The sequence below is a fragment of the Lactuca serriola genome, chromosome 8 (assembly GCF_051521515.1).
Source record: "Lactuca serriola cultivar US96UC23 chromosome 8, Lser_US96UC23_V15, whole genome shotgun sequence".
Classification (NCBI taxonomy): domain Eukaryota; kingdom Viridiplantae; phylum Streptophyta; class Magnoliopsida; order Asterales; family Asteraceae; genus Lactuca; species Lactuca serriola.
The window spans coordinates 68178969-68239916 of record NC_136415.1 but is presented as its reverse complement, the minus strand read 5'-3'; the positions used below and the strand labels follow the sequence as shown (position 1 = coordinate 68239916).

At 38.4% G+C, this 60948-nt stretch overlaps 2 protein-coding genes and 1 non-coding gene across 4 annotated transcripts; 2 read left to right on the top strand and 1 right to left on the bottom strand.

Moving 5' to 3' along the window:
* Nucleotides 1–15216: 15216 nt before the first annotated feature.
* TRNAT-CGU (transfer RNA threonine (anticodon CGU)) lies at nucleotides 15217–15288 on the bottom strand. Its single transcript has one exon. It is a non-coding gene; the product is annotated as a tRNA-Thr (tRNA).
* A 78-nt stretch (nucleotides 15289–15366) lies between these two features.
* On the top strand, nucleotides 15367–17147 carry LOC145070607 (coenzyme Q biosynthesis Coq4 family protein / ubiquinone biosynthesis Coq4 family protein). The gene is made up of 3 exons (XM_079017557.1): nucleotides 15367–15530; nucleotides 16112–16303; nucleotides 16387–17147. Exons 2-3 carry the CDS (start codon nucleotides 16118–16120, stop codon nucleotides 16873–16875), a joined length of 675 nt encoding a protein of 224 aa, XP_078873683.1. The 5' UTR covers nucleotides 15367–15530; nucleotides 16112–16117; the 3' UTR covers nucleotides 16876–17147.
* Nucleotides 17148–18971: 1824 nt separating this feature from the next.
* On the top strand, nucleotides 18972–24239 carry SIK1 (Protein kinase superfamily protein). 2 transcript variants are annotated; one of them, XM_079013471.1, is made up of 17 exons: nucleotides 18972–19705; nucleotides 20025–20113; nucleotides 20201–20308; nucleotides 20429–20627; nucleotides 20835–20887; nucleotides 21095–21157; nucleotides 21507–21551; nucleotides 21628–21663; nucleotides 21768–21823; nucleotides 21936–22017; nucleotides 22103–22234; nucleotides 22351–22480; nucleotides 22578–22734; nucleotides 22824–22953; nucleotides 23114–23314; nucleotides 23841–23926; nucleotides 24032–24239. In XM_079013471.1, exons 1-17 carry the CDS (start codon nucleotides 19030–19032, stop codon nucleotides 24129–24131), a joined length of 2343 nt encoding a protein of 780 aa, XP_078869597.1. In that variant the 5' UTR covers nucleotides 18972–19029; the 3' UTR covers nucleotides 24132–24239. The 2 variants fall into 2 exon arrangements, with proteins under 2 accessions (XP_078869597.1, XP_078869598.1); XM_079013472.1 differs by having other exon boundaries at nucleotides 19458–19682.
* The last annotated feature ends 36709 nt before the right edge of the window (nucleotides 24240–60948 follow it).

Sequence of the window (60948 nt, the reverse complement as noted above, 5' to 3'; positions counted from 1 at the left end):
CAATGATCGCATCAAAGCTTTTCACGAAAAGTTTACCATTAAATCGAATGGAAAGGAATAATCATCCAAATTGAGGATACGATCTAAGGATATGACGTTAACGTTCTCCTTCTCACTGGTTGATCATCTCGACGGTACACGTTTTGATTACTAACGAAGGATTTAGTTTAGAAAGATATTTGAATAAATGGTTAGCAAATTCTTACAGCATTAGAATCGAAAAGGGTTACGGGCACAAGATTCATCGAGGAGAAGTATACCTGTGGCAACGGTGGGGTCGGCGGTTGTCCTTTCTTGTCCCATAGTTAGGACTCTCCCGGTGTTGCCGGATGTTACTGTCTTAGGACAGTTTCGTTTATAATGCCCTATCTCTCCACAGTTGTAGCAGGTTTGACCGATACCAGCTCCAGAAGCTTGACTAGTTGATGGGGTTGGGGTTTTGCAGCTTCGCGCGAGGTGACCTTCCTAGCCACAGCTTCTACAAAACTTTGCACGACAAGGGTCAGGGATGCGATGGTGGTAGCTAGATCGGTCACACCATGGGAGGATATCGACATATCCAGTAACAGGAACTTGGGCTGAGGAACCTACAGCAGATACAGCGACAGGGGTAGTGGCAGCGTGGACTGCCACTATCTGCTGTTTCTTCGAGGGTTCTGGGGAAGACTGACTCTTCTTCTTCTTTTTCCAAAACTTTCTTTTCTCGCCACTCTTTTCTGTTGGCTTAGGAGTGGTGTCTGCTTCTTCTTGGTCATCATTGTGATCGATCAGGGTTTGCGCTAGACATTTGGCGCTGTCATAGGTATCTGGCTTTGCCGCTATAACGTTCCCTTTTGTTGGCTGGGTTCATCCCCAGATGAACCTTTCTACCTTTTTGCTCTCCGGGGTAACCATTCCCGGACAGAGAAGTGCCAAGTCATCAAACCTTGAAGTGTAAGCGGCGATATCAGAACCTTTCATCTTCAGGTTCCAGAGCTCATGTTCCAGCTTCTGGATTTCACCCGGGGGGCAATACTCTGCGCGCAGTAGTTCCTTCATAACTTCCCATCCCATAGAATTGGCTACAGGTAGAGTCAGGGATTTGACTCGGCCGTTCCACCAAGTCAAAGCTTTATCGATGAGCGCACAGGCGGAAAATTTCACCTTGCCGGATTCCGAACAGGCACAAATCTCGAAGATAGATTCAATTTTCTCTAACCACCGAGTTAGAGCAATGACACCCCCTGTGCCATCGAAGAATGTGGGTTTTGCGTTCATAAAGTCTTTATAGGAACACTCCTTCCGGTGTCCCTGATTACCTTCCTGGTTTTGGGTTTGGGAACCACCCCCTGAACCACTAGGGTTTAGTTGAGGTAGGAGGGCTGATAGTGTGGCAGTAATGGTTGCCTGAAGCGTTTCCAGATCGATTTGAATAGGGGGTGGCGGCGGCGGTAATGGGTCTTTTTCTTGGAGGCATCTTGATCTAAAAAGATCAGGAAAGAGAGGATCATAAGTCCTCTGAATTGAATCAAGAGATATGGATCAGGGGATATTTCATCAAGACAGATATTCTATTAAGCGATAAAACAGGAAGGAGTTATCAAAGCAAATGATTTATCGTTAAAGGAATGATCAAGGAGTAACACTTGAATGAGGACTTCTACAACGGATCGGCTCGAGAAATACTCCCATAGTATTTCATGATTCATTGCAACGACGACTCGTTGTTTGGGGTATTGGGTAAGTTTTAGGTATGCTGCGTACCACAGTCACTCCCAAGCACATGTTGGCCGTGTCTCGAATGAATATAGTTGGCCAGGCTATATTGATCCTAGACACGACTACATAACAGCCTAGGTTTAACACGACTACATAACTGAGTGGGTCAGGTTGGGAAACCTGGTGAGTACATAGTGTTTTCAACCCACAATAATATAATTATTATGTTTTAACAATCAAACAATCAACCCAATTACCCATCCCCATTATCTTCTTTATTCTTAAGGATCTACCCTAAGAACCAACTATTTCTCATTCATTCATTCCTAAGGAAACAACATGAGGTCCATTGTTGCCAATGACACTTTGGTCAAGCGCAGCTGCTAATCTTGTCACTTAGGCGCAACTGCCAGAATTGGGACATTTCCTATGAGGCGCTTCTGCCGGTATTGACCTTTTAACGCCACTGTCATAGTCATAAGGCTCCCTATTAGGCGCAGCTGCCGATACTGTCCTTAGAGCGCAGCTGCTAGGACGTATACCGTAGATCTAAAACATATACGGGTTGTGGCGCTGCTGCCAGTGCTCATCTATAGGGTACTAGGTCCACTGATGCCAATGTATACCTATAGGGCACTAGGTCCATGCTACTAATGTTCCTCTATTTCAGCTTTTATCCCTTATCATTCATCTACCCATATTTTACCCAACATATCTTGTAGATATAAAATACTTTATACAGTTTACATCATTTAAAACATGTATAAAAATCTTTCACCAGCATAGACAACAATTATTCAGATAATATGCACACATAGCACGTAAATTTATAGTAAAATACTTCATATCTATGTGTAAGATGAAAGGGACCATGCACTCACAACACAGAATATATATTAAATACTTCATATCTATGTGTAAGATGAAAGTAACTATGCACTCACTTGAGAAGGTGGTGACTCGGTACTCGGACAGCGCTTCGTTTACTTCAAAATAATTTTCTTCGACGAAACCTAGTATTATTACCGCTAGATTTTAGTCTAATATTTACTGTGACTAATTATTAGTCTTATTATTATTATTATTATTATTATTATTATTATTATTATTATTATTATATAAGCGTTTAAACAATACATTCCAACCACTATGTACGGACAAGGGCCAGACATAAAACACCGGAGGGAAGGACCATTTTGGCGTATAGCACTTCTGAAATCCAACAACCCTATGCGGCCCTTTAAACCAGATTCCCCGTACCGGGAGTAGTTAAAAAGATATTATAACGACACTTATATAAGTCATAATAATAGCTCAAATATTTATTATATGTTCATAATAACAATACTAATTTTAAATATAAACTATATTAAAAGAGGGTAAACATAACTTACTTACAAGAGGATTTTAGCTAGGAGTCGGGCTCTGCAGGGGCAGAACTTCGTCACTGAATCTTTCTAAGAAAGATTCGTGCAGCGCTTCAACGCTCACCTTACTATACTAAAACTACAGAAAGAGAAGTCGAATCACGAGGGATCGAAATGCTCGAGGGATAAGGAGAGAAAGACTCTTGAATCAAGAGAATGGTGCAAGAAATATGAGAGCCCAAGCGTCTTATTTATAGTAATTGAATTTACAAAAACTACCCTCCATTATTACTTAATGACCTTATAGTTATATAAACGACTAAACACCCCTTTACAGTACTATTTTAAATAGATTTAACGATTTTTGTACTAAACTAATATCGAAAATACTCAACCATAGTCTTATAATGACCGCATCGTCGATACCTTTCTAATGATATATAAATTTGTATATATATGTATACGTATATATGATTTATACTTTATTTTAATATGTAAATATGCTATTATATTTTATAACTCGTTCATACGAACTCCGTTTTTGACGTTCTTTATATCCATGCGTAAGCGGGAACGTACCCTACAACTTTCGTTTAGACTCCGTCGGCTAATTTTCAATTTATTTTTAAAGTTATATTTTTAACAGGCCGGGACAGGATTGGTCCGTTAAAATCTCATAACTTCTTCATCCGATGTCCATTTTTGTCTGTCTTTTTATCGTTACGCTACTAATAACGAGATCTTCGATTCTCGTTTAGGTTGTGTCGGCAAAAAAACAATCGACCTAAAATTCGAATTTTGGGTTGTACACCGCTAATCCGAAACTTCGAAAAATCATAAATTCTTCATACGAAGTCAAATTTGGGCGTTCTTTTTATCGATGTTCTTAGTTTAACATATTCTACGACTTTCGTTTAGAGCGTTAAGTCTAAATCTCGCTCTATCATAAATTTACTATTTACGCTTCCCGGTGCCGTGCCGGTTCCGACGCGAAACTTCGACGGATCATAACTTCTTCGTTATAACTCGGATTTCGGCATTCTTTATATGTACGGAAACCTTGTGACATATTCTACAACTTGGTTAAGATTATTTATTCTAAATAATATTTTTGTCGAAAAGTCGTTTTCGACCCCTATTGCCTCTAAATTGACTAGCCCGGATCTACGGGCGTTACAATACTCGATTTGAGATCGAGCGGTTTTTAGCCAAAACAATCTAAACGGGAATCGAAGATCTCGTTGTTAGTAGCGAAACGATGAAAAGTTAGGCGAGAACGGACGTCAAACGAAGAAGTTATGAATTTATAACGAAGTTTTCTGTCCCGACCTTCTAAAAATAAATAATAAAAATAAAATCAAAATTAGCTGACAGAGTCTAAAGGAAAGTTGTAGAGCGTTGTCTCACCTACGTGTGGATATAGAGAACGTCGAAAACGGAGTTCGTATGAAGAAGATATGAATTTCCGAAGTTTATTAAATATTTAATATTTAAATTTAATTCCTAATGTTGGTATTATCCGAAGAGGAGTCATCGGACTCATCCGGAGTACGCCCAGCGTACAGCGAAGCGTGACGTCCCTCGCACTCGAGTTCTTCGGATGACGCATGTCATGACGTTTCGGACGCGTACGCCCCGCGTACGCCTGTACGCCTAGCGTACTACGAGTCTCCAGACTCCTATAAATAGGATGTGAGGCTGCCGAGTTCTTTTGCCATTTTTCTCTTCTCTCTCTCACGTTTTGCATCGTTTTGCGTGCCATAAGTATCCCGAAGCCCCGGTAATATTCCCGAGCCGAAGCTCTGCCTGCGAGAAGTTCGATTTTTGTGAAGATCTTCCAGATCTACGGAGAATACTACTTTTGCAAGTCGTAGTGCTGCTCGATCATCTTCTGATCAAGTGAGTGTATACTACTTTTCATAAACGCGATAATAATACAAGTATGGTCTGAGTGTATTAAGTATATTGTTGTTTATATGTGTGAGTGTGTAGTTACTTTCTTCTAACGCATAATTATGAAGTATTTTATACGAAATACGTGTTATGTGTATAATTTTGTGGTTATGTGTGTGAATATGTATTCACTCTCTTCTATCTCATAGATCTGATTTATTTTCTATGAAATACGTGTTATGTGGGTGTGTCTCATCTGTTATGTGGAATATGTATTGAATGAAAATACTATACAGGTTTTTAAACTATGTATAAAAATATATATAGAAAAAGATATGTTGGGCAGAACATGGGTAGATAGTTGGTGTGTAATAAACAGATGAGAGGCCTCGATGTTGTTGTTGTTGATCTAGTTATTCAGTGGAGTATGGATAACGACCACGGACTCTTTCTAGACAGTCCTGTGGAACGCTAGCAGGTTCATAACCTGTAGGTGTTGTGAATGATGTGTTCACCGACGTACTCTATCCCCCTCATGGTTGCCTTTAGGATATCTATTGTTGAGGAAACCCCTTAGCAGTAATGTCCGTCCCGATGAAAATCCTAGATTAGGTCCCTTGAGATAGATGTTGTTTTAAGGACGTAAAGTGAGGATAACGGGAATGGGTAATCGGGATATTGTTGGTTGGTGAAATTAAATATAATTATTTATTGTGGGTTGAAAACCCTATATGCTCACCAGGCGCCCAAGCCTGACCCACTCAGTTTTATTTGTATTACAGGAAGTGGCGCGAGGGCATAAGATGGTTGAATCATCAAGTTGTTTTGTTTACAAGTCTGTATATGTATATATTTGTTGAATGACTTGTAATGTTATCGTTTATGCTTTATGGTCAGTATCGGAACATGACATCCCGACTTTTGATTATATAATGAAAAGGCATCTCTTGATGAAATGCTTTGATAAATATTATTCTATCATATTTTGTTTTGGGAACAAATTCCGCAACACTTTTAAATCAAAAGGATTTACTCTGAAATTATTTTAAAAAGCATAAATGAAATCGGTCTTTTCTGGACGTGATTTTGGGGATGTCACATCGTCAGACGGCCCCAGCCCAGGATATGAGGATTTGCTATTAGTGTCATCAGGTTGGTCACATGAGGGCCAGTTGTCCACAGCTGGTTGGGAGGTCGGTGCAGGCTCCAGCACCGGCCACGTTGAGGATTACGGGTGGAGGTCAAGGTGGAGTAGAGCCCCCAAGGACTTATGGTCGTGCTTTTCAGCTTACATCAGAGGAGGTTAGGGCAGTGTCGGATGCAGCTGCGGGTATGTTTCCTTTTTGATATTCTGTTATCTTGTGATTATTATGGAGTATTGTATATCTGCTAGTCTCGTTGTGTGATTATGGTATGGTTAAGGGTTTTGGTATTGGGAGTTTCGTTGGTTATCATCCATGGGGATTATTAGTGGGAAATCAGGCTTTTGGTCTGAATGTCGGGTAGCATCTGCAGTCTGAAGAATGGTTCACTGAAGGTCGGACTTCTTTCAAGTCCGAGATGATCAGTGTTGATATGGGACTTTGTGAAGGTTGTTCGTTCTAGTGGGAAACGGTTCGTGTGTAAGGAAATGTGTTGTGCAGGGAGGTTAAGGGAGGGAGGTTATGGCGACCAGTGGTTGTTAGTCAGTGCTCTAAGTGGGGAGAATTGGAAAATTCTCTGGAAGATCAACAAGCATGAGAGGTTGATTAGTTGTCTGGGATTCATGAAACAACCCAAAAATACGACCCAAAAATTTCGTTTTTCAACATAACCCAAAACCATAATCTGAGTGTCATATCATAAACCATACATGAGGTATCTCAAAATAATAATAAAACATTATGCGAAAAACTGTATCATATCCATGTTATATAAAAATCAAGAACCAATCAACTCCCAGGATAAAAGTCAAAGCTGTGGTGTGTGCAATGCCATCATCCCGAGCTCCTCTCTCTACAAGCGGAAGTACCTGAAACAAAACTGAAACTATAAGCACGAAGCTTAGTGAGCTCCCCCAAACTACCACATACCATACAACACATATAAATCACATACTGGGCCTTGCCCACTGCATCAGACCGAGGTCTGGAACTAGCTGCATCGGACCGAAATCCGGAACTGACCGGGACCTTGTCCCCTGCATCGGACCAGAGTCCGGAACTAACTGCATCGGACCAGAGTCCGGAACTAACTGCATCGGACCGAAGTCCGGAACTAACTGCATCGGACCGAAGTCCGGAACTAATAACACAAAAATGCTTGAATCACAAAGACGTCAAGCCAGCTAGCTACTATATCAAACTAAAGACCGGACTACTGATAATTACACGGGCCGGCATTGTGGCCGTAGACCCGATCCTACTGAAAGGAGACTCACCTCGTGAACTGGCTGCTGAGTGAATAGCTCTGAGGGCTAACTGCTGCTGCTCCGGTATCTCCCCGGCTACAAGACCATAAACATACTCAATCAAATACTAAACACTGCACTGGGTAAAATGACTCTTTTACCCCAGGTCAAAGCCAACTCTCAGACAAAGTCAACTCTCGTCAAAGTCAACCCATAGTTGACCTGACTCGCCGAGTTGGGCCGCCAACTCGCCGAGTCCCTATTCTCACTCTTCGACTTAACTCGCTGCTACTCGTCGAGTATGGCATCGACTCGACGAGTACTCTCCCGATCCAAGAACTCAGACAATCTTCATCCGACTCGCCGAGTCCCTATGAACAACTCGACGAGTTGTTCTTGAGCTTAAGAAGATTGCCTTGGACTCGCCGAGTTGTATGAACAACTCGCCGAGTCCCTCCATCACTGAGTCTACTCTCAACTCGCTGAGTCCACTCTCTAACTCACTGGATCCACTCGACACTGATAAAATGAAGGAATCGGGGACTCGCGACCCAACTCGCCGAGTCGTTCTTCCCGACTCGCCGAGTTGCCGCCATGCAACTGATTTTTACTCGATTTTGTTTGAATCCAACACATACAATTGATAGATCTGAGTCCAATAAGCTGATTTACCACGTAAAGTTTCCAACTTTACGTGTACAACCTCATGAGCAAGGGAAATAAGGCTAAAAGATGCACAAAATGGGTAGATCTATGGTTAATATGCAAAGTAACTCCAAAAAGACAGTAGATCTGGGCTCTACAACACCCCATCATTCAGATCTAAAGATATCTCGACTTATTAAGGCATTCATGCACACATAAGGCTTGGAACAAGCATCAACTAGCTCTTAGGAGAGCCCTAATGGAAGTTTAAAGCATATAACAAGAGGGAACTTCGAAAATACCTCAAATAACTCAGACTTGCCCTTGGATCTTTGCACTCCAACTCTTCTCCTTGCTTCCTTCTTCTTCTCCTTCTTCACACCTTCACAAAATGGCACCAAAACACTTATAAGCTCTCAAGGAAGGATTAGGGTTTTCTCACTGCGTTCACAGGGTGAGGGAGGCGAGAATGGGGTTATAAGGTGGTTTAAATAGTGGGCAACCCGGGGATTTAGGGTTTCACCCAGACGGATGGACTCGCCGAGTCCAGGATATGAACTCGCCGAGTCCCCGGCTCACGCGTGCTCGCAGCCGCGACCCTACTCGGCGAGTCAGGCTATGAACTCGCCGAGTTCCTCTTGCAAAACTTACAACAATTACCAAGGAATTAACATACCGGAAACGGGTCGTTACAATTCAGCAGCGGTGTTGTCAGCCAAAAGCGTAGGCTGGTATGAGTAAGTGACAGGAAAGCGGGGCGGGATACAGACCAAGGGTTCTGTAAAAAGGGCGATTAAGTGTGGAAGGCCTAGGATCAGGCCGGGATTGAGTATGTAGGATGGAGTTATAGTTCAGAACCCCTAGAGGGCTAGAACAGTATGCATGGAAGAGTTGTCCAAAGGGATAATTCGGGATGATAAATGCTAGTCGAGCGGTCTGGACAGACTGAAGGCCGGTGGGCGTACCAGTCAGGCCGAAGGCTCGAGGACGGTCCAGACAGGCTGAAGGCCCTGGAGGGCAGTCCAGACATGCTGAAGTTTCTGAGAGTCGTCCAGATTGGCTGAAGGCCTGGTAAGGCGGTCCAGTCATGCTGAAGACTCTGCATGTGTTGATATATCTGTATGAGGAGATGAAATGAGTATGTTGCGATGTGATAGCATCAGAAGGTCTGGCCCCGGGTATTGATCATGGTTAGTGGAAGGTAGTGCATGGACTCGAGAGTCCTTGCAAGCAAATTCAGAGCATGTGTGGTGCATGTGATAACGGTTATGCTATAAGGGAATGGTGTAGCGTTGGGCGAGCACCATGGCACTTGTTGTAGTGACAAGGCGGCCAAGTAGATTTCCTTGGATAAGGAAAGGGGAAGGTATGTAGCTCTGAGAGGGAGTGTAAGTTCACGAAAGTGAAAGCAGCAGCGCGGAGGTATGATTGAGGTGTTCCAATCATGGTTATTGAGCAGTGTGTCTGCGCCAGTGGTATGGAATCACATCCGGGTTGGATGTCTGCGGAGGTCACGCAAGTAGTTTCGAGGGTGTAGAGCCAAAGAGGCTCGGAAGGGATGCAAGGATGGAGCCTTGGATTTCCAGTTTGGTGTGAACAAGAAATTATGCATGTAGTGGTAATTCATCCTGGGAGATGTTTGGAAGTGTCGTCCGTGTGTCGAGTTTTCCCAACCCGAGAATGCTAGAGCTATTTCAGTACGTGTATGTGATGGCGGAGAAGAACTCATGAGAGTTGCTCTAAAGCTGAAGGATGTGTCATCTTGTCAGCATGGAAGGGATAGAGTTGGACTCAGAAAAGGAGCAGGTTAAGTCTCAGTAGTGAATTCGGTGAAGGATATGTCTGACGAGGAAAATGTTAGCAGTGCGGTACCGGGTCGGGATCCCGGTGGTTCAAGATTATATCCAGCTCGTAAGAGTCAAGTGATTGTTGTGATCTGGAACAAGTGAAGTACCATGGATTGGTACTTGGTTGATAAGTGTGGTTATCAGAGGATGAAGCCGGTGGTCAGGACACCGCAGGGGAAGAGTTGGGTTTCGGATTTCGATGGTAGTGTTTTGAGGAACCTGGTTTGGTTAATGCCAGGTGGTGCATTGCGAGAATAGTTTCTGGAGTTGTGTTGCCGCAGGCTTCGAGGACGAAGCCTAATTTAAGCGGGGGAGAATTGTAACATCCCGGAAATTCAGAAGTAAAGTTGAAGGGCTAAAGGTGTAAATAAGAAGATCGACTTGGCGAGTTGATGGATAGACTCGGCGAGTCGAGTCGCGTTACGGGTCGCATGTTAAGTGACCAACTCAGCGAGTCACATGGATGGACTCGGCGAGTTGGTGCTGTGTTAAGAAAACCCTAATCCTGGGGGTTGAGCCCTATATAAAGAACAAAATACCCACTCCCCAGCCTCCTTACCTCCCCTTTGAGTTCCAAAGGCCCTAGATTCGTGTGAGCTTTCCTTTGTGAGTAATTAGAGCCTTGGAGGAGGAAATTTTGGAGGGGAATTGAAGAGCAAGAAGATTTGGAGCAAGGGGATTTGCAGAGATTTGGTTCATTCTCCAGTAGGAGCTCGCATTGGAGGTAAGAGATCTGTTCTTGAGCTTTTGTGCATCTAGATTTATCAATTGTGGGGTTTTTGGAGCATAAATGAGGTCCATCTCGAGTTTGTTGTAAGATCTAGGGTTGCTACGTCAGATCTAGGATTGTAGTGGTCCAGGAAGCCATAAAGTTCATGCCCAAGAGTTGTTAGTGAAGCCTTCTTGTCCCAAACACTAGCCCAAGAGTGTTTTAAGCTTAGATCTCCTTGGATTCACGTAAATTTTGCCACTTTACATGATGGATGGCTTGTAGAAGAGTAGATCTATGGATTTGAGACCTTGCATGGCTTGGAAAGCCTCTGTATGGGTTAAGAGCTAGTAGTACTTGGTGAGTCACATGGGTGTACTCGGCGAGTTGCTTGAAGATAGGCAACAACTCGACGAGTTGGAAGAACAACTCGGCGAGTTGGTTGAAGATAGCCTTGGACTCGGCAAGTCTGTTCTTGGACTCGGCGAGTCTGGTCGTGAGGTCCTAACCTTTCCTGGTTGAGCTGTGAATCGATGAGTCAAGGGACGACTCGGTGAGTTGAGCAGGAAGTGACTCAGAGTTCGTGGGACTCGACGAGTCAGCGGGCTGACTCGGCGAGTAGGGTCAGTCAGGAAGTTTGACTTTGACTGAGGACTTGGACTTTGACCAAGAGTTGACCAGTTGACCTCCAGGGTAATTTGGTAATTATTGGTATTTATTAAGTTCGGTCTTTTGGTATTGTCAGTGGTGGAGTTCGTGTCAGAGTTTGGAGCAGTGTGATCTTATCTTTTCAGTCAGTAGTTACGAGGTGAGTTATCCTCACTATATCAACAGGGTCTAAGGCACCAAGGTCGGCCCTTTATCGGATTGTAATCCGGGTATTGTTGTTATGTTGTTGCTTTGCTATGTTTGCATCCTAATAGTTAGGATGTTATACGTTAAAGACCTGGTTAAGGTCGGTATCCTGGTATATAGGATGATGATATGCTAGTGACCGTTTAGGTCGGTATCCTGTTTAGAGTATGTTATGTTATGTGATCTGCTAGATCGGTTTGATTGGATGTAAATTGTTATATGATTGTATGTTTATGTGCACATGGTTGTTGGACTGGGGTTGGGTTGAGGCGGGTCCTGCTTTGTGCTGTAGGCCAACATACCCAGGGCAGACCGGTTATCCCGAAGGCCCAACGAGCGGTCCGGATAGGCTGTAGGCCCCACAAGGGCGGACCAGACGTGCCGAGGCTCGGAGAGTGGACCAGGCCGACTGAAGTCCCGGTGCGGGCGGACCAGTCATACTGTAGACTCGGAGAGTGGACCAGCTGGGTTGAAGGCCCGGTGCGGGCGGACCAACCACACTGCAGACTCAATGGATATGGATAGACTCAGAGGGTGGACCAGGTGGACTGAAGGCCCGGTAGGGCGGACCAGTCACATAGTAGACCCGAAGTGCATGGCTGTTCTGTTCGGTTGTGATACATTATGCGTGGTATATGTGGTTGGTATTTTGGGGGTCTCTTTCTAAGCTTTCGGGCTTACAGTTGTGGTTTAATGTTTTTCAGGTACTTTAGGAGACCGTGGCAAGGCGAAGGCGTGATCGTACCGCTCCTCATGTTTATGTTTTTCGATATGGTTCTGGGAAGACTCTGATAATAATTGTATTGAAAACCTTTTTTAATGACTTAATGGAACTGGGTTGTTTTGGAAAAGTTTAAATTGGCTTGAATTTTTAGAGTGTTACACCGCTACTAGGGTTTCAGAGCCGCCGCTACTAGGGTTTTCAGATGTGGTAGTCGTTTGGGAGGGAGGACGTCATAAGTAATGGCGGTTGAATCCCAATAGATCCTGAACTTTTTCGTTTGCTTCGTCGCTCAAAATGGTTGTCTGACTTCGTCTTTTTCCTTCTCAATCGCTGTCGTCACCTCTACAAACCCAAACTTCGTCTCTCTCCATCTCCAACGACGACGCCTTCTAATTAGATCTCGAAGACAAAAACCCTAGTTCTGGATGAGAAGGGTGGCAGTGTTAGGGTTCGTTCGAGCGTTATGGTTTCAGGAACAGATAGGGCTTCAGGACATGGATTTAACAGAAGAAAGGAATAGGGTGGCGGAGGTTGGTAACGACGGCAGTGATGGCGGATGGTGGTGGCGGTTAGGGTGTTTTCCTGAGAGAGGTGAGGGGTGAAGAGATGAGATGTTCCACCGGTGTATGTGTGTTGTGAGAGAGAGATAATTTTTTTCTTTTCTTTTTTTTTTCATTTATGTAATAAAAAATTTGAAAAAACTAAATACAAAGGGCAAAATCGTTATTTAAAATCAAAATGGACCAAAGTCGCAACAAAATAAAACTTTTTGGACCATTAGTTCTAGTCCAAACTTGTTTGGCCAAAAGTGACAATTTTCGATATACCACAGGAACTATTCTTGCGATTTTGTCTAAATTTTATTATAAGTTATTAACACTTTTATATATTCAAATGACCATCATAAATGACTATCAAGTCTCAAATAAGATATTTTGGGATGAATCAAATTATTTTTGAAGCCACCTTATGTCATATTAAAGGTATCTTTATTACAAAAAAAAAAAAAACATTTGAGATCCAAATTTTGGATTTTGGAGTAAAATGTTGTGGACAAAGTAAAATATATGTATTTTGAAATTTCATGAAAACTTGTCCAAAATCTAGAAACAAATCCGAAATTTTAAAATTATTTTTTTACTGAAATTTAAGATAAAGTTATTAGGACTATAACCAAAATCCGAAATTTTAAGAATATTTCCGAAATTTGAATTAAAAAAAAGATCGTTTTTAATTACATATAACAAAAAGTTAAAATATAACAAAAATCAAAGTAGGTTACAATATAATCGTATAAACAAAATGTCTTTTAGTTAAAGCAAAAAGAATTATTGATTGATATTTAACGTAAATGAAAAAAAGAAAAAACATTATATGTTATCTCAAGTATGAAATATCTCATTTCAAAGTAGTCAGATTTTGGTAATTAGATAAGGGTTAATATCATAAAAACCTTTAATTTTACAGGGTCTTGTCGGTTTAATCAAAGTTGGATTTTATGTCTGTTTTTACTCTCATATTTTCCAAAAAATATTCGGTTTTTACTCTTTTACCGGTGATAATAGATTTTCTAGGTTACCATTATATTAACTTCGTAAAAAACCCTTAAATTTACATTTTTTTATATGTTTTTACCCTTAAGCTTATAACTTTTTTTACACTTTTACCCTAAGTATTTTTTTCATAATATATGTATTCATGCAAAAAAATCGTGTTTATATACGAAAAAATGTTTAATTAAATGTTGTATTTATATATTTTTTAATATTATATATAAACACGTTTATGAATTATAATTGAACAAGTTTTGTTATTTATATGTATATTTTTAAATACATAAAAGTATGTATTTGTAGTTCTAAAAACATATTAATTTGTTTTTTATTACATTTTAAACGGTTTATCTGGTGAAAAAAGACCCATATATATATATATATATATATATATATATATATATATATACACACACACACACATACACAAAGATATAACATTTAAAAAAATGTAAATACAATATTTAATTAAACTTTTTTTGTATATAAATACGATTTTTCTGCATGAATACGTATAATATGAAAAAAAATACTTAGGGTAAAAGTATAAAAAAATTTATAAAATTACTGGTAAAAACGTAAATATATTATAAACTTAAGAGTTATTTTTGCGAAGATAAAATAATGGTAACCTGAAAACCCTGTTATCACCGTTAAAAGGGTAAAACCAAACATTTTTTTGGAAAATATAAGGATAAAAACGGACATAAAATTCAACTTTGGGCAAAACCGACAAAACTCTAAAAACATAAGGATTTTTATGACATTAACCCATTAGATAACAATTGAGCCATTTTCATATCAAATTTTGATGGAAAAATTCTTGGTCAAGTTTAGGCTAAAGGTTCAAGAGATGATTGGAATGAAATTTATAATATGTTCTAAAAAGCTATCATTTATTAAATTTCAAAATCATAACCAATGTTTTAAATAACATGAGGCGTGATTTGATGACAACGTCAAATTTAAGTCATGGCGAGTTTGGCGAGCCATGATGCTTTTCAAAACCTGACTATTTTATATACATTAAATAAAATAAACCATATAACTATTGAATATTATCAAATATATCAAGTTTTTATAAGTGCTATTTTAATATTTAATATACAAAAGTTAACAAAAATCAATTATTTTAGGTTCGATCAAAGAAAAAAAAACGCATTGAAAAAAACTCGTGTCATAATGCCATAAGACGCACATTAACACGTTATTTAGGTTTCACGCTTAACAAACTCGCATGAATGCTTTTGTAACGGCTATACAAGGGTGCACCATGACGCACTATTTAAAACTATTTAGAACCATGATCATAACTAGTATTTATACAAGAAGTCTTTTAGAGTTCAAAGTACTTTAAAAGGCTACTATTGTAATTTTTAATTGGTTCCAACATCAAGATTTCGTTTTGAAGTTCAAAGGACTTAAACTAAATAGTAAAAACATAGAGAGGGCATGCATAAACAATTTCAAAGAAACAGGGGGCATTTTGTAACTCAAAAATCAAAAACTGTAATTGAACAATCGATTAAAAATATTAGCCCACGGAGAGGATCGAACTCTCGACCTTTCCCTTACGAAGGGAACGCACTACCACTATGCTACGTAGGCTTTGTTGATTCAATCCATATAAAGTTATATAAATCTAGAAAAAAAAAGTACATCTATTCCCTAATTTCATCGATTCTTCCCTCTCTTTCTTCAATTTGCTGCCATCGATCAAGAAATCATCGAGCGTCGAGTATTCAAGAAACGCAAGCCCAGAAGCAATTGAGGTCGAGTACTCAACTGTTCTATTCGAACCACCTTCAATTCCTCTCCGGAACTTTTTCAGCGATTTCCTCTCTTTGCTGGTATTGCCTTTTCTAGGTCCTCCGTTTAATATTGCTGCTTCTTTTTGTGTTTTGAATGTTTCTTATGTGCTTGTTGCATCTCCGCTGGTAGTGAAGATGAAGTGTATTTGAGAAAAGGATTTTGTTTTTCAATGGACCCCTAATTGTCGTCGTTGTAGTATTTGTTTTCGTTTCAACTTTTTGTAGTGTTTATTTTATGAGCACCAACTGTTTGATAAAATTCCACAATGATTTATACAAAATCTCAGATGATGAAATTTGATCCTCATGTTTGTGTATCTGTGGATGATTAAGTTTGACAATTCAATTGGGCTCTAGCTAACAAGGGAATTCAGAACTTCTTGGATTTGGTGCATCTATATGTAGTTGCGGATAATAGACATAGAATTGTAACAAATCCTTGGTGGATCCTTTTGTAATTAGCCCTTACAATATGTTTAGGGAAAAATGACAACTATCATCATCTCATCTAATGCTTATCATCAGTTTTATCTAGCAATCTTTATGTTTGAAATGATTTAGATAGTTAAAATGACAATGTGAGTTTCTTTTATCATGATTTAAAAGTTGAATTTTGTCAGCTTACAATGGCAGAAGGTTTTGGCAGAGTGAGACTTAAGGGTTGGCAGCAGGCTGCAGTTGCCCTTGGGTCTGCAGTTGGTGCATTAGTGGATCCAAGAAGAGCCGATTTGATAGCTGCTTTAGGGGAAACAACTGGAAAACCTGCTTTTCAAAGAGTTCTTCAAAGAATGAAATCAAACCCTCAAGGCAGAGTATGTTTTCTGTTAAATGTAAATCTTTTATTTTCTATTTCTTTATCTGTAAAAAAAACATGATAACTATTTTTATATTTCAGGAAATACTATTGGATAGGCCACGTGTCATCTCCAAAAATGTCGGGCACGCGTGGGACCTGCCCGAGAACACGTTTGGGGCAGCATATGCAAAGTTCATGGGATCAAGAAACTTCTCACCAGACGATAGGCCACCTGTAAGGTTCATGGAAACTGATGAGCTGGCATATGTCGCCATGCGTGCACGTGAAGTGCATGATTTTTGGCACACCCTTTTTGGCCTTCCAACAAATTTGATTGGTGAGTCAGCATTGAAAGTCATAGAATTTGAGCAAATGTTGCTTCCGATGTGTTTCTTGTCTGTTATTGGTGGGACCGCTAGGTTTAGTGACAAGCAACGGGTGTTGTTTTATCGTCATTATTTTCCTTGGGCAGTTCGGGCAGGTATGAAAGCCACTGACCTTATGTGTGTTTATTATGAGAAGCATTTTGATGAAGATTTAGAGGATGTGAGGAGGAGATGGGGTATCATTCCCGCTCCTACTGTTTAACAGTAAGGAGGTGAGAATCCATAAATCAGGGATCAGGTAAAAAGACGAAGACTGTGCTTTACTTGCCCTATGTTGGATGTGGGACCGGTTAGATTTTATTAGGAGATTTGAGAGAGTTGAAATAAAGGGTTGTGTAAAATAACTATTAGGGGTGTTTTTTTTGTCTACGTATTTTGTTTTACTAAATAAATATTGTCAGTAGGTAGCAAACTTTTATTTTTGTTTTTAAAATACCATTATAACCGATAATAATAGGGTTTTTCTGGTTACAATCGTCTTTTGAAACAAAAATGAAAGTTTGTTACATTTTGAGAATATTTATAGTCTAATGGTATTTTAAAACGTTTTATATAAGTCTGTTATCTATTTATGTCATTATCTCTTATTTATTATTACCTCGAAGGTTGGCCCCTCCACAATTTAAGGCTGACATGTAATCACATTTGATTTTTTTTTTTTTTTTAATTTTTTTTTTTATCATGGAAATTTACCGTTAATTATAAATAAGATGAAATATGTTATAAGAAAACCTTCCTTAAGCACTATTTATATTGTCCAATCCATTTTGTATAAATTAATCCAAATTATGTCGTTATACTTCTCAAACTGCTTCACTTATGGGTTTTCACTAAGGAAAGTTCTAATAATTCATTTCAATAACACTAGTCGGCTTTTTAGGTTCACTTAACACTTTCATTCATTTCAGTGAGTGAGTTGTTTCTTTATCATTTCTCTACAATTAATATATGTCTCGAGTGATCAATGGTTGCATCATCATACTTCTCAAAGTTCTTCGCATCTAGACAATTAGTTATAACACAATCAACCATATGACAAATGACAAAGCCAAATATAAATTAACATCTAATAGATTCTCATTGAAAATGTTAGTAAGTAGCAAAACTTTTCCTACTATATTGATCACCACCGATGGAGGTTTACAGTGTCGTATTGGATCTAAAACCGCTACAACATTGCTTCGTAGAAACAAACATAAACACTTATAAGATATAAGTTAAATCTTTCTCTATTCAAGCATGGATTGAAATTTAAAACGTATACCAAATTTCTATAAATGGCTACTATTGAAATACTAATCCAATTGTTCAAATTAAAGATATATACTCAAATTATGTGATAGTCGCATCTCAAAAGTGGTTACATGCCAAGTTGCCAACCTTAAAGTGGTTGAAGAGTTAACCTTCAAGGTAATAATATATGGGGATATCGAGTAACAAGATATCTTAAACGTTTTAAAAATATTATTGAACTACAAATGTTGTCAGTAGGTAATACATTTTGTTTTTATTTTCAAAATATTATAATTCCAGTTTACAATGGTTTTTTAAAAGTGAAAATGAAAATTTGTTACATTTTGACAACATTTTTGAATCGTTTTAGATAGTTTGTCACCTATTTATATCGTAAATACTTTTTAAAAGTATGTATGGTAGTTTAGTAGCTTGTAATTTGAATTTTTTTTAGGTCCAAACTAAAAAGAAAACCAAACCAAATTCAAGACTATTCGACTAAACAAAGAACCAAATTACAATTTGGTTTGGTCTGGTTTGAAAACCATAAAAACCAAATTTTAAGGCTAAAAGTAAAACCTATGAGTTCCAATGTTCCAAACAAGAAATTTATGATTCAATTTTTCATAGTAGTTAAATACAAAAAATCAAAAATACATAACCAATGAATAATGAAGTATTTAAAATCAAAATACACTCTACACCGTAAGAAAAATTGTTTGGATTTAACTTGAATATTAAAATACAAATTATTTAATGAATAAATAAATAAATTAAATTCGGTAATTCGGTTTGGTTTATGGTTCAATTATAATGAAACCAAAACTCAAACCATAAATCAAATTTATAATTTTATTTACTCTGAAACCAAACAAAAACCAAATTAACATTTGATTTTATTTAATATAATTTGATTTTCAGTTTTTTTTTGGTTCAAATCAAATATTTGTTATCCCTAATCAAATAATCAATAGATATACTTTTTCAGGACTTTTTAAAAGCATACTAAAAGTTGAAGGGCAAAACATGAAAATATTAATGTTTCTTCATCTTGATTCTTGACAGTGGCTGTTAAACCTGGACTCCGGTACAGATAGATACACACACACTTGCACCCGGAGAGATGGACTTTTCTCCGGCTGCTCGCCGGACGAGCAGAAAGCCGACAAAGTCAGAGCTCTACTCAACGTTTGTAGTTCATAGCGATGAGGAAGATGACGATGCCCAAACTCAAAAGAACCCTAAAAAGGTAGATGCAGGAGATATATACGCTACAATGCTATGTAAAGACGATGACGATCCAAACGACGACGAATCACTACCTCCTCTCCTCAAGCGCCTGCCGAAAGACTTCGGAGCCGATGTAGATTCCGACGACGATGGAGAAAGCATCTCCGGCACAATGATTGTAAAACCTGATCGTAGACGCGTGCAATCTCCGTATAGGAGAGAGGAATCCGACGAAGAAGAAGATGAAGATGAAGAAGGCACTGGTTTTGGGACGTTTGTGGTGAGATCGAAGGATACAGAGAGTGAGTCAGTATCCGGGACATTTGTGCGGCGGACTAGTGGCGGCAGTGGCGGGATGTCAACAATGAGTAGGGCGGTTGCTAGTATGCAGGCGGTAGGAGAAGGATTTGGGAGGCCAAGGAAAGGGAGTGCTACGCCAACATCATCTTCACAGGATGAAGAAGGAGGGTATTCACGGAAGCAGACTAGTAAAATGTCTTCGGGTTCGATTGCGGATAGTGTTACGAGAGAAGATCCATCTACCAAGTACGAATTGCTTCATGAACTTGGTACAATATTCATGTTTCTTCCGGTGAAATCTACTTTACAATCATATGTATGATATCTCGATTGCTATATGACTTATGGTTTTTTGTAATCCAGTCATTGGCTTTTTTTGTTCTTCACACGAATTTCAACTGGATTTAAGCTAAACAAAATCAGGATTAACCTACTAATTACCCTAATCTTTGCAATTCTCATCAATCTGTTTACCTTTATTGTTCTAAAGAAATGAGGAGGTCTAGCAAATAGTCTTTCAGTTGGTCTTCTTTCTATTTTATCCATGTAGAACAAAGTTACTGAAAGCTGTCTTTTTGGTAATAACAGGAAAAGGTTCTTATGGGTCTGTTTACAAAGCTCGTGATTTAAAAACTTCAGAAATGGTTGCAATCAAAGTGATATCATTATCTGAAGGGGTATGCAGTATGCTAATATGCTATAATCTTTGTGTTTGATTAAGTGATCGACTTCTGAAAGTTCTTTTGCTATGTTATATATATCAGGAAGAAGGGTATGAAGAAATTCGTGGTGAAATAGAGATGTTGCAGCAATGCAGTCATCCTAATGTTGTTCGTTATTTAGGAAGCTATCAGGGTGAGGAGTACCTTTGGGTATGAACACTCTTCCCACAATAATTCTATCTTTTCCATCAATTGTGTTCTTTCTCTATTTCTTATTGATGATGATTCCTTACATGATACATCATACTGAATATTTCAATTTGCTGGCAGATTGTAATGGAGTATTGTGGTGGAGGAAGTGTTGCTGATTTAATGAATGTTACTGATGAGGCTTTAGAGGAGTACCAAATAGCATATATATGTACTGAAGCATTGAAGGGTTTATCCTATTTGCACTCCATTTTCAAAGTGCATCGCGATATTAAGGGTGGTAATATTTTATTAACTGAACAAGGAGAGGTGAAGTTGGGTAAGTTCTGATAAAAACATGTTCTTTTAATTACTTCAGATTCACTTTCTCATGTTTTCTTTTACTAGATGATCTACTTTGATCATATATCTAGACTCTAGTCCTTGAAGTCTGTTTATTGTCTTGTTTTTACCATTTCAACATTTGAATCAACAGTTTCTTCTTCTTATATTTAGTAATTGTTTTCACTTTTCACATCATCAACAGGTGATTTTGGTGTTGCTGCACAACTAACAAGAACAATGTCCAAACGTAATACGGTAATTGCTTTAAATTACTCTTAGATTGCTATGTTTTGGTTAGTTTTTCTGTTTTCATCTTTTCATAAGCTCATCCTTGTTAGTTAAATTAGTCCCATGTATTCTTCATCTTTTGATGATGATTAGGTGAATTGAATTCTTCAAACAGCACTATTAACATTTATATTTCAAGATTAAATTAATTTATTGCCATATTTTGTTTTTCAGTTTATTGGTACTCCCCACTGGATGGCTCCAGAGGTTATCCAGGAAAGTAGATATGATGGGAAGGTAAATTTTACATTTTTTACCTTATATCTATATGTGACTCATTGTGATCTTCTTTCATATATGGCTATTGTTTAACATCTGCTAACATGATCAAGCACTCCATTTTGTGATAATGCTTTATGCTTTTGATTAACTGATAAAGCACTCCACTTTGATTCTCAAGAATTATAGCCACTTAAAAATGGAATTTGATCTTAGATAGAATTATAAATCAAACCCTTTATATGATTTGACATGGGGAATATAAGTTTCCAAAAGTAGGCTGTTAAACATTATGACATTTGCATGTTTGATGAATCCAAGTCAAAGTCAAACTGACTGTTTTGTATGATGTACTTTCTTTTTCCAGGTAGATGTGTGGGCCCTTGGGGTGTCTGCAATAGAAATGGCTGAGGTATATTCACTGATATTTAGACCATTGTTGTCAATCTCAAACTTTTTCTCATTTAATAATATTTTATTTTTTTCAGGGCCTTCCTCCAAGATCAAATGTGCATCCAATGAGGGTTAGTAATCGTCCTTGTATATTTATTCTATTTTCATATTTATATTTCTGATGTTTAAATAATTCAGTTTCAGAAAATTAACGTGCTTAATACCTGCAACACAGGTGTTATTTATGATTTCCATTGAACCAGCTCCTATGCTTGAAGATAAAGAGAAATGGTTTGTCCTTTTCTCTTGTTTAATTATTAGGAAACAAAAGATTAATCATTTTTTTTTGTGTTTGCATTTCTGGTTTTTTTATATATATTTTTAATAATGTTTCCTGTTCCAGGTCTCTTGTGTTCCATGATTTCATTGCAAAATGCCTTACAAAAGACCCTCGTATACGCCCCACTGCTTCTGAGCTGTTAAAGGTATGCTACTGTAGCTTATGTTATACATTATATAAATGACAAATATACCCTTCTGTTTGTAATATACACACTTCACTTGAAACAGCATAAATTCATAGAAAAATGCAAATCTGGAGCTTCTGCAATGTTGCCCAAGCTTGAGAAGGCAAAGATAAATAGGGCTGCTATGGCTTTGGAAGCAGAACATGTTGCTTCAGAGACCATACCTGGATACGGGGTATATAACTATATATATATATATATATATATATATATATATATATATATATATATTTATTTATTTATTTATTTATTTATCTCTTTATTTACTGTTATGTTATTAAATGCACACAGACACTTGGAGCAAAAATGAATGAAGAATATGGAGATACTGTTCCATCTAAACCTCATCAAGTGCCTAATGGAGGAGTACCTCTTGTGGGTGGTTCAGTAAAACCTGATGCTCTAGAAGAGGAAAGAGAAGGTATTCTCTCTTCAAATAGCAGTTTTTAATGTTAAAAGAAATCTTGTTGATTTATAATATCATATTGTTGGTTAAAAAAAATATTGAATGTGAGCAGGTGATTTTGGAAGCGTGATAATCCATGGTGGAGTTGATATAGAGAAAACAGCTGCTAAAACACCGTCGGCTCAAATGACTAAAGAGCCCTCATCCTCGTCAGCACATGGTCAAATCTTGTCAATGGCTGATCCTGGAGAAGATTCAGTTAGTCCATGGTATGTTTCTATATCATATAGATTAAACTAAAAAAATATGATATCCATGTTTTAGTGTGAATTTGTAGTTTGACCATGCACATTCTCAGGTTGACCAAGAAAGTTACTACAGTTGAAACACCGGGTACCGAACCCACATCACAAGCTACGGGAACCAATGGTGGTGTCATCACGGGGACAACTAAGAATGAAGGTGTTAATCGCAAAGCACTAGACAAGGTAATGGTAAAGTTTGAATATTTAAATGCAAGGAATGGCAACATACTTTGGATTATATCTTGATTTATTTTGTTATATATATATATATATATATATATATATATATATATATATATATATATATATATATACAAACACATACACATATATGTATATGTAGCTGTGGTCGATATATGCTGCTGGGAACACAGTGCCGATTCCATTTTTAAGGGCAACGGATATATCTCCAATTGCATTGTTGTCTGAGAATGTGCTTGGAAGTCAACATTTGGATAATGTTGGAAATGTCGCTGTTGAAGCATTACAAGACCTTTTCACTAGCGATGGACAGTCTAATAAGAAGAACCGAAGACAGAATGAGGTACCCACCCCCACCCCCGCCCTCTATACATGACATGACAGAACACGCTGTACTGCGTTTGACATGCATTGAACTGGGAGACTGTGATTGATGTCAACGAGACAAAAATTTCAATTTCTTGTCCCACCCAAGAAAAGGCGAGGATTGGGACTCGCTCTCGATCTATCGTACGTTCAAAAGACGAAAATGCCCTTCTCATTTTCATCATCGAAAACGGCCCTAGAAACTTTGTCGAGTCCCGTGTAATAAACGCAGCCTAAGGCTGCGTTTGTTAAACTGAACGGGACCACAAGATTTCCAAGGTTATTTTCGATGATGAGGATGAGAAGGGCATTTTCGTCTTTTGAACGTACAATAGATCGAGAGCATGTACCTTTCCCCGCCTTTTTTTTTTGGGTGGGGCAAGAAATTGAAATATTTGTCTCGTTGACATCAATCACAGTCTCCAAGTTCAATTCATGTCAAACACAGTACAACCTGTCGTGTGGACGTGGATGTAATTATTGGATCTTTTAATGTGGTGCAGTTGCCTCTTCCTCCAAGTGTCTACCAAAGACTCACTTCAAGTCCAACATTGATGAATCTCGCACAAGCTTTATCATATCATAAAATGTAAGAAAATTGACATCATATTCATATTAATAATATTGGGAAAAAAATGTTTATTTTGATAGTTGCTACATGAATGGATGACTCAATTGTTTGTTGACGTGGCAGGTGCTATGAAGAGATGCCGTTGCAGGAACTACAGGCGACTCAAGAACAACAAACGATTCAGAACCTTTGTGATACCCTTCGAACTATTTTAAGGTTATAGCATGTCTCTGTTATATATATATTTCTAGATATTTTCTTTAACCTGTAATATCGTTGTGTGAAATTCTTGATATAATAAGTTAATGTCAATACAAGGTAAGTAAACCCAGGAAGATTTGCAACTGCTTTAACTTTCCTTTCATAATGTCTTGTAAGTTTGTAATCCGTAATTAGTGATTTTAACTTTGATTTTCTGATAATTAGTGGATTGAATAATCCAGGGAAATGTTATTCCTGTTTTCTTATAAAATAAAATAGCTAATATATTCATATGCCTATGAGGAAAAAAAATGAACGTTGAAATTAATGATGGACAATTCTATAAAAAGATTAAATAATATATAATAACATTATCATAATCGATAGAAATTAAAAGTTATTCTTAAGGATAATCGGATATTGAACACTTAAAAATTTGAAGACTTGTGAATATAATTTTATTATTTATGAAATAGAGGGAAAGGGTTTTTATTTCAATGGTTATTTTCTACATAATAACATCGCAAACATACGACTTTTATTAGTGACAATGATAGCCGAAAGAAAGTAAAGTTTACCAGAGAAAATAGCAAATTGAAATTGAGGGTGTTTATAGAGAATATTCAATGATAATTCTTTTATTGTTTATTACTAGTTGACATAACTAGTGTAAAATCTATTATATATCCTAGACTGGGTATACTTATTTTGTTTTCTATATCAACCAAATAGTATTTATTAAATTCTTATTCTACTATTTTGCTATGTATAATTTTTTTTGAATAGCCACAAGTTAGAAAACACTCATTACAATAAAATTGAAGCTGAAAAAGGGTTTTATAACCAAGAAACCCAACTTAATACTATTTGTTAGAAATAGAAAAATGATCTATCATGTCATAAAAAATACTAGACTTTTTAGGGATATCACCATCCCAAAAATAGTGAAATTTCTAAAATTCCAAATGCATAAAAACATCGTCATCACCACAATTTGTAAGACCTTGCTTTAACTACCTCTCATTCTAATGGAATCAGACCATGTAAGTAAAGTCTGAATGGTAAGAGGCTTAGGGATCTGAATTCCCCGCCAAACCACAACACAAACCCAAATATCTACGAACTCCACACATCTTGTGAAAAATATGATCAATCGTCTCAACTGAATTGGAACAAATAGTACACAAAATCAAATCCAAAAGGATACCCCTGTAAGAGATTCTCTATAGTAGGAATACTATGTAATCTCATCCCCTGTAGTAAGACATTGACTTTAATCGAAACTCAATTATTCCAACAAGTCTCCATACCCCTTGTCACAATCGTGCCACTATCCAAGAACTCTCGAGTCGATGAAACCTGAAAAAGTATCAGAGACATCTAACAACCACCCTAACCTATCTGAAGAAGAATCCAAATGAAACTCCTGCATCAGACTCAAAAGATCATCACACTGGGATACCTCAATATCCCCTATTGGGGAACATTGTATAGACTCCATAACCCAACCAATCGAAAAACGATCTCTAACCGAAGAATGTATATGAGTATCTAGGGAAAAAAATCTTGTGATACCTCATATAAAGAGGCACATTGTCTATCCACACATCATGCCAAAAAGAAGTAAGACTCTCATCACCAATTTTAATAGGGCAATGGGATTGAAGATGAAACCCTCTCGCTCTCTTTCTCAAATGGTGCAAGGAATGAATGACACCATTCCAGGGACCAACCCAAGACCTCTTAGGAATCAAAGAAGTGCATTCAACATCCTTACCATATATCATGCCAATAGACCTCATCCAAATAGAATCCAAAGAATGAAAGAAACGCTAACGCCGCCAAATGAGCATAGCCCTGTTAAAAGCACAAAAACTTACCACACCCAAACCACCATCATATCTGTTAGGGCCAGGACCCAAAATCATATTTAGGATCCTTAATATTTCTGAAGCCACATGATCCTTACATATATCACAGGATCCTGATTATTATTGTCACACCCCCAAACCAGAACGGCGGAAACGTTCGGGGGCGGAGGACTTAATGTACAATATCATAACAATGCACAATAGTAAAACAAGCAACAACATCATCCATTGCATTAATAATATATTTTAATACACGTGTGTTTCGTGTGTAGTTTGAAAGACACCAAAATATGAATCAAAATATAAGACGAGTCTTAAACATGCTCCGTCTTCTCAAAACCTGGTCATCGGTACCTGTCTACTGGTGACTTGAGAATACAAGTTATTTTGAAAGAGTAGATCAACATTAAAGCTGGTGAGTTCATAAGTGTTTTAGTGTCAAATGTTTGTATAAGTTTGATGAAAGTGTTTGATGTAAAGTTTGTAAGTGTTTGACGTAAATATTTTTATACTTCCAAGAAAATCCTATATTTTCTACTAAAAAGGAGAGTGGTATTCTACCAAGACCCTACTATTCTGAATGTTTGTTCTTTTGTAAAAGTGAGTGTTTTTCCCAATCATATGACTATCTTTATCAGAAAATAGTTTACATTACCGTTTATGTGAGAAGATCACTATATGAATGTAATGGGAAAATGACGATGTACAACATCCTATGGTGCACATACAACCCTAAATACCTTGGATCTATGTTTTCACTAATTATACATGCAAATGGTTTCCAAGGCATTAAATGTGACAACCCGAAATTTTCTATCCTGTACAGTCAAATACTTCATTGAAAGTCAAACTCATTTCTGCCATCTTTTAGCACAATTAGGAGTCTGTTTGAGCATTCCAAGCCTTGTACACTTAAGGAACAAGTGTTATAAAGTAACTGCTAAAGCCTCAGCACAAAAATTCATGCCCTAAACTCCATAAGATGGAGTTTACGGCTGTAAACATGGAGTTTACGACCGTAAACTCAAGAGGGCCGTGAACTCCCACACACACACACACACACACACATATATATATATATATATATATATATATGAGTTTTGACCATTTCTAGCCATTTTTCTCACTTCTCAAACCCAAGAACTTCAGTTTTCTCTCAAGTATCATCGGGATCTTCGTCCCCGATCTTCAAAACTCATAAGCTTCTTGTCCTAATTAGTTGATATCTTACATGAACTAGTGATCTTACATGATTTCATCCGTGAAATCATTCCATTTTGTAGATCTTCAAGTTTCACCAAGAACACCAAGAACACACACTAGTGTTCTTGGCCAAAAACGACCATTCAAGCTCCTAGATCGTAAGTAATCTTGTTCTAACTCATTGTACACTAGGTTTAACATGTTTAGGGCTTAGAAAACATAACGAATCACATGATCCAAGGAGTTTATGGCCAAGGCATGTTCTTGGGCCGTAAACCCCTTTTATTGGGGCAAAATGCATCCTAACACCTTACCAAGCCTTGGAACTTAGTATAGAACCTTACACCATTGAGCTAGGGACTTCAAGAAACAAAATGGTACTTCATACCATGAGTTTACGGCCCTAAACTCATGGGGAAGTGGTCCCCAGACCGCAAACTCAATATAAGGTCATTCTTGGACCTTAAACTCACCTAGCATCTTGTTTAAGCCGTGGAACACTTAACCAATTAAGACATAATAACATTAAGCCTCATCACCAGTGACCCATTTGAGAGTGTACGGCCAGGAGTAAACTCCTCTGGGCCATAAACTCCAACAAGTATGGTCTATGGACCATAAACTCACTTACAAAGCCTTATACTCCTTTGTTGCAACCCAATGGCCTCCTAACACTTTGACCAAAGTGTTTTCCACACCTTAGAATGTTTGTACTTGTCTAATTAGTGTTATAATCATTAATTGTATATATACATATTTCTTTATATGTTATTAGGATCATTGTGTGTGTTTAAGTCTTCACTTGACACCAAGCACTTGTCCTATACTTCCATCCGATCCACCCACTGCAGGTGAGTTCATACCCCTTAATTAACCTTTTAAATGTTTCTAAATGTTTATAAATGCTTTTATTGGGGGGGGGGGGGGGCATACAAGTTGAATCTTGCTAGTTAGTATATCAATCACATGTGATTAATAACTAGCATACAAATGGATTTACTATGCTTTTAACTGTTTTACCAAACAGATTACTTCAAATGGATTTTCTCAAACGTTTTTACATGTTAAAACTCTTTATCAAACTGTCTTACATATTGTATGTTTCCTTTCAAACTCTGTTACAATTGTGTTTCAAACAAATGTTTACTTATACTTAAAACTGTTCTTAACAAACAAACTGCTTTCAAATCATTTTATAAACTGACATCAAGTCATCATTTCTTGTTATTAAACTTTCAAAGGTTTTATAAAACTTCTTTTATACTTTTATATTGTCAAATGCATATATATATATATATATATATATATATATATATATATATATATATATATATATAGTTATATAAGCAATATTTAAAGGACCTAGGACGGCTAGCTCGCTTTATTTCCTTTTCCTAGTTGGGATGTGGCCTTAGGGCATCGATTATTCGTCCGAATGTCGTCTAAATATTAGTTATATATCATGTATACATATATAGACATAAAAGTTCCATTAGTCAGTTTAGTACCTTTGGGTAGCAAAGGCATACTTCGGTTATACACGTACATTACTAGTAGCTATAATAGGTATAGTTAGGAGATACTACTTACTATTCCGAGTACAAGGAATCACACAAGAGTCAGTTCATTCATGAGTCTATACTAATACATTACATACTATATGAATAGATACGTTTACATAGATACGCTTACATGAATACATTTACATAGATATGCTTACATGAATACGCTTACAAGAATACGTTTACATAGATACGCTTACATGAACACGTTTACATTAATACGTTTAATAGATACTACTACATAGAATCTGCTGCAAACGTTTCGGGACTTACCATTCCACACCCAAAGCTGTTAGCTACAGTAGGGAAAATGATCATCGACGGGTGTCTACAGTTATACTATTCGGCGAGTTTCCACGCCGTGAATATCCTAGTACAAAAGGATATAATTTTTAGTTATTATATTATTTTCCTTCCTTTACTTTGTGACACATTCACATAAACGACGAGGTAGGATATATTTGATATAGATAGACTATTTTCCTTATTACCTTTATATTGTGACTCTTACGCATAAACGATGAGGTAAACTATAGTTTTATAATAATAGTTAAACAGGGAAAAACCGTCACATTTACAGTGATGCGTACTTACAAAACAATCGGGTCTTGGTAGAAGGCTACTTTCAAAACAGTCGGGTCTTGGTAGAAGACTACTTTTTATACTAGTAGGAAATATGGGACTTTCTAGGGTTTTCAAACATTTACAATTACTTACAAACACTTTCATACTTATACAAACTTTTCTTCAAACATTTATAAGTCTTTCTTTACAGTTTTACAAATCAAAGACACATCAATACTTATGAATTCACCAGCTTTATTACTGATACTCACTTTCAAAATAACTTGTATTCTCAGGTCACAATAGTCAGGTACGACGACCAGGTTTTGTGAAGACGGAGCAGTCAAGACTTGTCTTTTATTTTGAACATTCATTATGTTGTTTTATACTTTAAAAGAACACACTTGTATTTAAAATTATACTATTAATGCAATGGATGATGTTGTTGCTTGTTTACTACTTTGCATTGTTGTGATACTTTACATGACGTCCTCCTCCCCAGAACGTTTCCGCCGTTCTCGGTTTTGGGGGTGTGACAGATTGGTATCAGAGCATTGTTTATAGTGAATTGAGTATATCAACCCATAAAAGATATACTAACTATAAATACAATGGGATTAAAACACTCTGACCAAGAGTTTATACTTTTAAATAATAAAATATTTAACTAAGTATACATACCTGCATTCATACTAAAATCCGTGTCACAATTACAAGAACAAAAGTATTACGATTGTTGAATATCACAAGTAAGCTCGGGGATGTATGGTCAGTCTTGGGAGTGGCATAGCCTGATCAACTATACTGGTCTGAGGAGTGATTAGCATATGCCCAATAATGGTTGTGATGTGGCAACAAGTCTATAAATTTTCCAACACTACCACAATGAGAACTCTAGAACAGAACCTAAGTCTAAAATACTATATGAGTATTTTGTGTTACTATAACTTCTTATGTGAGAACTAAAAAGATCTTCATTACTAGGTCAATAGTTGCTAAGTAGATACATTAAGGTTATATGTAACTAGGATGATATAGACTTAGAATTTGTGAAATTTTGCTTTACCCCTGTTCCTTGTAAATTTGGAGTTAAGGTCACTTATTCGAAAGTCTATCCTGTTTTGATTACATATAACTGGTATGCACTTTACAAATAGCGATGTAACTAATGAATATTATCTAATAATTATCTAGTTAGATCGTCTAATAATTATTTCCTTACCCCAATTCTCGCGTAGATAACATGGATGGACTCCATCCCCACGGCGACCTGTACCTTCCGAACGAAGGCAATGCTGAATGGTTTGGAGAAGAACCAGAGGATGATCATCCAATCCCTTTGAATGATCACCATGCTGAAGACCTTTCGAATGATGCTAACTCCGAGCCCGAAGTTGAGAACCTACCCCCGATAGCTCCCATTCCAAATCCTAACCCTCGTCCGGCTTTTCATGGCCCGATGCCCCATTGGGTAGAATGTTTGGAGACATGGAGCGAAGAGCAAGATCAGCCTATGCCGTTTAATGGAGACCGAAGCTTCTACAACATAAGCGAAGGAATCTCAGTAGACAGAATTCTTCCAATTCTGGTCCGTAGAGTTGCCCGAAACGAGATTCAGGGCATGACAACTCTCCATCGTATCGCAGAGGTTGATGCCAATGCAGGAATGCATAACATCCACACCAATCGCCTTGAACACACTCATGAGAGAGACCATGAGACCCTGCTACAAGCATTAGCTGAAACATGAGCCGAAGTCATAGAGCTCCGAGTACGCTAGAGGGTGTATGAAAGACACCTGCTTGATATGGAATGTCAACTAGCTGAACTAAGGGTTCACCATAGGGGTGACCGTCACCAATAGGAGATGCTTTACTTTCCTTCCTTATTTCAAAGAATCTTTTTCCTGTCTATGTCCTATGTGGTATTTTTCTATGTAACTATCTTGTACTGTAAGTACTTTTAGTTAGGCCTTTATGCGGCCAAGACTTTTCTACTCTGGATGTGATGTAAGAACTACTACAAGGTCAATTTTCCCAAACTTATTACGTCATGAATACCGATATTGAAAGTCGGCTAACTTCTGTGTCACTCATTGTTCAAATACTTTCATCATACTTTCGTTGGGGTCTATCTGAAACCCACTCTAGTCAAGTTATTGGACTAGAGTAATTTAGCTCAGGGATCATTCCCAATTCTTTTTCAAAGGTTGGATCATGTTATTTACCAACCAATGATACCCTGGTTTGAACGTCAAACATCTTGAGACCATTCTATGAACTTACTTTTACTCTGTACTAGGACTGCATCATAGGGATGTAGGTCAAACCCTCGAGAACATACTTCTACTCTTTACATGAACGATCGAAATACATCTAGATTCAACCATAATCGCTCACGAATTCATTTTCTTTCCGTATAACAGAATCATGTCGCCGAAGAAAAGTAATCAACCCGTCGGCCAAACACCAACTCTTCAGATTGATGCAGCTACCTTTCAAGCTGTAGTCTCAGCTGCCGTGACAGCTGTTCTGACTCACCTTAATGCTAATAACGCAAATGTTAGCGGAATGGTTTTCAATAATTCCAATCCAAGTAACAACCAAGTACACCCACGAGTAACAAACTACCATGACACTCTGAACCTCAAACCAAAGAGCAACAAACAAAAGTTCTGGGCTAATGTTAAAGGCAAATCACCCCAAGGGGTGAGCAAAAGACAACAACCTGTGGCAGCCTTCGCAGCCACGACATCTGTACCTCCTACTACCATCCCTTCTGGTATCCCAATTGCCCCCAACCCAGCCAGACAATATGCTGGAAATCTACCGATGTGCAATAAGTGCAGCTTCCATCATCTAGGTAGTTGTCATCAGTTACACTGCTATAACTACAACAGGAACGGACATACTACCCGCTTCTGCATGACTCATATTCAACACATTACCTCAACCACCAATGTCAAAATTTCTCGGATATGCCATCTATGTGGCATAATGGGACACTTCAAGAGGGACCGCCCAACCGAGAAGAGCGACGATGGAACAGGAGGAGTTTGACGTTAGAATGGAAAAAGGAAACGAAGGACCCTACTATAGTATAGGTTCACTTCCAATCGCCAATATTATGTATGTGTTTTAAACATGTTTCGAGTCTTATCTTTTGCGTGATCCCGTCAGTTAAGGGACCCACGTGCTACGTATACTTGTCTTTTGTAGTATACCTTGTTTGCAACAATATTCCAGTAGTAAATCTAAAGTACTGTAACTCTATTAAAAGTGGCACTGTTGTGTTTTGTCTGGAACACCTTTATGATCAAATCTAGTGCCTTTATTTTCCCAGTGATTCCGATATTATCATTCAACTTGAGTTCATTTGATCCTCACAATACCAGTTTGTGCGTACATCTCTTTCTCCGTAAACGTCTTTCTAGCGAAGCCGTCATTTCAGAACTCCGAAGTACTCATGCGTAGAGTACCTCATGTTTCTTATCCTTTCCGAAGAGACCTCAGCAAACCTCCCAGGAGTACCACTCATACAGTACGTCAAGTTCAATCCAAGGACCCGTACGGTTGATCTATCGCTGAAGAATGTATACACAGAGGTGGTATATAATCAAGGTTCTACAAGTTTAGAATTGATGATTCCACTTTAACTTCTTTTCCTTGTTGGGATGTGAGCTTGAAGAAGAATCATTTATTCGACTACCTTTTCAATCTTAATTATATACGACTCGTATACACGAGACTGTGATTGATGAACCATGTATGAATTCTAATATGAATTTCAGGATGGAGACTGCCCAAGACTACGAGTAATCGCATCGTCATGCGAACAACCTTAGAACCCAATACGACTCTTGTAACCAGATCGCCCTACAGTTTAACGCCCACGAAGATACAAGAACCATCCGGAAAACTTAACAAACTACGCAACAATGGAATGGAAAGACCAAGCTTCTCACCCAGGAGAACTCCGGTCTTATTCTTAAAGAGGATAGACGGATTGTTTCATAGAAGCATCGACTAACAGAGACCTCGACAAGATTTCCATTAGAAATCATTTCCTCCGCCTCGCATAGATGAATTGGTTGAGCAACCGCAAGGAACTATTTACCTTTCATAAATAGACCTGAGATCCGAATATCACCAGTTACGAGTGTTAGTGAAGGATGTCCCGAGGACAATCTTCCAAACTCGATACGGACACTACGAGTCCGGAGTGATACCCCTCGGATAGGACCAATATGCCCGTAGTATCCATGAACTTAATGAATAGGGTACGCCATTCTTACTTGGATCAGTTCGTCATTATCCTTGTAAGTGACTTACTTATCTACTCTCGTAGTAAGAAGGAAGTCATAAAAAGCATCTACAACAAACCATGGAAACATTACGATCAGAGAAGCTTTACGCGAAGTTCTCTAAATACGAGTTTTTGAATTGAAGAGTCGAATTCCTAAGGCACATTATTAGTGATGTGGGAATTCTGGAGGACCCTTCGAAGATCAAAAACCGTTAAGAATTTGTCAACACTGAAGACGCCGACGGGAATTCGCCAAATTCTAGGTCTCGCTGACCTACTGTCGTAGTTCATTTAGAACTCCTCGCGAATTATGGAACCTCTTACGACTTTGACCCAGAAGGGAGCGACCCTTGACTGGGAAGAGAAGCAAGAGAAAGAAAACTTTGGAATTCCAAGTGAGAGACCATACTCTTTTGGGTAATCTCACTCTAGGAAGGCTTGATACGCTTTGGAAAGCGTGGAAAGCTAAATCCAAGATAGTTAGGACCTTCGAGATTCTTGCCGGAATCGGCCCTGTAACTTACAAATTCAACCTACTCGCGAACTCAGTAACGTACATTGTACCCTCCACGTCTCGAACTTGAAAAAGTACCTTTCCATCAGGATTATTGTAATCCCACTCGATGTGATCGAAATCAACAAGAGCCTCACCTTCGTGGAAGAACCATAGTGACCATGGACCGAGAGGTCAAGCGGATGAAGCAACACCGCATCCCATTAGCGAAGGTTCGCTGGGATACCAACCGAGGACCTGAATTCACTTGGGAGCGCGAGAATCAATCGAATAGGAAGTATCCCACCTCCTTGCTCGATTATTCATGCCTACTTCTTTACTTAAATTCTAATTTCGGGACGAAATTCCCTCTAACGGGGGGATGATGTGGCAACCCGAAATTTTCTATCCTGTACAGCCAAATACTTCATTGAAAGTCAAACTCATTTCTACCATCTTTTAGCACAATTTGGAGTCTGTTTGAGCATTCCGAGCCTTGTACACTTAAGGAACAAGTGTTAGAAAGTAACTGCTAAAGCCTCAGCACAAAAATTCATGCCCTAAACTCCATAACATGGAGTTTACGGCCGTAAACTCAAGAGGGCCGTGAACTCCCACACACACACACACACACACACACACACACATATATATATATATATATATATATATATATATATATATATATATATATATATATAATATGAGTTTTGACCATTTGTAGCCATTTTTCTCACTTCTCAAACCCAAGAACTTCAGTTTTCTCTCAAGTATCACATCGGGATCTTCGTCCCCGATCTTAAGAACTCGTAAGCTTCTTGTCTGAATTAGTTGATATCTTACATGAACTAGTGATCTTACATGATTTCATCTGTGAAATCATTCCATTTTGTAGATCTTCAAGTTTCACCAAGAACACCAAGAACACACACAAGTGTTCTTGGCAAAAAACGACCATTTAAGCTCCTAGATCGTAGGTACTCTTGTTCTAACTCATTGTACACTAGGTTTAACATGTTTAGGGCTTAGAAAACATAAAGAATCACATGATCAAGGAGTTTACTTCAAATGGATTTTCTCAAATGTTTTTACATGTTAAAACTCTTTATCAAACTGTCTTACATACTGTATGTTTCCTTTCAAACTCTGTTACAATTGTGTTTCAAACAAAGGTTTACTTATACTTAAAACTATTCTTAACAAACAAACTGCTTTCAAATCATTTTATAAACTGACATCAAGTCATAATTTCTTGTTATTAAACTTTCAAAGGTTTTATAAAAATTATTTTATACTTTTATATTGTCAAATGCATGCCTATATATGTATAGTTATATAAGTAATGTTTAAAGGACCTAGGACGGCTGCTCGCTTTATTTCCTTTTCCTCGTTGGGATGTGGCCTTAGGGCATCGGTTATTCGTCCAAATGTCGTCTAAATATTTGTTATATATCATGTATACATATATAGACATAAAAGTTCCATTAGTCAGTTCAGTACCTTTGGGTAGCAAATGCATACTTGGGTTATACACGTACATTACTAGTAGCTATAATAAGTATAGTTAGGAGATACTACTTACTATTCCAAGTACAAGGAATCACACAAGAGTCAGTTCATTCATGAGTCTATACTAATACATTATATACTATATGAATAGATACGTTTACATAGATACGCTTACATGAATTCATTTACATAGATACGCTTACAAGAATACGTTTACATAGATACGCTTACATGAACACGTTTACATTAATACGTTTAATAGATACTATTACATAGAATCTGTTGCAAACGTTTCGGGACTTACCATTCCACACCCAAAGCTGTTAGCTATAGTAGGGAAAATGATCATCGACGGGTGTCTAAGGTTATACTGTTCGGCGAGTTTCGACGCCGTGAATATCCTATTACAAAAGGATACAATTTTTAGTTATTATATTAGTTTCCTTCCTTTACTTTGTGGCACATTCACATAAACGACGAGGTAGGATATATTTGATATAGATAGACTATTTTCCTTATTAGCTTTATATTGTGACTCTTATGCATAAACGATGAGGTAAACTATAGTTTTATAATAATAGTTAAACAGGGAAAAACCGTCACATTTACAGTGATGCGTACTTAGAAAACAATCGGGTCTTGGTAGAAGGCTACTTTCAAAATAGTCGGGTCTTGGTAGAAGGCTACTTTCAAAACAGTCGAGTCTTGGTAGAAGACTACTTTTTATACTACTAGGAAATATGGGATTTTCTAGGGTTTTCAAACGTTTACAATTACTTACAAACACTTTCATACTTATACAAACTTTTCTTCAAACATTTATAAGTCTTTCTTTACAGTTTTACAAATCAAAGACACATCAATACTTATGAATTCACCAGCTTTATTACTGATACTCGCTTTCAAAATAACTTGTATTCTCAGGTCACAATAGTCAGGTACGACGACCAGGTTTTGTGAAGACGGAGCAGTCAAGACTTGTCTTTTATTTTGAACATTCATTATGTTGTTTTATACTTTAAAAGAACACACTTGTATTTAAAATTATACTATTAATGCAATGGATGATGTTGTTGCTTGTTTACTACTTTGCATTGTTGTGATACTTTACATGACGTCCTCCGCCCCAGAACGTTTCTGCCGTTCTCGGTTTTGGGGGTGTGACATTAAACCTATAACTAGCATACATTTGACATAAACCATATAAGATACAAGTTAGGATAACATACGTTTTGATGGAGCTTGAAGTCTTGGTGTATTTGGCCTTAAAGAGCTTAGCCCCAATAGTGTGGAAGCCTCAAATGAAGTCACAACACATCATGGACAAAGGTAGAACTTCAGAGAGAATTCCATGCACCCAAAAACACCCATGAACTCCAAGAATGACTCAAGTGGTGTTTTTGAGGCTAAGAGCATGTATTTATATATGTGGATTCCAAGGGTCATGGGTATAACCCAAATCCATACCCATGGGTTTTATGATCCATGGTTCATGTGGCCTAACTCTTTATGTATCCATACATAAACTTGGTCCAACATGGATCATAAGCCCAACACATATAAATATAACTAATTATCATAATTAGTCCCCATAGATTTAATTAGACTCTTTTGATCACTAAAATAATTCCAAATTAATTCTTGATCAATACTAATTAAAAGATATGATTTCATATTAATATATTATAACTTATAATATATTAATAAACCATAAATTACCTTATCTCAAAAGTCCATCCTAACAAATTGTCCTGATGATATGCAACCCAAATCGACCATGCTACACTCGGGTCGAGTACATACCAATAATAGTTATGGGCTTAGACATCTAATCTAACAGTCTCCCAATTGGATAAGTCTAAAACTATTATTGCAAGTACGAATTCATAACCCGACTAGAAATCGTAGCTCTTAAAGCCGTTGTCGAACTCTGAACAAATCAATGACGCATCCATTAGATAAGGAATCATATATTTCTCCATTCTAGATATCATATGGACTGAGACATGGATTATAATCTTTCTCTTTGTCCATTTGTTGCTTCCCGATTTCCGATTTATGACGATTGACTAATTGAACAAATCAAATCAGTCATGGCTTGGCCAAGCACTCACAAGTGTCATCATTAAATCATCGAGGGGCCACAAATATCACATTTATCCCTTTAAGGGTAAAAGGAATGGCTAAACTTCGAATCATATGGATTGTTAGTTGGGTTTTGAGCATTCTAACACTCCTAAGTGTACATGCAACCCTAAATAATTTGGATCTATATTTTCTCTATTATACATGCAAATATGAACTTTCCAAGGTATTACCTAGGGGTGTAAATGAGCCAAGCCGAGCCCGAGCCTAACCAAGCTCGAGCTCGGCTCGTTTAATTTTGAAGAAGCTCGAGCTCGATTCGAGCCCTAAAATGAAGCTCGAGCTCAGCTCGTGAACAATTTAGTGAGCTCGCGAGCCTAAACGAGCTTAAACGAGCCTATATATATATACACACACACACACACACACTCTCTCTCTCTCTCTCTCACACACACACACACACACACACATATATATATATATATATATATATATATATATATATATATATATATATAGGCTCGTTTAGGCTCATTTAGGCTCGCGAGCCCACTAGCTAAAGCTCGGCTCGAGCTCGTTTAATAAACGAGCCTCATATTTGGGCTCGAGCTCGGGTCGGGCTCGTTTAATTCGATCTCGAGTCGAGCTTTTAACGAGTCGATCCCGAGTAGCTCACGAGTAGCTCGGCTCACTTACACCCCTAGTATTACCCTATCTAGCATACAATACTTGATAATTGGATAATCAAATGAATAGAATACATACCTTTGTTTGATGTAGCTTGTCTTCATGAAGCTTGAGTACCTAGTGCCCCAAGTGTGACACCTCAAATGGTTCACACAACACCAAATGCACATGAAATGACTTGAGAGAAATGGATCACTCCTTGAAATCATCTAGCCCTCATATTCAGACACTAGTGCACAATTTCTTGAGCCATGGGATTCTTTTATATGGTGGATATTGGGGTTACACTATGTAACTCATAACTTTACCCATTCCCACACTCCATGGATTTTAACCTCCATGGAGTATCCATGGGTCACCCCATGGACTTAGTCCGGCATAAGGAATCTTGGATCACAAGCCCACATATATAAGAATGAATGATTTACACAATCTACCTATATATTTAATTAGTCTGCTTTTGATCACTTAATTAATTCCAAATTAATTCTTGATTAATACTAATTAAACAACCTTATTAATATATTATAACTTATAATATATTAACAAACCTTAAGTGTTATTTCTCTCATTATAGTCTATCCAAATGCATGATGCCATGCAACCCAAATGGACCATGCCGGGTCGGGTCAAGTCTTACCAATTATAGTTATGGACTTAGACATTAATCCAACAGTCTCCCACTTGGATAAGTCTAAAACTATTATTGCGTATGACTTCAAGATCGACTGGAAATTGTAGCTCTCAAAAGCTTCTGTCGAACTTTGACCTTGCCTATGATCTCTGACCATTGTCAATGACTTGTCCATTAGATAAGGGATTATATATTCCTCCATTATAGATATCATATGGACTGAGAAACGGATTAAAATCATTCTCTCTGCCCATTTGTTGTTTCTCGATTTCTGATTCATGATGTCTGACTGATTGAACAAATCAAATCAATTCTGGCTTGGCTAAGCACTCACATGTATCATCATTAAATCATCGAGGGGCCCACATATATCGCTTTTATCCCGAAGGTAAAAGGAATGGATAAACTTCAACTCATATGGCTTGTTCTACTACTTGTTGAATCATACACAAAGGCAAGTTTTATAACATCGAGTTACCGAATGCGTTTTCGTGCAATCAATGTACAACCAACTCATAGTAACAACTCATATCTCTAGGTTTGAAGAATATAAGATATTATCATCTCATGATCACTCGTGATAAAATCCATGAAGTGATTCCAATGAGCTCGGGTTGAATCCAATACTCAGAACTTATGAGAACTCATGAGTGTTGTAGCACAACTTTGTCCACCAACTTGGACCTCTACAAGCCAACCCATGACAGTCTTGATTCATATCTACTTCTAACATATGATCGACTTTGGATGGTTTGAATAACTTAGTCATTCTGGAAGTCAAAACATGCAAAATGAAACACAAGAATAATTGAATCTAATATGGTATCCGAACCTATGAACATAAACAAAACACCTTTTATTTATCACCATATGATTACACATTATTCATTGCATACTGTTTCAGCTATCAACTTTATTCTTGGATTAAAACAATAGTTGTCCCATGCTCCGAGCATGTACACTATGTTTTTCTAAACAATAGCTTTTCCATACACCAAGTATGCACTCTATGTTTGTCTATGATCCTTACTTTGTGAAATAAACCAATTGACCAAACTTTCAATGATTCTAATTTCACACTCCCGAATTCTTATGGCAAATGCAGGAATTCCAAATTCATGCCATTTTACTGAAATCTGTTAGATTCTCAACTTATATGCAACGATTCTCTTGTAATGACTATGTACAAAGTCACAAAGACTTGACAACAAGCATTACAGAGCATTCCAAAGGAGATCAACTCCTTGGAAACATGCTTCTTGCATTAAGTTTCCTAATCTTACATAGATTTATTGAACAACTTCCACCAATGGGATCATTTTCACATTCCCTTTTTGACTATCACTTCTAAACAAGAGTTGCCTCTTTTCAGAATATGTCAATATGGTCCTTCCAACAATTAACACTACACTTCCAACTGTCCTTGAGCAACCAATATTTGGTAAACCTTAGATTGTCCTCGACAATTGCTTAATCATTTTAGTCATATCCAGTTCTAGACCTTTTCCCTTCTTAATGCCCCAAGCATTTGGAAAATTTTAGAAAGGATGAATATAGCACATGTAATCGATCCTATATCCGAAGCATATGGGACATGATTCATGATGTCTCACATAAAGACTAAATCAGTCTTTTGCTATAATATTTTAATTTCTATTTGCCAAGTTCTCATAATTCAGATTATGAAAAGGGATGCCGTAACCATAATCGAATTTTAGAACGCAAATAAAGAACCCATATATAGAATTTCCTTATGTTGAGCCATTCCAACATGAAATTGATATATATATATATATATATATATATATATATCCTTGACTAAATTTGATTAAAATCTAAATCTAAGCTTTTAGAATTGAAATGAAGTATAATTTCCTCTCCCTTAATTATAGCAAAACAACTTTTTCAACCCCTGCAGCCTCACGAATTGAAACTTTTGTTTTATATAATTAACATTGCTAACTTGCAATACTTATCATAATTATCATGCTCCCACTAACATGATGATTATTAGCATAACACTTATTCTACCACTAGCTTTGACATGTACTCAGATATCAACTGGACTTCTAGAAATCAATACTTTATTGACTTTCTTACCAAAGTTCAGATTTCTGATACTAGATTGCTTTGATAAGACTTTATCAAAATCATACACCTTTCATTAGATAGCTCACAGGTGTGTCTAAACAATTTAAGAGCTATGTAAAGGGATGCCGTAATCATAGTCTCAATTGTTTAGACCTTTTCCACTTCTCACAAGTCCAGGTTAGTGTGCCAGTTAACCACACACGCTCCACTAACGACTTTGAGAATGCAAATATCACAATTGCTATCTAGTTAAAATCTACTTAGTGAAAGTGTTTCCTCACCATCATTTTCATGAATCGGAGAGAAACCTTGCGACACTTAGATTTAATGGTGTATGTGTTCTTATCCATGTGAATTGTCAAAACCATAGTCACAAGACAAGGATAATGAAAAATCCAAACTCATATGGATTGAACTCAATCTTAATTTCTTGCCATCTGGCAGCTCAAGGGCCTGCCATTGCTTCCAAGTTGTTATGCAACCAATTGAGAACTCTAAGAACTCATATGCAAAGCCAACTTTAACTGGAATGGGCACAAAATATGTCAACACAATAGGTTATAAACCTCAAGTCGTGTGCTAGTGAAGAACTTCAGGTTTTGTTCTTGATTAGTTCTTGAGACTTTCAAGCCCTTTAAGACTCCCACTGTCCTCTTGACATATAAGACTTTCTTTTCAGATATTGAAGAGATAGTGTGGATTCTAATCAAGACAAACACTTCACACAATTGGCCTTAGTTGGTCTTTGTTTTATCCAAACATCACAACTTACCAATTTCAAATGTACAAGAGTAGAAAACTTTTACTATTACATTTGACTAGTGTTAAGAAACCTTCCTTTAAGATATGTCACTTAACTTTCAGTCTTGGAGTACGACTCTAAGACTTGTTTTGGAACGAAGTATGACTCATCTTCTTTGTTTGACCACTTCAACAATTCATAGCTCCTCTTCTTAGCTATTAGAATGCACTTAGAAGATGAATTGCGATAAGGTCTCTTAATCATTAAGATGATCATATGACATGATACTAAAGTACTCTCCCCTCTTTTCAGATTTGAGAAACTTTTATCCTTCTGCCTAATTTGATTCTTCTCATTCGCTTTGCCATACATTGGAACCTTTTCCAATGTCTCAGAATTACACTTAAGCTTGTAAGTATAACCATATTTACTGAGCTTTAGTAAATTATGACGAATAATCTTATCGATATTTTGTGGTGGAGTTGACCAGTGCACAAGAATGTGTACTCGATCCCTTAGTCCTTCACTTGACTCACATATACATGTGAACAAGGAACTAGTCTTAATTTTCCAAAGATGAAAAATTCTCATTCATCATGCTATACAACTTGCATGATTCCAAGTTTTGGTCCAATTGAAACTTGGGTGATGATGATATTTCCTTATTTGGTAATTTAGACATTACCACAAATGAAAGAATCAATTTCATATTTCCACTCTTGCTATTAATGGAATCATATAAGCAACAATTTTTTTCCTCAAATGCCATTGTTAGGATATTTTAAAATAAATAAAATCAAAATTTTTCCTTTTATTTTATAAACTTTGTGGAAAAACTATCCTTACAATGCAAAAGAGCATGAAAAATTTGTTGTTATCTATTCCTAGGCAATATATCATAACTCCTAAGAAGTAGCTCAAGAATCCGATCTTCAAACTATGCGATAGAAATCTATCTACGCGATCAGATTCAACATATTCTTTCTTTAAGTTTCTTCACTTTTCTTTGATTCTTAAAACATCAACATGTGACCCAGTCACATCATGTATCAAGAATCTCAGAATAGAAACTTAGCAGAGTTAGATAGTGGATTTTACCTGAAGTAGGGTCAAACTTATTGACTTTAACATCCTTAGGTAAAATTGGCAACTTCGCAACTAATGCCCCTTCCTTTGACAATATAAACATATGGGCCCTTTGATAATGGTATGCGGGACTGTCACAGACTTAGCTTTTCTCTTTACCATTTGGTCAACCGAGTTGACTATGACCGATCCCTTTCCATTGTGAACAGAATGCTTTTTCTGGATTTCCAGTGTTATCATTGTCAATGTCCATAAAGTTTTAGGAAGTTGATCTTAGCAAATAGATAAGATCATTATGGGTCTTGTCATAGTCTGTTTCATAGGGGTCCCAAAGGAACTCACTATGTGACTTAGAAAGTGATTGAACCACCAACTTTCTCAAGACTTTGACACCCAACTCTCCCGGCTTGTCAATATGTGACTTCATCTCCAAGATGTGATCACACCTAGACCTTGCCTTGCCAATTGGGCTTTAGTGACCTTGAACTTTGTGGGTTACGGAGAATAATTGGAGGAGGTGGAGGAAGTGAAGTTCCAAGAGATTTGGGAGGATCATAGATGTCTGAACTAGACATCTTGTGGGAGACATTCAAGATAGTTGATTAAAAGTCCCTAATATAACACCCAACATGAAATATTAAGGCTAGGACCCAAAACAATACTTTAATAACTTGGAAGAGGGATGCCGTAATCCAAGCTATAAAATATTTGAAGGTAGGTGAATGAAGATTCACCAATTTCCACCACGAAAACGAAATAATTAAATTAGGTTTTACTTGTATTTGAAAGTTGTAGATCTTTTAAGGTTCATTGAACTATTCAATGGCATGTTTCAATCTCGAGTGTGCCCTTCAGGTTTTGTGACTGGGATGCCGTGGATCACAAAACAAGGAGTGAAGTAACCATGCAAATATACTTGGTACCCTTAATTATTTACCCTTTAATCGATGTGCCGGTTAACCACACACGCTCCACCGATACTATGATAAATATTAAGTTACCCTTTGCCTACCTTGTTAAGTCCAGGTTAGTGTGCTGGTTAACCACACACGCTCCACTAATGACTTAAGCAAAGTGCAAAGTTTAATTTCATGGGTTAGCACCAAATTCACATTTTCCTAAGTAACTAAGATTGGGTATTAGTAAGAGTTTAGCTACTTAGTATTTATCATTAATACTTTTAATGAAGGGAGAATTATAGTCCTTGTCCTACCCATTCGGCTAACGACCCTCCACCAGTCAAGGAAGCGGTGGGTGAGAGTGGACACCCATTAAACTGCTATTTTATAGGCAGTAACCTTATACCCCCCTTATAGACCGGCTTTGTGAATGAGGCCTACTAACAGTAAGACTGACTTTACTCTTATACATATATATATAAATATTATTAACTTATAATGTTATGAAGTATAAGTGTTGAATTTTAAATTTTAAAATTCTAAGGGCTAACTTGGAATTATAGTATTCATAAGTGAAAACTTTTCAAATTCCAAAACTTGAGGGCAAGTTTTAAAACTATTCAAAACTAATTAATTCCATAACTTATGAGTTTAAAGTAGTTTTAATTAAAATCTCTTCAAGTTCCATAACTTGAGGACAAGTTATGGAAGACTTTAAACTAATAAAAGAATGTAACTTTTCTTTATTTTGTAACTTATGGAATTAATTAAGGTTACACATTTTATTACTTAATGAAGTGACTCTTGAACCTCCAAAACTTTTGGACAAGAATCTTCATTTTTTTTGTAACCATTGCCAACTTTTTTGAGTTTTATGAAAGTTAAATGTGACTTTTCATATAACTTGAGGACAAGTTACAAAAACACATTTTAGAATCAACTCTTAGATTAATTTGGATTGAAAACAACAATTTCACATAACTTCCTATTAATCTAAGCAACTCATAAGAACAAGATAATTCAAATCAAACTTTTTCATGTAATTAGTCTAAACCTTAACCTAATACAAAACATGAATCTATTGACAATTATCTTTGAAATTGGATTAGCATGAACATTACCACATCCAAAACAAGTTTATAAGTCCAAAAACATCTTAGGGTAATGTTCCTAGTCCAATTCCAACCAAAAAACTTGAAAATATGCTATCTGGGGCTCCTACTCGTCGAGTGCATGAACCTACTCGACGAGTAGGATGATTTTCTTCATGGACTCGGCGAGTCCAGTGCCCAGAAAGCCAGAAAATCGATTTTTTCAGAAATTTGCATCAAGTATAATTGAAAACAAGCCTAGGCTTTGATACCACTGTTGGGCTTTGAGCATTCTAACACTCCTAAGTGTACATGTAACCCTAAATACCTTGGATATATGTTTTCTCTATTATACATGCAAATATGAACTTTCCAAGGTATTATCCTATCTAGCATACAATACTTGATACTTGGATAATCAAATGAATAGATTACATACCTTTGTTTGATGTAGCTTGTCTTCATGAAGCTTGAGTGCCTAGTACCCCAAGTGTGACACCTCAAATGGTTCACACAACACCAAATGAACATGTAATGACTTGAGAGAAATGGAACACTCCATAAAATCGTCTAGCCCTCATATTCACACACTAGTGCACAATTTCTTGAGCCATGGGATTCTTTTATATCGTAGCTATTGGGGTTACACTATGTAACTCATAACTTTACCCATTCCTTATGCTCCATGGATTTTAACCTCCATGGAGTATCCATGGGTCACCCCATGGACTTAGTCCAACATAAGGAATCTTGGATCACAAGCCCATATATATAAGAATGAATGATTTACACAATCTACCCATATATTTAATTAGTCTCATTTTGATCACTTAATTAATTTGTAACGACCATAAAATTTCAACCAATTTAAAACATTTCATTTCATTCAAACACCATTAAATCAATACAAATTGTTTTCAAAATAGTTTAAACATCAGAGTATTTCCCAGAACCATATCATAAAAACATAAAACATGAGGAGCGGTACGATCACGCCTTCGCCTTGCCACGATCTCCTGAAGTAGCTGAAACAATAAACCACAACTGTAACCCCGAAAGCTTAGTGAGTTCCCCCAAAGTACCCATACACACATAAACATACGTGTACAACAAAGAACAACATACTATGGGTCCAATCATCCCTCAGGATGGAATACCCCAGGCCCCTCAACCATTGGGGTGGAAAGCCAACATACTACGAGTCCAATCATCATACCGGGATGGAATACTCTTGGCCCACAACCATCGGGTTGGAATGCCCACCCTCCTATACACACAACAATAACTACTATGGGTCCAATCATCTCGCAAGATGGAATACCCCAGGCCCCTCAACCATCGGGTTGGAATGCCAACATACTACGAGTCCAATCATCCTACTGGGATGGAATACTCCTGGCCCACAACCATCGGGTTGGAATGCCCCACTCCCTATATGTATTATAACAATTACTATGCATCCAATCATCCCTCAGGATGGAATACCCGAGGCCCCTCAACCATCGGGTTGGAATGCCAACCTATTATCAGTCCAATCATCCTACCAGGATGGAATACTCATGGCCCACAACCATCGGGTCGGAATGCAAACTACTCTAGCGAACATATACACATAACATGCAACCACACAACATTCTACAGAACAAACGCACTAGGGCCCTATCATCCTACCAGGATGGAATACCCTCTGCTACTGCTCAACATACATAACCCGCCGGTAACCTCCGACTAGCGCACATAAGACAAGACCAAATACCGGTCTATACTCTTAACCACTACTCAACTACCAGGTTGCTGATCCAAAAGAACTATCCATCACTTAACTGTCCCTTTCTCTAGGGCTAAGCTAACAAGCATATCCTCATATCACTGTCCTATATACCAGGATACTAGCAAGCATAACATCACATAAACATAAACAACTCCAAACAACAATTCAAAGGGCCGGCCTTGGTGCCTTAGACCCTTGGTACAGTGAGGATAACTCACCTGAATGAAGAACCAAACCACGGAAACACGCACCCGAAGCACTGCTCCAAACTCCAACACCTATCGCCATTAATGGACCATTGTCAGCAATAACCAAATACCATAACACCCTCAAGGTCAAAGTCAAGTCCAGGCCAAAGTCAACTCCCTGATTTACTCTACTCGCCGATTCGACCTGTCGACTCGTCGAGTCCTTATGCTCAGAAACTCCTATGTCACGAATCAACCCGGCGAGTCACCCCAAGACTCGTCGAGTCGAACAATCATCGAGTCCCATCCTGCTTAACTCACCGAGTCGTCCCTCGACCCACCGATTCACGACTTAACCATGAAAGGTTAGGGTTCCACGACCAGACTCACCGAGTCCAAGGCAATCTTCAACAGACTCGCCGAGTTGTTCTTCCAACTCCCTAAGTCCATGCACATATTCATACAACTCGCCAGGTACACCCATGTGACTCACCGAGTCTCCCCAGTTCTTAATCCATACAGTGGCTTTTCGAGCCATGCAGGGGCTCCAAACCATAGATCCACTCTCCCACAATCTATCCCTCACGTAAAGTGGCAAACTTTACGTAAATCCAAGGAGCTATGAGCCCAAAATGATCTAGGGCTAAGGTTTAGGACAAAGGGGCTTCACCAACAACTCAAAGATAGAAACTTTATTACATTTTGGACCATCAGCAGTCTGGATCTGAGGTAGCAACCTCAGATCTAACCTCCAAACCCGAAATAACTCTCCATTATACTAAAAATGCCCCAAATCTCAAGAAGTGATGAATCTAGATGCAACAAGAGTCCAAGAAACAGATAATTACCTCCAATACAAGCTCCAACTGTAGTAGATATTGGATCTACACCACTCCTTTGCATCAAGCCCCTTGATCTTCAAGCTTCTTCCACTAAAACACCTTTCCAAACTTCAATCTCCCTTCAAGTCCTCACACACACACGAGCTAGGGTTTCTCTGTCTCAAGGGGGTGCTAAGGAGGCTAAGAGAAGGACATAAAGTCCTTTAAATAGGTGGCAACCCCCGAGATTAGGGTTACCTCTCTTCAGCACCAACTCGTCGAGTCCAGTCGCCGACTCGGCGAGTTGGTCACTTAAACCGCGGTCAAAACCCGCTCCGACTCAGCGAGTAAGCATGCCTACTCGTCGAGTAGCCTTCCTTAGTTTACACTTTAAGCCCTTCAACAATACCTTTGGAAATTGGGATGTTACAACTCTCTGCCACTTAAATTAGGCTTCGTCCTCGAAGCCTACTGCAACATACACTTCTGAACAAAACCCTTGCACTGCAGACTCCGTTTCCTCAATCAACTCAGGTTCTTACAAACCCTACTTCTGCATCTTTTTTAAAGTGAGTTCTTCTCACGTCGCATCCTTACCACTACTCTAAGCCGACCATCGGCCCGTCAACTTAATAGCACCAAATATCAACCATGTATCACCCGATGATACCATCTATTCGTAATAGGAACACGCCCTCGCGTCCTGCGAACGCTAGATTCAACAATTACCCACTGAGCTTTGCTGAGCCATGATCCATCTCCCTTCGCCCAAAATTGGAGATAACCCGGATAACTTCCAACCTAGAACAAACCCTGATTTCCATCCTGATTCTATACCTTACGCGCTGATAGGATACTGCGTCCTTCAGCTCCCATAACCCATCATCCTAACATATCGTGTAACCACTCGTACCTGGTCCAATCTGCCTCGGGCTGGAATATCAGGCACGCCAAAAATGGGTACAATCATCCCTAGGATGCTATACCCTCGCATCCTCATGTATGTTTGGCCCAATTAACCCTCGGGTTGGAGTACCAAGCACACCAGGTCCAATCAATCATAGGGTCCAGTCATCCTCACGATGGAATACCCCAGATTGGAATACCTCCATACACATAACTCAAACCTACAACCATACTCAGAACCAAGTACCTTGTCCTTGCGTCACCCTCAAATCCTTCGGTTCGATACCACTGAGTGTAACCCACTCACCATTTCTCATTAGTGCCCCTAGGTCCACAACCTTCGACTGGAATATCCTCACACAGTCCTCCGCATCGGTCCAGACTACTCACGAGTCTGCCAACCTGCCATCTCACTTTCCTCTGTCCAAACCTCCAATCTGGAACCACTATCCTTCTCTCCTTCCAAAGAGCCTGAAAGCATGCCTACACATCATCCAGGTTTCCATAACGACAGAACCTCACAATTCATCACCCCTTAGCGGCGCACACCGCTAACTCCTAACATGCATACGTACTCCGAGACTGGTTACATAACCAACAATCCATACATAGCCCGTCGCATTTCCTCAACAATTCCACCATTTGGGGATAACCCTACTAGCCACGAACACATGGCAGCACCCTCCCTACTTGCTCCAAGATCCAAAATACATGCCAAGCCCTTACTACAACTGAACCGCCTCATTGCACCCACTCCAATAACCAACATTCAAATTGCATCAGGCATCATTCCACAACTAACAGCTCATCCGAAATTTCAAATTCTCCCCCACTTAGAGCACTAACCACCATCCCTGAATCTAACACGCTGCTCAATCAAATCAATCCAGTACACCGAACTTCAAGGAACCTAAATTCTTGATGAAAGTTCCAAATTCCCGATTCACGACCTCCCTTCTCACACATCCATACCAGATGCTATCCCTCTAATAATCGTCAATACTAACTCTCCTCTAACACATACCACCATTAATATCCCATGCAAGAAGCAACAACAAATAATCGTAACATAGACAAGATAAGGCAGAAAGCATACCTGCTGACACTTCTGGCGTTGACCTAGTTTCCTCGGTCACAAGCTGATAAGCACGTCCTGGAGCCTTCGGAGGCTCTGCTCGACCCTAACTTCCGTCGGTAAGTCTCAACGTGGCTGGTGCTGGGGCCCACACTGGCCTGGCAGCCAGCAGATGACATTGGGCCTTCATATGGCCCACCTGATCACAATGATAACAAAGTCGGACTCCTGCCGCTAGAGTAGAATGCCTGCAATCCCTGGCTATGTGGCCCTCCTTGCCACACTTGTGGCACCCTGAAGAAGAACGACAACTTCCCTCGTGCACCTTGCCGCACTTCCCGCAAGTGCAACTCCTCATCCCTCCCTACCTATAATCAACAACCCTCATCCGCTTCGGTGCAGGCTACGACTGCACCGGGCCCTGCTTCTGCTCCCTCAGCTGGAGCTCGATCTCTGAGTAGACACAAACTGCCAAATGTCTGTCTTGAGCATGCTCAGATATCGGGACATCTGAGCTGACTCCGAGGCAAACTTCAGGCAAAACATCGCCCTCTCAGTAAACATCTTGGTGATCTTCGTCACTAACTCAGAATCCTACTTCAGCTCCAAAAACTACCGAGCCAATCTCTCCCTCTCCACCCTCGGAACATAACAAGTACTGAACATATCTTGAAACTGATCCCAAGAAACCGCAGCTTTCTGCGCATGAGAATACGATCCCGTGGTCAACCTCCACAAATCCTTCGCCCCGAGCCTCAACAGGTTCAGAGCACACCTCACCCTCTGATCAGCAAGGCATGAACATGTGAAGAAACATCACTCCATGTTTGACAACCATCGCATAGCAATGATCGGATCCTAAACCCCATTAAAAGTAGGGGGCTTCGTATTATCGAAGTCCCGATACTAAAATCCCCGACTGGCTCCTCCCCCTGCCGTTGCTACAGCCGCTGCGGCTGCTGCGACCACTGTCTCTGCGAGAGCCGCATAGCGCTCATCAAAATACTCGACCATGGCGGTCTTAATCGACCCAAACAATTCTGGCAACTCAGCCCAGAACATAGCAGCAACTTCATCATGCAGGATCTCACGAATCCTGGCATTCAATTCATCCGTACTCATCTGACCAACAACCTTGGGCGGTGCTGACCCATCCTGACCACCCTCTCCTGATCCTCATCCCGAACCAGATCCTGCCCCGATACATCTCGTAATCGCCATAATGAAAAGAAAAACACCAATAAGATCCTCAGATACCTCATATAACCACCGCGAACTGACCTCTAACCAAACAACCTAGGGGTTGTGACTTCCTTGACACGCGTATGGGTCCTATGCTTTCAGTAGTACGAGCCCATACTACCTTCCACACCTACCCATATTTGTCTCAAGTATCACCACAATGCCCTAATTGCAAACATACATAGCAAGCACTCAATCCTCAACCCTAGAGGAATACTGAATATCTCATACTGACCTACCGGTCCCATAACTCACCCAACCATGAAACTTCCACTAACCCCTGCAGCACTAGTGTATGCTAGTCATACATAACGTTGGACCCTATAGACTTTCGAATATTCAATCCTACCCTAAGCTCCCAATCAAACAAGAATAGAACATAAGGCCAAATCAAACATTCTCAGGCTATAAGATCTTAATTATGTATAACCGCGATGCATACACTAAATATCTACAGTAATGATGTCAATTTCATACAAAGGAAACTCTAGGCTTGCAGGCATCATGTAATTAGGCAATTCTATCATGCAATTCCTAAAGATCCCAAGCCTCGTACTAGCATGCTGTTCTATCATATCACATAAACAAATAACTTGTATGGTAAATTGGGGTAACTTACTGGCTCTGGCCGATCATATCCTCTGCTTCCTCCTTTTACTTATTTTGAAAACCATTTGAAAACCCTTTTTGAAAATCTCCCCTTGATTTGATACTGGATTCACACGAATGTTCCTCCAGTTCACTCAAACCAAGGCTCTGATACCAACTTGTAATGACCATAAAATTTCAACCAATTTAAAACATTTCATTTCACTCAAACACCATTAAATTAATACAACTTGTTTTCACAATAGTTTAAACATCAGAGTATTTCCCAGAACCATATCATAAAAACATAAAACATGAGGAACGGTACGATCATGCCTTCGCCTTGCCACGATCTCCTGAAGTACCTGAAACAATAAACCACAATGTAAGCCCGAAAGCTTAGTGAGTTCCCACAAAGTACCTATACACACATAAACATACGTATACAGCAAATAACAACATACTATGGGTCCAATCATCCCTCGGGATGGAATACCCCAGGCCCCTCAACCATCGGGTTGGAATGCCAACATACTGCGAGTCCAATCATCCTACCGGGATGGAATACTCTCGGCCCACAACCATTAGGTTGGAATGACCACCCTCCTATACACACAACAATAACTACTATGGGTCCAATCATCTCGCAAGATGGAATACCCTAGGCCCCTCAACCATCGGGTTGGAATGCCAACATACTACGAGTCCAATCATCCTACTGGGATGGAATACTCCTAGCCCATGTCACACCCCAAAACCATGAACGGCGGAAACGTTCTGGGTGGAGGACGTCGTGTTCAGTATCACAACAATGCAAAGTAGTAAACAAGCAACAACATCATCCATTGCATTAATAATATAATTTCATACAAGTGTGTTCTGTCAAGTTATATAGACACCAAAAATACATATTAAAATAAAAGAAGAGTCTTGAACGAGCTCCATCTTCTCAAAACCTGGCACCGGTATCTGTCTACTGGTGACCTGAGAATACAAGTTATTTTAAAAGCGAGTATCAGCTTTAAAGCTGGTGAGATCATAAGTATATTAGTGTCAGTATTTGTATGAACGTATTTGTAAGATGTTTTGAACTCTCCTAGAAAACCATATGTTTCCTACTAAAAGTAGTCTTCTACCAAGACATCTAGTGTGTCTGTGTGTGTGTCTCTTGTAAGAGTGTGTATTTTCCCAAATCTGACTATCATTTATCAAAAATATAGTTTTTACATTACCGTGCATCGTGTGACTGTTCACGAAGTGAATGTAATGGGTAAATAATATAGTATTGTAGTATTGTAATAAGTAACTACTGCTGTACTAACTACCTTAAACCAATTGTAATTTAAAGTAACATGTGATTGGCCTGTATCCTGCTACTGACTTTAGTAAAATGACGATGTAAGACGCTGTAAGAAATGACACTTGGCACCCGTACACTTGCAAGTCCCACTGTAGCGAACGACAAGGTGTAGGATAGTCAATCCAGTATAGATCTCTACGCAAACTCATACGCTCCCCAATTAAGGAGATTTTGGATACAAAAACGGTCATGGAAGGTAGTGACATGCCCTGTTTAGCGGCTCACATAACTGCATGAATGTATATGTAATGTATGTGCTAGCTGTATTATGTGTTCTTTCTCTGTCTAGCCTGTATGTATTGTAATGTTCTGCGTGTGCTAGCTGTATTGTGTGTTCTCTCTCTATCTAGCAAGTATTGAAATGTACCGTGTGTATTAGTTGTATTGTGTGTTCTCTCTATCTAGCAAGTTTTGAAATGTACTGTGTGTACTAGCTGTATTGACTCATGAGTGAACTGAGTCATTGTATGATTTTTTGTTCTAGTAATAGTATTAGTAACTTCCTAAACTACGCCTATCGTAGTTTACTTGTAATATGACTTGTACGTATGATCGTGAATGTATACCCTTGCTACCCAAGGGTATTGAATTGGCTGATATAACTTTTATGTCTATATTTGTATACATAATATATAACTAATATTTAGACGACCTTCGAATGATTAACCGATGCCTTAAAGCTACATCCAAACAAGGAAAAGGAGATAAAGCGAGGCAGCCTTCCTAAGTCCTTTAAACATTACTTACATAACTATACATCCATAGGCATGCATTGACAATATAAAAGTATAAAAAGAGTTTAAGTAACAATATTTGACAAGTAAAAGAGTTTGTAAAATAGTTTCAAGCAAAACAGTTTGATAATATAGTTTGAAAAGTAAGAAAACCACTTGTTTGGTAGTTATTAATCACTTGTGATTGATATAATAACTATAATTGTTCAACTTGTATCCCCCCATAAAAGTATTTAAAAACATTTAAAAGGTTAAATAAGGGGTATGAACTCACCTGTAGTGAGTGGTATGGATGAACTGATGAAACAGGATTGCTAGGTGTCAAGTGAAGTCTTGAACACACACAAGGATCCTAGTTAACATATATTATCACATATATGTACCCAATTTGTCTTTAAAAAACTAATCAATAAAGTTAAGACATCCTAGGACATGCTAAACACCTTATATAAGTGTTATAAGTCCCAAGGATTGCATCTAAGTGTTGTAGGACATTGCTATTGAGTTTTGGGTTCAAGGGAACCCCCTTATATGAGTTTACGGTTTTGTGACCATCACTCATTGAGTTTACGGTCGTAAACTCATGAGTTTACAGTCGTAAACTCATGCTTATTTGACCACGTGATGTTTTGAAGCTCAACAAGTCCTTAGAAGCATTTCCACTTGAAGTATAAGCCTATGGAAGGGATTAGGGCACCATTTCAATCCTAAATGGAGTTTACGGTCCTTAGACCATTTTCCTATGGATTTACGGTTGTAAACCCCTATGGTTTATGGTCTTTTGATGTTTTCAAGCCCTTAACTCATCAAGGAAGGGATCTATGCTAGTTTCCAAGGCTTATGAGGGACTAGGAAACACTTTGGCACCCTTTTTAGGGTTTACGGTTCAAGAACTTCTTGAACCGTAACACCTTGATCTTGGAGTTTCTTGGGTGATTTCTTGATATATGGAAGTGTAACAAGCCTTAAGATACTCTAGGATAGAAGTACTTACAAGATAGAGGCTTGAAAAGGTGCTAAAAGTCCAAGAACACTAGTGTGTGTTCTTGGTGTTCTTTGTGAAACTTGAAGATCTAACATTTTGGAATGATTTCACGGATGAAAGTGTGTTAGATCACTAGATTAAGTAATATATCAACTTAATAAGGCTAGAAACACTTACAAGTTGAAGATCAAGGAGGAAAAGTCGGATGCTACTTGAGAGGATTTGTGTTTTAGCTTTGAAATGGTGAAAAAGTGTGAAAAATGGCTAAGTGCCATATATATAGTCACTCGGGTTTACGGTCCAAATACCATTTGGGATGTAAACTCCAAACTATTGGAGTTTTTGGAACTCTATTGTTACATAATAAACCCTAGGGAATCCTCTCTCCTGGTATCTCCCGAAGTACTAACTTAAAATGACTCACTTTATTCCAAAAAGCTTGAAAGTTAGCAGAAACTGTTATGACTTCTATTGAGTTGAAATGTAGTACAGAATAGAAATTTCGGGTTGTCACATCATCCCCCCGTTAGAAGGAATTTCGTCCCGAAATTAGAGTTTAAGCACATAAGTAGTTACAAATAACTAAGTAAAAAAAGAGGATATTTTAGTTTCATCTGATCCTCTCGCTCCCAAGTGTATTCAGGTCCTCGCTTGGCGTCCAGTGAACCTTCACTATCAGGATACGGATTTGCTTCGTTTGCTTGATCTCTCGGTCCATGATCTCTACTGGTTCTTCCACGAACTTGAGGCTCTCGTTGATCTCGATCTCGTTGAGTGGGATAACAAGAGTCTCGCCGGATAGACACTTTTTCAAGTTCGAAACGAGGAAGGTAGAATGTATGTTACTGAGTTCACATGGTAAGTTAAGTTTGTAAGCTACTGGGCCGATTCTGGCAAGAATATCGAAAGGCCCTATGTACCTTGGATTTAGCTTTCCACGCTTTCCGAAGCGTATCAAGCCCTTCCAGGGTGAGACCTTCAATAGAACGCGGTCGCCCACTTGGAATTCCAACGGTTTCCTTCACTTATCAGCGTAACTTTCCTGTCGGTCTCTAGAGGCTTTCAATCGTTCACGAATCTGAACGATCTTCTCTGTCGTTTCCTGTATGATCTCTGGACCTGTGAGAGTGCTGTCAGGAACTCGTCCTTTAGCTAACTGGGTATCACCCACCTTAGCCCAACATAGAGGGGATCTTCACTTTCGGCCATAGAGGGCCTCGAATGGAGCAGCCTTAATGCTCGTGTGATAACTATTGTTGTAGGAAAATTCGACCAGGGGTAAATGAGTATCCCATGCTTTCCCAAAGTCGATCATAGAGGCTCGCAACATATCTTCCAAGGTTTGGATAGTTCTCTCTCTTTGTCCGTCAGTCTGTGGATGGTAGGCTGTACTCATGTCCAGCCTAGTTCCTAAGGAACTTTGTAACGACTGCCAGAAAGTCGAAGTGAATCTACTATCCCTGTTCCAGATAATGGATAAGGGAACACATTGCAGTCGTACAATCTTTCTAATGTAAGTTCTTGTAAGTTTCTCCATCTTGTCTGTTTCCTTGATAGGCAGGAAGTGTGCAGACTTGGTCAATCTGTCGACGATGACCCATATGGTATCAAGTCCACCCGTTGTCTTGGGCAACTTGGTAATGAAATCCATAGTGATCCGCTCCGACTTCCATTCAGGTATCTCAGGCTGTTGTTGTAGACCGGAGGGTTTCTGGTATTCGACCTTGACCTTGGCGCAAGTAAGGCATTTACTCACGAAGGTAGCAAATTCTTCTTTCATGTTAGGCCACCAGTATAACTTTTTAAGATCCAGATACATCTTATCTGAACCCGGGTGCACGGAATAACGAGTGTTGTGTGCCTCGTTCATGACCAAGTCTCTGAAACCACCAAGTTTCGGGGTCCAGATCCGATCCATGAAATAATAAGCTTCGCCACCCTTAACCTCCAAGTTCTTATCCATCCCTCTCAGGGATTCACCCGCCACATTTCCAGGTTTCAAAGCGTCGAGCTGAGCCGCCTTAATTTGGGTGGACAAGTGTGAATGGATAGTCATAGTCAATGATTTGACTCTACAACCAGAATATTCTTTCCGAATGAGGGCGTCAGCTACTACACTGGCTTTACCCGGATGATAACGAATTTCGCATTCGTAATCACCGATTAGCTCGACCCACCGTCGTTGTCTCATGTTGAGCTCCTTCTGGTCGAATATGTGTTGTAAGCTCTTATGGTATGTAAAGATAGTGCTTTCGTACCGTACATGTAGTGTCTCCAGATCTTCAGAGCAAACACAAATGCTCCCAGTTCAAGATCGTGGGTCATGTAGTTGACCTCATGTGTCTTCAGCTGTCTCGAGGCATAGGCAATGACCTTAGCTCGATGCATCAGAACACATCCGAGCCGTTGATTTGACACGTCACAATAGACAATGAAGTCTTATATCCCTTCGGGGAGGGATAGTATTGGTGCGGTGCACAAGGCTCGTTTGAGCGTTTGGAACTCTCATTCCTGCTTCTCTTCCCAGTCAAAGGCCACACCCTTCTGGGTCAGTGTTGTAAGAGGTTTCGCAATGCGGGAGAAGTTTTGAATGAACCTGTGATAGTAGCCAGCGAGGCCTAGAAATTGACGAATTTCTGTAGGCGTCTTCGGTGCTGACCAGTTCTCAATGGCTTTGATTTTGGAAGGGTCCACGTGTATTCCCTATTCGCTAACCACGTGCCCTAAGAATTCGACTCGTCAGATCCAAAATTCGCATTTCGAGAACTTCACGTAGAGGTTCTCCGAACGTAATGTTTCTAAGAGATGTCGCAGATGTTGACTAAGCTCTTCCTTACTATGAGAGTAGATAAATATGTTATCGATGAAGACGATGACGAACTGATCCAAGTAAGGACGGCACACCCTATTCACTAAGTCCATGAATACAATGGGCGTGTTTGTTAATCCGAACGACATCTCTACGAATGCGTAGTGCCCATAACGAGTTCAGAAGGCTATCTTCGGTACATCCACCCCTAGCACTTGTAGTTGGTGATATCCGAATCTCAAGTCGATTTTTGAAAAGAAGTTCGTGTTGGATTAATGTCTAAGTCCATAACTATATTTGGTATGCACTTGACCCAACCCGGCATGGTCCATTTGGGTTGCACTTCACCGGCACAATTTATATGGATAGTCTTTTGAGAATAGTATATTTATGATTTATATTAATATATTATAAGTTCTAATATATTAATATATAATCATATTATTTAATTAGTATTGATCAAGAATTAATTTATAATTAATTAAGTGATCAAAATGAACTAATTAAATATGGACTCTTATATATATGGAATGGGCCAAGTTCATTTAGGTTGGGCTAAGCTTTCATGGATAGTCCATGGAGTGTTTAACCCATGGATCATATGAAATGAAAGGTCATGGGTTTAACCCTAGTTTCCATACTATATAAAGATGTCCTTAGTTGGTGAAATTGGCACTAGTGTGGGTACACTAAGAAGGGCTAGCCGATTTCACTAGAGAGAACCAAGTATTCATATTCTCTAAAGTCTTCCAAGGTGTTTTGGTGATTTGTGATTCCATTTGAGGCTTCCACACTATTGGGGCTAAGCTCTTAAAGCTTGAAGACATCAAGCTACATCAAAAGGTATGTCATCTAACTAGTACTTTGTAGATTAAGAGCTTCATAATATGCTAGTTAGGATTAAAGCCTTGGAAAGTTCTTATTTGCATGTATAATAGAGAAAACATAGATCCAAGGTTTATAGGGTTGCATGCACACTTAGGAGTGTTAGAATGATCAAAACCCATCAGTGGTATCAGAGCCTAGGCTTGTTTTTAATTATACTTGATGCAAATTGCTAAAAAATGCTGAAAAAGTCGAATTTCAGGCATTCTGGGCACTGGACTCGCCGAGTCCACTGATGAACTCTCCGAGTCCATGAGTAAAATCATCCTACTCGTCGAGTAGGTTCATGCACTCGACGAGTAGGAGCCCCAGACAACATATATTCGACTTTTTTGGCTGGAATTGGACTAGGAACATTACCCTAAGATGTTTTTGGACTTATAAACTTATTTTTGATGCTGTAATGTTCATACTAATCCAATTTAAAAGATAATTATCAATAGATTCATGTTTTGTGTTAGTTTAAGTGTTATGCTAATTACATGGAAAAAGTTTGATTGAATTATCTTGTACATATGAGTTGCTTAGATTAATAGATAAGTTAATTGAATAGTTGTTTTCAATCCATTTTAATCTAAGAGATGATTCTAAAATGTGTTTGTGTAACTTGTCCTCAAGTTACATGAAAGGTCACATTTAAGGTTCATAAAACTCATAAAAGTTGGCAATGGTTACAAAAATGAAGAGTCTTGTCTCATTGAATGGTTTTATGACTCCATAACTTGTCCTCAAGTTATGGAAGTTCAAGAGTCACTTCATTAAGTAATAAAATGTGTAACCTTAATAAATTCCATAAGTTATAAAATAAAGAAAAGTTAATTCTTTTATTAGTTTAAAGTCTTCCATAACTTGTCCTTAAGTTATGGAACTTGAAGAGTTTTTAATTAAAACTACTTTAAACACATAAGTTATGGAATAAGAAAAGTTTTGAAAGTTACAAAACTTGCCCTCAAGTTTTGGAATTTGAAAATTTTTCTCTTATGAATACTTTAATTCCAAGTTAGCCCTTAGAATTTAAAAGTTAAAATTCAACCCTTATACTTTATAATATTATAAGTTAATAATATATATACGTATAAGAGCAAGTCAGTCTTACCGTTAGTAGGCCTCATTCACAAAGCCGGTCTATAAGGGGGGTATAAGGTTACTGCCTATAAAATGGCAGTTTAATGGGTGTCCACTCTCACCCACCGCTTCCTTGACCGGTGGAGGGTCGTTAGTCGAATAGGTAGGACAAGGACTATAATTCTCCCTTCATTAAAAGTATTAATGATAAATACTAAGTAACTAAACCTTTTAGAAATACCAAATCTTAGTTACTTAGGAAAATGTGAATAAGGTGCTAATCCATGAAATTACACTTTGCACTTTGTTTAAGTCGGTTAGTGGAGCGTGTGTGGTTAATCGGCACACTAACTCGTATTTAACAAGGTAGGAAAAGGGTAACTTAATGTTTTTCATAGTATCGATGGAGCGTGTGTGGTTAACCGGCACATCAATTGAGGGGTAAACACTTAAGGGTACCAAGTAATTTGCATGGTTACTTCACACCTTGTTTTGTGATCCTCGGCATCCCAGTCACAAAACCTGAAGGGCATACTCGAGATTGAAACATGCCATTGAAAGTTCAATGAATCTCAAAGATCTAGGAGTTTCAAATCCAATTAAAACCTAATAAATCATTTCGTTTATCTTGGTGGAAATTGGTGAATCGTCATTCACCTACCTTAAAATATTTTATAGCTTGGATTACGACATCCCTCTTCCAAGTTATAAAATATTTTGTTGGGTCCTAGCCTTAATATTTCATATTGGGTGTTATATTAAGGACTTTACATTAACTATCTTGAATATCTCCCAAAAGATGTCTAGTTCAGACATCTATGATCTTCCCAAATATCTTGGAACTTTACTTCCTCCACCTCCTCCAATTATTCTCCCTAACCCACAAGTTCAAGGTCACTCAAACCCTATTGGCAAGTCAAGGTCTAGGTGTGATCACATCTTGGAGATGAAGTCACATACTGACAAGCCGGGAGAGTTGGGTGTCAAAGTCTTGAGAAAGTTATTGGTTCAATCACTTTCTAAGTCACATAGTGAGTTCCTTTGGGACTCCTATGAAATAGACTATGACAAGACCCTTAATGATCTTATCTACTTGCTTGGTGCTGCTGAATCAGCAATGATTTGGAAGGCTAGTAAAGCAAATTTGATTAGAAGATCAACTTCCCAAAACTTTATGGACATGGACAATAGTGATACAGGAAATCCAGAAATGCATTCTCTTCCCAATGGAAAGGGATTGGCCATAGTCAACTTGGTTGACCAAATGGTAAAGAGAAAGGCTAAGTCTGAGATAGTCCCATGTACTATTACCTAAGGGTCCATATGTTTCTATTGCCAAAGGAAGGGGCTTTGGTTATGAAGCTGCCAAACTTACCTAAGGATGATAAAGTCAATAAGTTTGACTTTATTTCATGTAAAGTCCATTGTCTAACTCTATTACGTTCCTACTTGGATATTCTTATTACATGATGTGGCTGGGTCACATGTTGATGTTTTAAGAATCAAAGAAAAGTAAAGAAACTTAAAGGAAGTATATGCTGATTCTGATCGCGAAGATGGATTTCAATCGCATGGTTCGGTGATCAGA

Bases quoted from the DNA above. Each gene is read 5' to 3' on its own strand.
- SIK1 (XM_079013471.1), top strand. From the start codon at position 19,030: ATGGACTTTTCTCCGGCTGCTCGCCGGACGAGCAGAAAGCCGACAAAG. The intron at 20,114-20,200 runs GTATGCAGTATG...TATATATATCAG, and splicing joins TGATATCATTATCTGAAGGG to GAAGAAGGGTATGAAGAAAT. The intron at 22,954-23,113 runs GTAATGGTAAAG...ATGTATATGTAG, and splicing joins ATCGCAAAGCACTAGACAAG to CTGTGGTCGATATATGCTGC.
- LOC145070607 (XM_079017557.1), top strand. From the start codon at position 16,118: ATGGCAGAAGGTTTTGGCAGAGTGAGACTTAAGGGTTGGCAGCAGGCT. The intron at 16,304-16,386 runs GTATGTTTTCTG...TTTATATTTCAG, and splicing joins AATCAAACCCTCAAGGCAGA to GAAATACTATTGGATAGGCC.